General features: G+C 31.1%; 10 protein-coding genes across 14 annotated transcripts in view; 7 read left to right on the plus strand and 3 right to left on the minus strand.

Annotated features, from left to right (window-relative positions):
* Positions 1–2,812: 2,812 nt before the first annotated feature.
* Positions 2,813–4,260, plus strand: LOC133825873 (uncharacterized). The gene is made up of 3 exons (XM_062258766.1): positions 2,813–2,890; positions 3,494–4,123; positions 4,231–4,260. The coding sequence occupies exons 1-3, from the start codon at positions 2,813–2,815 to the stop codon at positions 4,258–4,260; spliced, it is 738 nt and encodes a 245-aa protein (XP_062114750.1).
* An 8,191-nt stretch (positions 4,261–12,451) lies between these two features.
* Positions 12,452–13,490, minus strand: LOC133821721 (uncharacterized). Its single transcript, XM_062253871.1, has 2 exons — positions 12,786–13,490; positions 12,452–12,700 (listed from the first exon to the last, which is right to left on the minus strand). The coding sequence occupies exons 1-2, from the start codon at positions 13,452–13,454 to the stop codon at positions 12,611–12,613; spliced, it is 759 nt and encodes a 252-aa protein (XP_062109855.1). The 5' UTR covers positions 13,455–13,490; the 3' UTR covers positions 12,452–12,610.
* Positions 13,491–16,038: 2,548 nt separating this feature from the next.
* LOC133825874 (uncharacterized) lies at positions 16,039–16,524 on the plus strand. The gene has a single exon (XM_062258767.1). It carries the CDS (start codon positions 16,039–16,041, stop codon positions 16,522–16,524), a length of 486 nt encoding a protein of 161 aa, XP_062114751.1.
* An 11,104-nt stretch (positions 16,525–27,628) lies between these two features.
* LOC133825875 (uncharacterized) lies at positions 27,629–28,385 on the plus strand. The gene is made up of 2 exons (XM_062258768.1): positions 27,629–28,235; positions 28,351–28,385. The coding sequence occupies exons 1-2, from the start codon at positions 27,629–27,631 to the stop codon at positions 28,383–28,385; spliced, it is 642 nt and encodes a 213-aa protein (XP_062114752.1).
* Positions 28,386–33,572: 5,187 nt separating this feature from the next.
* LOC133825876 (uncharacterized serine-rich protein C215.13-like) lies at positions 33,573–35,047 on the plus strand. The gene is made up of 2 exons (XM_062258769.1): positions 33,573–34,578; positions 34,970–35,047. The coding sequence occupies exons 1-2, from the start codon at positions 33,673–33,675 to the stop codon at positions 35,045–35,047; spliced, it is 984 nt and encodes a 327-aa protein (XP_062114753.1). The 5' UTR covers positions 33,573–33,672.
* Positions 35,048–38,668: 3,621 nt separating this feature from the next.
* Positions 38,669–39,667, minus strand: LOC133825877 (cytosolic sulfotransferase 5-like). Its single transcript, XM_062258770.1, has one exon. The coding sequence runs from the start codon at positions 39,665–39,667 to the stop codon at positions 38,669–38,671; it is 999 nt and encodes a 332-aa protein (XP_062114754.1).
* Positions 39,668–43,472: 3,805 nt separating this feature from the next.
* LOC133825878 (cytosolic sulfotransferase 14-like) lies at positions 43,473–45,434 on the plus strand. The gene is made up of 2 exons (XM_062258771.1): positions 43,473–44,567; positions 45,037–45,434. The coding sequence occupies exons 1-2, from the start codon at positions 43,902–43,904 to the stop codon at positions 45,298–45,300; spliced, it is 930 nt and encodes a 309-aa protein (XP_062114755.1). The 5' UTR covers positions 43,473–43,901; the 3' UTR covers positions 45,301–45,434.
* A 3,647-nt stretch (positions 45,435–49,081) lies between these two features.
* On the minus strand, positions 49,082–50,797 carry LOC133824871 (tryptophan decarboxylase TDC2-like). Its single transcript, XM_062257882.1, has one exon. It carries the CDS (start codon positions 50,733–50,735, stop codon positions 49,224–49,226), a length of 1,512 nt encoding a protein of 503 aa, XP_062113866.1. The 5' UTR covers positions 50,736–50,797; the 3' UTR covers positions 49,082–49,223.
* A 15,863-nt stretch (positions 50,798–66,660) lies between these two features.
* LOC133821635 (cytosolic sulfotransferase 15-like) lies at positions 66,661–67,650 on the plus strand. The gene has a single exon (XM_062253812.1). The coding sequence runs from the start codon at positions 66,676–66,678 to the stop codon at positions 67,648–67,650; it is 975 nt and encodes a 324-aa protein (XP_062109796.1). The 5' UTR covers positions 66,661–66,675.
* A 2,138-nt stretch (positions 67,651–69,788) lies between these two features.
* The window catches only part of LOC133824874 (cytosolic sulfotransferase 5-like), a 4,863-nt gene continuing 2,562 nt past the window's right edge, over positions 69,789–72,089 (plus strand). For 3 of the 5 annotated variants that reach the window (XR_009888601.1, XR_009888602.1, XM_062257887.1), the window contains exons 1-2: positions 69,843–69,931; positions 70,535–71,566. Coding sequence is in view for 3 of the 5 variants with exons in the window: in XM_062257887.1 (XP_062113871.1) it covers positions 70,559–71,560 (1,002 nt within the window). In the remaining 2 variants the exon portion in view is untranslated. Of the gene's footprint in view, positions 69,932–70,534; positions 71,706–72,089 lie in introns of those variants that run through there. The other 2 variants (XM_062257886.1, XM_062257885.1) reach the window with 2 other exon arrangements.

Consider the following 72,089-nt stretch of genomic DNA (forward strand, 5'->3'; position numbering starts at 1 on the left):
GATAAAACCCCCTATCGAATACATGTGCTTCGACAACAGGTAAAATTTCAAGCCTATTATTTATGCATCTGACACACGGACACCTAATTCTTCCATCAGAATCCTTATATTCCGAGGCCATCCTCAAAAAAGATTGTAGACCATTCCAATATTCTTGACAAACACGATTTCTCAATGTTGTCCAAGTCTTGTCAATCGCCATCTATAGTGTTACAAGAGTCTGTGAGTTTTTGTAATGTGAATAGGAATGGATAACAAAAAAATTTGTTATCATTTTTTAAATCTTATGCAATATTATAATATTTTATGTTATTTTATGATGTTTTATTAGATAATGATATTCAAATTTATTTTATGTTATTTCATTATTTTATTGTTAATACTTTAAACTTATCATTTCTGTGCCGATATTCCTGTAGTTGATAGTTGTAGTAAACAACCATCAATCACAAACATACCGGGACAGAAAAAATAAATTATTATCAGATATGTAGTAATTTTAATTAATCATTATTAATTGTAAAAACTTTTATTAAATAAATTTTTTAATTTCTATATTAAAATAATTTAATAATAGTTAATATTTTAATATCATATGTTATTTTATGATGTTTTATTAGAAAATGTTATTCAAATTAAAAAAAACAATTCATTCATTATTTTATTGTTAATACTTTAAACTTATCATTTCTATGCCGATATCCCTATAATCGATGGTTGTAGTCAACGACCATCAATCACAAGCATACCGGGACAGAAAAAATAAATTATTATAAGATATGCAGTAATTTTTAATTAATAATTATTAATTGTAAAAACTTTTATTAAATAAAATTTTCAATTTCTATATTAAAATAATTTAATAATAGTTAATATTATTAATTATATAACATTAACTATTAAATTAAATAATTAATAATATTAACTATTTAATTAATCATTATTAATTTTTAAGATTTGTATTAAATTAAATTAAATTATTCAATTAGATAATGTTATTTAATAAAAAATAAATTACTATAAGATATGTAGTAATTTTTAATTGTAAAAACTTTTATTAAATAAAATTTTCAATTTCTATATTCAAATAATTTAATATTAGTTAATATTAGATAATAATATTTAATAAATAAATTAAAATAATTTCTTATAATAATTTATTATTTATTTAATTAATCATTATTAATTTTAAAGACTTATTAAATTAAATTATTTAATTAAATAATGTTGAATCAAAATTTTATTATTTTATTATTTAATTAATTAAAAAATTAAAAAATAATTTTTTATAAAATATGTAGTAATTTTTAATTAATCATTATTAATTGTAAAAAATTTTATTACTATAAAATTTTCAATTTCTATATTAAAATAATTTAATAATAGTTAATATTATTAATTATATAACATTAACTATTAAATTAAATAATTAATAATATTAACTATTTAATTAATCATTATTAATTTTTAAGATTTGTATTAAATTAAATTAAATTATTCAATTAGATAATGTTATTTAATAAAAAATAAATTACTATAAGATATGTAGTAATTTTTAATTAATCATTATTAATTGTAAAAACTTTTATTAAATAAAATTTTCAATTTCTATATTCAAATAATTTAATATTAGTTAATATTAGATAATAATATTTAATAAATAAATTAAAATAATTTCTTATAATAATTATTATTTATTTAAATAATCATTATTAATTTTAAAGACTTATTAAATTAAATTATTTAATTAAATAATGTTGAATCAAAATTTTATTATTTAATTAATTAAAAAATTAAAAAATAAATTTTTATAAGATATGTAGTAATTTTTAATTAATCATTATTAATTGTAAAAAATTTTATAAGATATTAATGAAAATTTTCCTACAAAATTTTAACCATTAATATATACATGTCATTATCAAGCTTAGCAAAATAAAAATAGAAATAAAAATACAAATACAATCAATTTCAAACATACTTTCCAAAAATTAAGCAAATATATATAGAACATACCGATAAAACAGCGAAGTTTATGTAAAAATCAACCCAAGTTGTCACAAGCCACCTGAAACAAAGAAAAATTATATTGAAAAGGTCAAAATTGAAAGACAATTAACAGACATCCTTTTAGCTTGCCATTGCATGTAAAGATATGCAGCCAGTAGCATGTACAATATAGCATACCCAAAGAACAAGGCTCTGGTTGGAATAATCTAGCGCTCGGCGTCCACTGACTAATTCCAATAGTAGCACCCCATAGGCAAATACATCTGTTTTCTCATCTACTATGCCATGGAGTAAGTACTCAGGAGCAAGATAGCTGCGTTTGCAAAATACAAAAACTTTTAAGGCTAGACAAAATCTTTGAGGGAAGACGAGAACTGAAGGAAGTATGAGGTTTACTAACCCGAAGGTGCCTTCAAATTTTGTCACGATGTGATGAGTCCAATGCTTGGGCAGCCACTTTGCAAGACCAAAATCACAAATCTGTACGAAAGAGTGGTTACTATATAAGTTCAAATAGTAGACATCAATGGATAGAATAGAACAATAGTATTATTGATCAATATTATTGTTTAAAAATGTAAAAATTTCCAAGAAAGAAGCAAGCAAAGCAGAACATGTAGCAAAAGCGCACAACAATGTACAAATATTTAGAATCAACATGTATAATACTCAATACAAATGTTTAACTGTTCGACATTCTTTTTTTTTTTTTTTTAAAAAGATGGATTTATACCTGAAACAGAGTGCGTGAACGAGAAAGTGAGAGATTTTGGAGCCAGTACGTGATTCCGACGTGTGAAGTATGTGGATCACTCATCAACCATTGGTTTTCATCAACCTGAAACGGGTGAAAATGGCAGTCGAGAGGGAGAGAAAATGGGTGAGGGAGACGAATGGGATGGGGAAAAATGTTATTAGATATTATATACTATTATTACCGGCGGGTCTCCGCCGGTAATAAAACATCACCGGCGGGTCCGCCGGTATTAACCTGCCGGTAATTCAACGTCACCGGCGGGGTCCGCCGGTATTATACTATTACCGGCGGGTCCCGCCGGTATCACCATACCCCGCCGGCGGGTCCCGCCGCTATATCCACTATCCCGCTGGTATTAATTTTGAAACCGGTCTACCGACATTTGTATTAGCGGCGGATAATCCGCCGCTAATAATGCGCAAATCCGCCGCTAATAAAAAATTAGTTTTTTATTTTGATTTCCTCATTATTAGCGGCGGACCCAGTACTCCGCCGCTATATATACTACACATTACCGGTGGATTTAGTCCGCCGGTAATATTTCCGCCTCTAAAAACTATTTTTCTTGTAGTGAATGATAGGGTGTTGCTATTTGGCACTTTACAGTGCCCAACACCTCCATGATTGGTTAGCAATACCCCATAATACCTATTAAATTCAAATAAGTGGGATTCAATATTGGATTGCTGCCTTCTTGTGGTGTTGGACACCAATTGTGCTTCTTAGCAATTCTCTGAATATACACTCAAGCTTCTGATCGACACAAAGGGGAAAAAGGTCCTATTTGCCGAAGTAGGAAAAGACTTTATCGATTTCCTCTTCTCTATTCTAGCTATGCCTATTGGGACTATCATAAGGCTCTTCTCCACCAATGATATCGATATGGTGGGTACCTTAGGCAAGCTCTACCAAAGCTTAGAAAATCTAAGCCAAATTTACATACAGTCTAATGTCGAGAAGGACACCCTTCTCAAACCCAAGTTATCAGTCGAAGGTGGCTCTGCAACCCTTTTCTCCTTGACCAATAATGATACCAATTCCACTGAGAAAAAGCTATACTATTGTAGCTACTGTTCTACTACTTATGGAAGGGATGACCCAAGAGGCAATTGCCATAGATGCAACTGTTCGATGAGGGAGTTGACCTATGCTCCAGCTCCCAAAGTGGGATCAACATCATCATCTGAGGCTGAGCTAGTAGGTGGTTTCGTTAAAGGAGTGGTTACTTATATGATTATGGACGATCTTGAGGTGAAGCCCATGTCTACTATTTCATGCATTGCTTTACTTAATACCTTCAGAGTCACTGAGGTTGGTGCTCTTGAGGAAAAGACAGTTTCAGTGGGCATTGATGAGGTGTGTACGTATACTTATTATTGTTATTACTAATTACTATTTATTTGATGTTGTTGTTAATTAGGGTCTAATTAATTGGGTTTTAATTTATTATTGTTTTAATATAGGGATTGAGTTTGTTGAAGGCATCTCTGTGATAATTATGCAAAGACACAATCCATAAAACCCAAAAAGAGAGATAGCAAAAAGATGAAGAGAGAAAATGGAGGCTAGAGTGTATTGCAAAATATAGAGAATGTATTCTAGGTTACAAAACTAATAAGCCAAGCCTTTTATATAAGGCAAAAGATATAAAATAACAATAATTAAGAAAAGACTAAAATGCCCTCAAATAATAACTCTAACACCCCCCCCCCCCCCCCTCAAACTCACGATGCAGCAACAATAAGCATCGAGAGTTTGCCAACTAGAAATTGAAAACGAGAAATAGAATGAGACTTAGTAAAGAAGTCAGCAACCTGTAAAGAAGAAGGAACAAAAGGCAAAGTGATAGTGCCAAACTTCAGGTGGTGACGAGTGAAGTGACAATCAATCTCAATGTGCTTGGTGCGTTCATGAAAAACTGAGTTGTGAGCAATCTGGATGGCACTCTGATTGTCACAATACATAGGAGTGGGTTGAGAATGACATACACCCATATCTACAAGCAGCCATCTTAACCAAACAATTTCTTTGGTAGTAGATGACATAGCGCGGTACTCTGCTTTAGTGGAAGATTGGGAGACAACAGTTTGTTTCTTACTTTTCCAAGAAATAAGAGAATCACCCAAAAAGATACAGAAACCAGTAACAGACTTCCGATCCGTGGGATCACGACCATGATCAGCATCAGAGTATGCACGCAGCTCCAAGGAAGAAGTGGAGGGAAACAAAAGGCTTTGAAAGATAGTATCCCGAAGATACCTCAAAATGCGAAGAACAGCTGCCCAGTGAACAGTAGTAGGAGAGGCAACAAATTGACTAACAATGTGAACAGCATATGCAATGTCGGGGCGAGTGATAGTGAGATAAACCAAACTGCCAACAATAGTGCGATACAAAGTAGGATCATGCAAGGGAGTGCCATCAGAAGGAGAATACTGAACATTGAGCTCAAAAGGAGTGGCAACTACTTTTGTATCTGTAAGACGAGCACGGTCAATAATGTCAGAAGTGTATTTTGACTGAGAAAGAAGATAGCCTTTTGGGGAGAAGGCAACTTCAATACCCAGAAAATACCAAAGAGGCCCCAAATCCTTCATCTCAAACTGAGAAGCTAATTGAGACTTTAACACTGCAATTCCATCTAAATCATCACCAGTAATGATCATATCATCAACATATAAGGAAAGGAGAATACGACCTGCATTGGTACACTTAACAAATAGTGCTGAGTCATGATTACTTGAGAGAAACCCAAGAGAAGTAATAACATTGGAGAACTTCTCAAACCATGCTCGAGGAGCCTGTTTGAGACCATACAGAGCTTTCTTAAGCTTACAAACTTCTCCATGATTGTGAGGGACCCCAGGAGGAGGAACCATGTAGACCTCTTCATGTAAATCTCCATTCAAGAAAGCATTCTTAACATCCAACTGAGATATATTCCACTGACGAGCAGATGCAACTGCTATAAGAGCATGGACAGTAGTCATTTTTGCAACAGGAGCAAAAGTTTCCTCAAAATCCATACCATATTGTTGAGAAAATCCCTTAGCTACCAATCTAGCTTTGTAGCGTTTAACAGACCCATCAGACTTAGTCTTGATTTTATAAACCCAACGAGAACCAATTGTATGTTTACCGGGAGGTAAAGATACCAAATCCCAAGTATCTGTCTTGTGCAAAGCTGAAAGTTCCTCATTCATAGCATGCTGCCGAAGAGGGTCAATAACTGCTTCTTTATAGGATAAAGGCTCAGAGAGACAATGAATAGACGCTAAAAACGAAGTGAAAGGGATAAAATAAGACGAATAAACAAAATGTGGTAGTTTAGTAGACTTACGAGTGCGCTGAGGATAGCGAGGAGGATCTACAGTATTAGAAGGATCTAGAACAGTTGTAGGCGGAGGTGTTTCAGAAATGTCAGCCTGCGAAATACCAGTATCAATAGCTCGAGACCTGCGAGAGTAATGAAGTGGAAAAGGGACTATAGGAGCAGGAGAAGATTCAGACTCTACAATTTGAGGAACTTGAGGAGAAGAGGTACTTGTATGCTCACAAAAAGGATCAATATGAATAAGATCTGATTTGGTCAAGTTGTGAGTAGTGCCAGGAATAGAAAAGAAGGGTATATGCTCAAGAAAAACAACATGGCGAGATACATATAATTTTTGAGAAGTTGGATCAAAACAACGATATCCTTTTTGGCCATCTCCATAACCAAGGAACACACAAAGTGCAGAGCGTGATGACAGTTTTGTACGCTCTACACTAGGACGAAGAACAAAGCAAGTAGAACCAAAGACTCTCAAAGAAGAATAATCAGGGATATGTCCATATAGTTTTTCAAAAGGGGACAAACCTGAAGTGATTGAAGATGGAATCTTATTAATAAGGTTGACTGCAGTGAGAACTGCTTCTCCCCAAAACTGACTAGGCACAGATGAGGACAACAAAAGAGAACGAGCAGTATCAATAATGTGTATATGCTTTCTTTCAGCAACACCATTTTGTTCAGGGGTATCTGTACAAGAAGTTTGATACACAGTTCCATCTAAAGCAAGCAAATTACAGAATTTATTTGAAGTATATTCACCACCTTGATCACATCTAAAACATTTAATAACAGAAGCATGTTGAGTTTTTACATAAGCTCGAAAACGATCATAAATATCATAGAAATCATAACGACATTTCATTAGAAAAACCCAACAAAATCGAGTGTGATCATCAACAAAAGAGACATAATATCTAGACCCTCCTTTTGTAGCAATAGGAGAGGGTCCCCACACATCAGAATGAACTAAGTCAAAAGGTACAACAGAACATGAAGTACTTTTACTGAAAGGTAAAGCAGAAAATTTTGCAAGTTTACAACCACTACAATCAGAAATATCATGAACTTGCAAATCTCCTAAGGTTCCTGTAGAAGCTAAGAATCTTAAACGGGAAGCTGAAACATGACCAAGGAGAGAGTGCCATAAATAAAAACTAGACGATGATGGAGACAATCGAAAGGAAGACAAATCAACACTAGGAGCTGCAAATACTGGTAATCTCAGCTCATCCAAAACATATAAACCCCCCCCCCCCCCCCCCCCGTCTACGGCCGGTCCCAATCAGCTTCTGAGACTGCGGATCCTGCACATGACAAGAGGTAGAAGAAAAAGACACTAAGTAACCAGAATCACACAATTGACCAACAGATACAAGGTTTAGTGAAAACTTAGGAATATGGTAAACATTAGGAAGTGATAAATGATGACTGACAACAGAACCAACACCTGCTAATGGCATAGGAGTACCATCAGCAGTCATGACAGGCACAGATGATGCAGGACACAAGGAAACAAAAGATTTCGAATGTGGAGACATATGGTGCGAGGCTCCAGAATCTAAAATCCATGTAGAGGATGTCATACCTGAAGAGCTAGTAGGGGGCTGACCTACCGAAGAAGAGGCGGACATGGCATGTGGCTGCATGGTAAGAAACTTCTGAAACTGTTCTGAGAGGGCAGCAAGAGCAGGATTGGAAGATGAGGCCCCAAAATCATACGAGTCAGATGGAGGTACAGTAGCAGCGGCATTAAATTGCGGAGGACGGTATGGTCGAGGTTGTGAGTGGTTGCCAAACTGTGGTTGGCTACCATAATGAGGCGGTTGATTACCGAATTGAGGAGGTCTGAGTTGATGTCTTTGTTGCTGAGGTACACGATTTACTAATTTAGGACACTGAGCCTTCCAGTGACCCTTTTGTTTGCAAAAGCTGCATTCATCAACTCCAACCTTTGTGTGAGGTTTATTCTCATGGTGAGTAAAGTATCGAGGAGGAACTACCAAAACAGAGGGACTGGGTGCTGGGAGGATGCCTTTTCCTGCTTGAGACTTAAGACGAATTTCATCTGCCAACAATTCACTAACTACTGAATCAACCGAAGGAAGTGGAGAACGATGCAAAATAGAGTCACGGAGTCCTTCAAAGTCATCACGAAGTGCCATCAAAAACTGAACCAATCGTTGTTCCTCCCTACGAGCAATATATGGTGCAAAAGCTCGTAATTCTGCAGATTCAGTAAGGGCCAACTGATCCCATAGATCTGTCATAACTGAATAGAACTCTTGAATACTCATATCTTTCTGTTCAAGAGCTCTAATATCTGATTCTAATTGATATTGCTTTGCAAAGTTAGACTGAGTATACAGCCTTGCAAGATGGTCCCAAACTTCCTTCGCTGTTTCATACTTGGCTAGTTGGGTACCTATGGAGTGTTCTACAGAGTTGTTTATCCAAGTAATAATTTTTTAATTATCCACTTCCCAATTTTCTAACAAAGTTGCATAATCCGCTTTGTCATTTGTTGGTTTAACCAAAGTTCCAGAAACATAACCCCACATCTTTTTCCCTTTCAAATTTTTTTTCATCACATAGTTCCAATAAGAATAATTCTTTCCATCTAACCTCACACTAATGGATTGAAGGGAATCATCTCTATTACTTGCCATTTCAGAAACAAATTTCCAAATGCTATCTCAGACAAAAGTTCCCAAATTCTGCAATCTGACGAAACCCTAAAATTTCAGAATGAACACGAAAATCACATACCGAGTTACTGCAAAGATGCTTCGACCCAGTCTTTTCTTTGGATAGATCTCAATAAAATATCAAAGTTAAAAAAAAAACAATCAAAATGGACAACCGAGCACAAAGTTATGCTTGGTAAAAGTTTTGAAAAATTACACTACTTTTCTCTGCGGTTTTTTCAATAAAACCGCGGAGAAAAGTCTTTATTTCTCTGCGGTTTTCTTAAGAAAACCGCGGAGAAAAGGTTCCAGACCTATATATAAACTCATTCTTCCCCACAAGGTTCGTAAACCTACTTCATTTCGCGAAAAACTTCTTCAACAGCGGCGGTATGTCTTTCAACCTTAATCTTACTATTTTTTTTTTTCATCTTTTTTAGCTAAATCTTAGTTAAAAACTGAAGTTGATGCTTAATATTTGTCTATTTTCAGGTTTTTGGTAGTAAAAATGGTTAGGATTTGGTCGAAAAATTGTCCATTTTCACTGTATTTTTGGGCATACATTGTGTTCTTGAGCTTCAAAATAGGTAATGATCTATATATCTTTGTTTGTATAGTTTTTTGTTTTTTTTTTCATCATTATTTTTAGAGTTTATTTTGTGTGAAATAGACAAATAGAAATCAAAATTTTGAGAGGTTTTTCATAAATCATTAATTTGGTTGCTGAATTTTTTTTCTTCAGATTTTTCGGTGACAAAACCTGAAAATTTTGTTTTTTTTTTCTTCAGGTTTTCAGGTTTCTTTTGTATGCAGCTAGATAGATCTCGAAAAAAATTCCAAAGTTAAAAAAAAAAACACCAAAAACGGATAACTGAGCACAAAGTTATGCTTCGTCAAAGTTTTGAAAAATTACACTACTTTTCTCTGCAGTTTTTTCAATAAAACCGCGGAGAAAAGTCTTTCTTTCTCAGCGGTTGTTTTAAAAAAACCGCGGAGAAAAGTATATTTTTCTCTGCGGTTGGCTTACTACAACCGCAGAGAAAAGTGACACTTTTCTCCGCGGTTGGCATACCACTTTTCTCTGCGGTCGAATACACTGCGCTTTTCAATACTCTCGAAAACCGCAGTGTATTGAGTAAAAAAACCGCAGAGAAAAGCCTTTTTTGTAGTAGTGTTTGTCTTTACCTTAATTTGTAGTAATTTTTTTTTGAATATTTAAGTATAACAAACCATAAAATTTAGGTAGTTTAGCCGCAATTAATCCGAAAAACTTATCAATTAATTGCAATAAAGTAGTATTGAAGCAAATAATTTTTCTCACAAAATCAATGCACGGGGCAATTGGAGAAAGATGATAAAATAGAGTTAGGTTTGAGTTTTAATATTTATTTTTAATCGTAGTGTTTATAATTTACTTTTATTTGTATTAAGATTTGGGTAAGTTTTATTTTATTTTAATAGATAATATTTTTTCTTTGCAATTAAATAACTCAATAACAAATTTAATTATATAAGGAATAATAATGTCTATGTTGACACTACAAATAAAGGTAACTTTTAGTGATGATTTTTCAGTCACAATATTTTGTGTGACTAGATGTCACTTTTAGTCACAATAAAAAATTAATTGTGACTAAAAAGTCATACTTAATCACAATTAATTGTCATTAATTTAGTTTTATTTACAACCTATTATTTTTTAGTGATAAACTTTGTTGTGACTAAAAATACATTTAGTGACAACAAATTGTGATTTTTGTGACTAATACTTTTAACTACGGACTTTTGAATGATGATATAAGTTTGATGATTTTTCTTCAGTCTTTAATTCTTCACTTGTAGCCACAAATTTTATCGTGACTAAAACTTACATTTTTTGTACATAGTGTGACAAACATAATAAGGTTTTATTACAAGAGATGGAGTTTCTAAGAGAAAAACGTTCAAGTGCTTTGCTCTATGATGTCAATCCAAATCTCCGACTGTGTGCTATGGGCAAAGGACTTAGGAAGAAGTTCCCTTGTCGACGGTATCTTGGTGTTAGTATGGTTTTGGTGACACTACCACAAAAAGAGGCTTATATTTTTATTTTTATTTTTAATGGGCATCGACTTAAGTTTTTAAACAAATCATAACGAGAAATGCTAAGGGGAACCATCGGTGCCCAATACCACAAAGAGGTGGCATATCGCTATTGGTGCAATCCATTATCGGGTCCCACACATTTGAATTTAATAAGTATTATGAGGTATCGCTAACCAACCATAGAGTGTCACCTCATGTTGTGTTGGACACCTTAAGGTGCCAAATAGCAACACTCAATCATAAACAATATTGTTCCAGGCGAAGTAAAATATCCCAAAGAAAACGAAAGTGGAAAGTGCAATCAAGATAGTTGTTGGAGATATTTAATGCCTGAAAATAGTGTAAAAAATAATCATTATGGTATCATTATGTAAAAAAAATCACCATGATTTCAATTAATTATGGGTGTTTGTTTGAGTAGTTGAGTTTCTTTGAAAAGTGTACAGAGACTTAGATGAATGTAATATTAAACTCTTGTATACAAAAGGGTTCACTTTACCCTTAAAATACATGTGAGGCTTGCACAAATTATTAACTTTATCCCCTTAAAATTTGAACCAAACATAGGAAGGGATTTAGATTCTCATTCCCACATTTACTTTACCTCATACCAAACACCCCTTTGGTATGTAGAATCTGGACACGGGAATGAGAATCTGAACACTTTCCCATGTTTGGTACTAGATTTGAGTTTTTCTAACCTGGGAATTTGTACTCCAGGGGTTTTAACTTTTCTTGATTCTAGGTTCAAGTGAAAACCATTTGTGGTCAGATGGGTTTTCAAAATTATTGGGTTTTAACTTTTCTTAGTTCTAGGTTCAAGTGAAACCCATCTGTCAAATGGTTTTCAGATACACAGGAATGTGAAACACTTCAAAATTATTATTATTATTTTTTTAAAAAAAATCTTAAACCAATAATTTTTTAGTTAATGACTTATTTTATTTGTTGAAGCTTATAATATAAAAATAAATAAATATATATATCAAACTATAAAATGATAAATAATATTTGTTTATTTAAAAAAATTGATTTGTAAAGCTTTTATATCATTACTTTAGTTCAAAATAACAAATGAAATATTATTAAAAATAAAATAAGGATATTTTTGTAATTTTAAAAATTATACTTGATTCTAGTATTCAATAGATGTATTTTTTTAATTCTGTTAAAAAATATTTCATGAGTAAAATTGTTTATAAATTATTTTGATGAAATATATTATTATATTAATTTTATGAAAATATGAAAACTTAACAGATTTCTATGCATAATCAAACATAGAAAGTGTATTCCCAGGAATCATAGATAAGATTACAGTGCACAACCAAACACAATGATGTAAGTTTCCAGACTATCAGATTATCCTCTTCAATTTTCTCAGTAATATGAAAATTATGAACTCTTCGTACCAAACACCCGCTAAATGTTTTCGGATGTCGCTATCGTTTAGTAATCCAAAATTGCATCACAGATATGGAAATGGGGTAAATATGACGTACGAATATCTTATTTAACTGTATTTATAATTTTTATAAACAGTGTAAAAAAATACAATCTCTAATGGGAGTGTAATCACACTAAAGGAAAATGTCGGATATTGAGAGCATGAAATATTATATATATATAAAAAAAAAAAAACACTCTTTATGGGATGCCCCTAAACGAACAAACAAACAAACAGTTGTTTAAACTCAAAAGATAATATCTATCAATTTTACTCTGATAGATTGGAGAATGTTAATTGATTGTGACCCCGTTCCCCTTCTCCAAGAACACATGAGAAAGAACTGTTTTAGTCTGCAGAGAAGCCTTCAACAAACTCAATCCCTATACATGTTCACCATAATTACAACAATAATTAATAATTAGCACACAATTAAACCTTAAAGAGCAATTAATAAAAAATACATACCTCAACAATACCAACTGAAACTGTCTTTTCCTCAAGGGCACCAACCTCAGTGATTTTGAAGGTATTAAGTAAAGCAATACATGAGATAGTAGACATAGGCTTCACCTCAAGATCGTCCATAATCATATAAGTAACCACTCCTTTAACAAAACCACCTAACAACTCAGCCCCAGAAGATGAAGTTTTTAGTGGCACGTAAGTCAACACCTTATTCATCATATTCTGACAATCCGGACAAATGGCTTTTGGGTCATCGGATACATACTTATTATTCTGGCAGGGAGACGATGAATAATGATTAAACTCGCGACTACAAGAGTATAGGTGTTTTAGATAGGACGTGGAAACATTATTGGCCAAGGTGAGAGGGGTGACAATGTCATCTTCGATTGATGACTTGTTGGGTTTGAGAAGGGTATCTTTATTGACATTATTCTGGATGTAAGTTTCGCTAAGATTTTCTAAGCTTTGGTAGATTTTAGCTAAGGTACCCACCATATCAATATCATTGATGGAGAAGAGCCTTATGATAGTGCCAATTGGCATAGAGAGAATGGAGAAGAGGAAATCTACAAAGTCCTTTCCTGCTTCGCCAAATAGGACCCTTTTACCTTTTGTGTCGATCAAAAGCTTGAGTGTAATAACATTTGGACTAGCAGTAGTTTCCATTGCTGCAATTTTGGTTTTTAATTTGGTGAGGTTGGAGCTTATTATGAGTTGTCACTACACACATATATTTATAGAGGTGATACATGAGTAGTTGTCAATAAGAAATCCTATAAATTTTTAAAAAATTTCGAATAGTTTACAGTGCCGAAAACAAGGTTTTTGCACTCGTATCTGTATTTTTATGTACGTCTTGTAAACTATTCAGAATTTTTTAAAAATTTACAGAATGTCTTAAATAATAATAATAACATATACTATCATAAAAAAAAAATTAGAAAAATAAAATGTATTTAAGTACCCAAATTGTGCCTTGCACCCGAAGTCTTACTATATATATATATATATATATATATATAGAGTTACTACATGAGTATGAGTAGTTGCATTAATATAGTAGTTTCCATTAAAAGAAGATGATATTATGGCTGAAAAGCTTGTATATAGCTACATAAATACTGATTTTCGTTTTTAAAAAAAAATTATAAATGGATTAAAAACTATTTATGTTTATTAATTTTTTATTTGTTGGACTTTTATAAAATTTAATAAATTTAAAAATCAGTTTTTATTCTTTTTCTTATTTTTAAAATTGTGTTTATTTATTTTTTCTAATTTAAAATTAATTAATAAAATTTATTTTTAAATATGTTTTTCTATTGAAATATTACTATTTTAGACACAAGGAGTAAAATTCTACAAGTACTATAATTCAAGGAGTATTTTTTGCCAATAAAAAAAATTCAGGATCAAAAGTATACAAATATTATAGTTACATTTTTTCGTAAATATTAAAATGGTACTAACATAAATAAATAAATAAAAACCACCTATAACTAACATATTATATATTAATTATTCTCCGGTCACACAATTGTATATCTTGACTTTGCTTGAGTTTGATATATTCTATTTCCAAAGAGTATTCACAATTCATGGATTCATAAATTGGCATGATGAATAGAAAACTCATGTTGACTAAAGAAATTTCTTTTCTTCATTAGTTCATGTATGATGTATCATTATTTTTTACTTCAATGATAATTTATTCCTTCCTTAAAACAATTAAAATAAATACAATTATAAATTTTCTATAAAACCAGAAAACAATCTCTAGACAATCCGATTCTCTTCACTTTTTTTCTTTATGCTTTTCTTTCTGGCCAAGGTTAGTTGTGTTTTTTTTTTGGCTTGGCCTCGATGGATGATGTCGGTCATACTAGGTTTATTTTTTAAAGGATTTATATATTTTTGGATTCTGTGTTTTGTCTCATTACTTGTTTGGACTCTGTGTTTTGAGAAATTATTTTTTAGACCCTATATTTTGTAAAATGGTCCATATAGAACCCTAAAACTCATTTTGATCAAAGTTTTCTCAACTGAAATCAATTCACCAAACTAACAATTCAGAATAAAAATAAAATCATTCTGCTTTAAAACTATAGTGTTATATTCAATTTTTTGTTCATCAAAATTAAGTTTAAGGGTTTATTTAAACCATTTTACAAAATATAAGGTCAAAAAATAAAATTTTTAAAACACAGAGTCCAAACAGTTAATCAGACAAAACACATGGTATTTTCCTTTTTTAAATGTTAATTCTTCTTTTCCATTGCTTCTGGTTGTTGCCTATACCTTTAGTAAGTATTCACACACACACACTTGAACAAAATCAAAAAGATATATATGTGATTGAGGGGTTTATGATGACGAGATTGGCTTTGTTCTTTTTCTCTTTCAAGAAGTTATCTTTATTCTTGGGTTCACCACTTTTTTTGTTTCCCGGTATTGCTTTTTTATAATAAATTTATAAATATATTTTAAGCAATAGGTCTATAATCCTTTACTGAATCAGGACAAACCATTTTGGGGATTAAAGTGATGGTTGTGGCATTTATTTCCTTAAGAAGTTTCCCAGAGTGAAGAAAAGAATCAGGACAACATGTTTGAATTTAGTTTTCGGTACTGTAAACTATTCGGAATTTTCTATAAATTTGCAAGATGCTCTACATAGTTATATTAGACTATTGTGTCCCACATGAAATAAGTGTAATAAGAATATTGAACCATTAATAAGAACATGTGTAACTCCACTAATCACCAATTTGTTTTTAGATGGAGCCTCATGATTTTTGTCATGGCACGAGATCCGCATAGTGCAAAAAAGACACTTGAGATTTGAGATCCTCATAGTGCGAAAAGACACTTGAGATCCAAAAAAAATAAACGAGTTGAAAAAAAAATGGGCCATCAGGTGATTCAAGATTGGTGAGCGAAAAATCGCCACTATCTTGAGGGGGATATTAGACTATTGTGTCCCACATGGAATAAGTGTAAGAATATTGAACTATTAATAAGAACATGTGTAACTCCACTAATCACCAATTAGTTTTTAGATGGAGCCTCATGATTCTTGTCAAGTTACAATATACACGGTCATAAAAAAAAATCGCATCGAAAACTGTTCACGGATCGAGAATACTGATAGCCCCACTGGTAGAGCTTAAAGTGATGCCACTGTAGGAGAATCAAAAGCAGCAACGCCATTCAAAAGCTCAAACCTCACCAAATTTGTTTCTCAAGAAAAATGTTCACCAAATTAATATCAAAAGCAGCAACAGCAAATACTAGTCAAAATGTTATTACACTCAAGCTCTTGATCGACGCAAAGAAAAAAGAGGTCATATTTGCTGAAGCAGGAAAGGAGTTTACAGATTTCCTATTCTCTATTCTACGTGTGCCAATTGGTACTATGATAAGGCTCTTCTTAACCAATGATATTGGTATGGTGGGTACCTTAGGCAAACTCTATAAAAGCTTAGAAAATCTAAGTGAAAATTACATGCAGTCTAATCTCAACAAGGATACCCTTCTCAAACCCGAGGATTCAGCCGAAGATGGCTCTATGACTCAAGAAAAGCTATACTATTGTAGCTCCTGTAGTAATTATGGAAGCGATATCCAAAGAGCCAATTGCCCTAATTGCAGACGTGAGATGAGCAGGGAGTTAACTTACGTGCAATCATCATCATCTGGGGCTGACCAGGAAGGTGGTTTCCACTATAAAAAATAAGGTCTATACCGAGAACAAATATTGTCGGTATAAGCCTAAATGTTCTCGGCAGAGCTTATACCGAGAACGTGTAGTCGGCCATAAGTCCTCGGTACATCAGCATCGGTAGAGGTAAACTTCTATCGACGACAATCAACATGTTCTCGGTATAGGTTTTACCGAGGACAATGTCATCGGTATAGAGTGAAAAATGTCTTCGGCACAACCAACCCAAATTTGTCATCTTAATGGGATATACCGAGGACAATGTCCTCGGTATAGACTAAACCATAATTTTTTTTATATTTGTAATGATTATTCACTTATTTATTTATTTAATTTAAATTAAATATAGAACAATAGAATAAAATTAAAACACTTATATTAAACATATAAATAAAAACATAAGAGTATGTTTGCTGAATCAAAATAAAGAGTTGTCTCGACACCATTCACCCATAACTCCTTCAACTTATCAACCAAAGGTCTCATATAGACATCGATATCTTTTCCAGGTGAAGAAGAACCTAGAATTAGAATAGACAACATTAATGACTGTGGTTTCATGCACTTCCACGGCGGCAAGTTGTATGGGACAAGTATCACAGGCCACATGCTGTAAGAGTTGCTCATGTTCCCAAAAGGATTGAAACCATCTGTAGCCAACTCAAGCCTAACATTTCGAGGTTTGGCTGCGAAAGATGGGTACAACTCATTAAGGTGCTTCCACGCCTTACTGTCAGCGGGGTGCCTCATCACGCCATCTTCCCTTGGCCTTTTAGAATAGTGCCATCTCATATCCTCTGCAGTATATCTGGAACTGTACAGCCTTTTCAATCTCGGCGTCAACGGAAAGTACCGCATGACCTTATGGGCCACTTTCTTCCCGTTCCCACGATTATCTTGCCAGCGACACTCACCACAAACCGGACAGAATTCCAAATTTGCATTCTCCTTCCAAAACAGTGCACAGTCATGCTTGCAAGCATCGATGGACTCATATCCCAATCCAATACTCCACAACTTTTCCTTCGCCTCATAGTTAGACTTAGGTAAAATTGTTTTGTCAGGCATAGCGTCGACTAACAATTCCAGCAAACCATCAAAGTAATGATTGCTGCACTTGTTAATAACTTTGAGATGCATCAACTTCACCAAGAAGTTCAACGCGGAATACTTTCGGCAACCCGGGTACAGTTCACTTGACATCTCCTTAAATAAATTGTCATACTTGTCGCGATGTTGATGATCATCTTGGGGAGGATCATTATAGTTTCCAGTGGGAACGTCATCTTCAGCGTAAACATCCTCCAGGATATCCGCTATCTCATCTCTATCTTGATCTCGTACCACAGTTGGTGGCGACGGCAGCGCCTCTCCATGGTAATGCCACACTTTGTAGGACTGTACGATGCCATTGTTGAATAAATGCATCGAAATTGCTTTTATAGGCTCGAACTTAACATTCCCACATTTCTTGCACGGACAGCGAACCAAACCCCGATCGTTCAACTGATTTTTGGCGATATCGAAGAACTCCTTAACACCATTTCTATACTCCAGAGACCAACGATTCCTCGCACTCATCCAGCTCATGTCGCTCACCATCTTTAAGCGAAATAATTAAGAAAATATTAATAATTGTCTTAAAATGAGGGAAATGATAGTCAAAATATTTCATGATTGTTTGTCTCCCTAATTATCACTAACTGATAATAATATCCTATCCCTGGCAAAAATAATTATTTATAGAGATATTTGCGGCTAAATTACTCAAACTTACAACTTACTAACACTTAAATGACATGTGGCACCACATGATTGGTACACATTATTATTATTATTTTAAATAATTTTTCATAAAAAAATCATTTTATATTTTTTATTTTTTTTTAAAAATCCAATTTATTGTTTTCCAATTTAAAAGTAACAAAAAATAATTTTTTCTCATTTAAAAAAAAAAAATCAAATTTGTTGCTTTTAATCAATTATTTAGGATTAAGTAAAAAAATATTTAATCTTAAATTATTGCTTAGATTTTAAACAAAATTACTTAATCTTTAATTGAAAAAAAGTAGACAAAATGATAAATAGGAAGATTTTAATAATAATAATAATAAATTAAAAATTTTTGAGGATATTAACAATATAAAATTAAATTTTAAAAAAAATGTATTTTTCATACTTAATCTTAAGTTGAAAAAAAAATTTGAATTTTTTTTTTAAAAATGTAAATTTTATTTTTTGTTAAATTAAAAAATAAATTAAAAATTATTTTAAGAATAATAACAGTTTATACCAATCATATAGTGCCACGTTTCCGTTGACTAGTCTACTTTAACATTTACTTTTTATTACTTTTAATTTAAAATTAATTTAATTATACATTAATTTCATTTTGTAATTTTTTATTAAATTCTTCAATTTGTATTGGATTATTTACTTAATTAATAACAATTTTATTATATTTATATTTTATTAAATCATTTATTGTTGACGCCGTTTTTCGTCAAACAATGAAAGAAGAACACATAAACAATAATTGATAATGGCCAAATACAATAAAACAAATCAAACACACGATTTTTACGTGGTTCAGCAGTTAAATCTGCCTAGTCCACGAGCCTTTGTTATTAAACTCAAGATTATCTCTAGGAATTCTTCAAGAATGAATTCTCCAGAGTTTTCTCTCAAGGATCATAATTTCGATCCCTTACAATGGTGCATGGCCTCTCTATTTATAGAGAAGGATGCAGAATACTATCCCACATATTTTGGGTAGTTACTCTTTTTGTGTAAATAAAATAAATGGCTTTAAATGCCTATAATCAGATATAAAAGGAAACGTCCCTGAAGACCAGGAAACGCATAACTGACCAAATAATATCCCACGATTCTAGGGGATTTACATTAATAAATAAGGATTACATCTCATATTTATAATACTTGTAGATATTCAAGGTGGTTATCGCGTATCTCTAAGGCTTTAGCTTCCCAGGTTTCCCGTCGTCGTCCAAGCTAATGACATCTCCCGAGTTCACGTGGCTTTCGAGATCGTACGTACATCGAGCTCGAGACCCCTGATCCGAAGTCGTCCCTGAAGATGAGTGTGTTCTCGGAGCTACCTTTCGAGATCGTGATCATTTCGAGGTCACCATATTCGAGGTCATATATCGTACTTTGCAGGCTCGATATACCATCCTGGAGCATACTCTAATCCTTACGAGACCATTTGTTGCGAATCCAACTTTCGAGGTCACATTTACCATGGCTCGAAATCTGGGTATAACATTTATATTTTTAACTTTTTCAATTACAAAACATCTAATATTAATGTTAAAATTAATTATTAATTATTATGATTGGTAATTTTATTTTATTTAAATTATAGTTAAAAATTATTTTTTTGATGAATTTAGAATTATACTTAAATTTTTATTTAATTAATTATTAAACTTTTATTAATTTTACTAACTCCAACAAAATTTGGGCAGCATAACGACTATATTTCAAACTATCCCAAAAATTGAAAAACCTACAAATTAAACACATATATAACCAGAATATTCCCAGAGTAATATACAGAACATTCTCATAACATGCACAACATAAACCAAGATTAATAACATATATCAAATATTTTTATATCACTTTATATCAGTAACATCAGAATAATTTATTTAGTAAATATTTATAAACAAATAATATTTAATATAAAAAATATAATATATATTTTTTTAATATACATAATCTAATCTATTTTTTAATATAAATATTAAGCATTAAAATTAAAAAAAATATACATTCTCAAATCAAATTTTTTTTAATAAATACTAAAATTATATTTTCTTTTTCATTATTAATCTCATTTTTCTAAAACTACACATTTATTTATTTTTTAAACATAAAAATATAATTATAATAACAAATATCACACACGTACATTTATATTAATCAATTTTCTAAAAAAATTTAACATTAAATAAACATATATACACACCCATTTACAGAAATACATAAACATATATCCATAAACAAACATATATGCAGATATATATAAAAAAAAAAGACAAATTTAAATATGCATATATATATATATTCAAATATAACTGATATATAAAAATTAATATATATATAATCAGATATAAATATATATATAAACCGAAATAAATATATATATATAAACTGAAATATATATATATATAAAAACATATATATAAACTAACATTTGCACTTGTTTCACCGAGAGAGTTACAACACACCTGTTTATAGGGAGAGAATAACAAAAAAAAATATATAATTACAAAACAAAATATTGAGAAAAAAATTCCAAAAATGTTAAAAATTTCTCATTTTACTAACCTTGAGAGAAGCTTCACTATATAACTTGAGCCACGGTAAGATTATGGGTTACCGATGCTCGGAGAGAATATCACAGAGGAGAGAGAGAGCAAAACTTTCTGAAACATAGAACTCAAATGGGGAAGAAGGAGGCTGCGACTCTGATATATCGTTACGACTTTTGCCGGCGCGTTTCGTTGCACCGGCAAAAGTCAAAAAATGCGCCGGAAAAAGTGTTCACTAAACCCTACTACAAAACGGCGTCGTTTTAGTTATTACGACTTTTGTCGGCGCATTTTTTGACTTTTGCCGGCACAACGAAACGCGCCGGCAAAAGTATACCCACCTACCCTCTTTGAAACGTGTGTAAATTTAAAAAACACGTTGACTTTTGCCGGCGCGTTAGGTGAAAGGTGCCGGCAAAATTTTGTGGGATGTGTTTTTCAAAATTTGATGTTACTTTTGCCGGCGCAATTCGGAGTTGCTCCGGCAAAAGTGATGCAATTTTTAAAACCCAATATCTTTGCCGGCGCAACCCCGAATTGCGCCGGCAAAAGTCACCTGTCCCGGCGCAAATTTGCGCCGGCAAAGGTGTTCATTTTTGCCGACGCAATTCACCAATTGCGCCGGTGAAAGTCGTTTTTGCCGGCGCAATTCCAAATTGCGCCGGCAAAGAGCTTATTTCTTGTAGTGATATGTTTAATATAATTATTTTATATTTAATCAAATTAAATTAATAAATAAATATATAAATAAATATTGCACATATATAAAAAAATCTAAGTTAAGTCTATACGGAGGATGTCCTCAATATAGCTCATCCAAATGAAAAAATTGGACATGTTTCCCCGACAATATTGTTAACTTTATACCATGAACTATTATCCTCGATACAATCTATACCGAGAACATATTTAATGTCCTCGGCAGAAGTTTTCCTCTACCGACAAGAATGTACCGAGAACCTTATACCGAGAACTTGTTCTTGGTAGAAGTTGTACCGAGAACATTTGGTCTATTATCGGTATAGGCCATGTTTTTTTTAGTGATATATAATATAGCATCCTAGGAGTGAATTTTTTTTCTTATTTATATATATATAAAGAACATTGCTATAAGGCATTCATTGTGGCTAAGAACATCTTATATTGATTAGTGCAATTTAATATCAATGTAAAAATGAAAGTAAACTAGATATTTTTCTGAAAAAAATCAATGTAGCACACATTAGAAGATGGAGCAAATCTATGTATCTTGAGTTTTCCATTACATCATAAATATAGAACAAATCTATACTTGCACACTTTTAACGATACAATTTTATTAGAATTATTAGTTTAATTAAAAAGATGGCTTCAAGTAAAAAATTATTTTGGGAAGCACTTCTTATTATATATTTTTTTTTAAATTCCTCACTATATATATATGTTTTCCACGTAGTCACCATAATTAACTAAATACTAAAAAATATATGATATGCATAACGATCAATTTTCTCACTCTATAGTAAATATGGGGAGTTGTATGGACTCTGGGTCGATCCAAATGGGGTCGCTCCAAAACCGCATGTTCTCGGAATCGGTTGAGAACCACCACTGAAGACTACTGAAGACTTGGGCTTAAAAAGGATATCTTTATTGAAATTAGATTGGATGTAAGTGTCGCTTAGATTTTCTAGGCTTTGATAGAGTTTGCCTAAGCTACCCACCATATCAATACCATTGGTGGACAGAAGCCTTATGATAGTACCAACTGGCATAGATAGAAGAGAGAAGAGGAAATCTGTGAAGTCCTTTCCTGCTTCAGCAAGTAGGACCCTGTTCCCCTTTGTGTCGATCAAAAGCTCGAGTGTAATAACATTATTTGGACTAGCAGTAGTAGTTTCCATTTGCTGCAATTTTGATTTTTAATTTGGTGAGGTTGGAGCTTATTATGAGTTGTCACTACGCATATATATAGAGGTACTACGTACATGAGTAGTTGTAGTAATATCTTGACTTTGCTTATTTATGCATGATGAATAGAAAACTCATGTTGACTAAAGAAATTTCTTTTCTTCATTAGTTCATGTATGATGTATCATTATTTTTTACTTCAATGATAATTTATTCCTTCCTTAAAACAATTAAAATAAATACAATTATAAATGTTCTATAAAACCATAAAACAATCTCTAGACAATCCGATTCTCTTCACTTTTTCTTTATTCTTTTCTTTCTGGCCAAGGTTTTATTTTTTAAATGTTGTTATTTCTTCTTTTAATTGACACTTTTCTGTATTTATCTTAATTCGAGTTGAGTTGCAATGCAATCTCTGACTATACTTCTTTTTCCTCTCTATATTATTCTCTTTTGTATTAATTTTTTTAAAGCAAACAGCTTATACATACTAGTGTTGATTACTTCTGGGGCTGTTGCCTATACCTTTCGACAAGAATCATGAGACTCCATCTAAAAACCAATTGGTAATTAGTGAAGTTACACATGTTCTTATTAATGGTTTAATATTCTTACACTTATTTCATGTGGGACACCATAGTCTAATACACCCTCTCAAGATGGTGGCGATTTTTCGCTCACCAATCTTGAATCACTTGATTACAAGTGGCACTTTTTTTTTTCAGCTCGCTTATTTTTGTGTGGATCTCAAGTGTCTTTTCGCACTATGCGGATCTCGTGCGGCTTGACTCACTCTTTGGATCGGTGTGGATTGAATGCCCGCTAGGAAATTGGCTATTGATACCATGACAAGAATCATGAGGCTCCATCTAAAAACCAATTGGTAATTAGTGAAGTTACACATGTTCTTATTAATGGTTTAATATTCTTACACTTATTCCATGTGAGACACCATAGTCTAATACCTTTTAGTAAGTATTCACACACACACTTGAACAAAATCAAAAAGATATATATGTGATTGAGGGGTTTATGATGAGGAGATTGGCTTTGTTCTTTTTCTCTCTCAAGAAGTTGTCTTTATTCTTGGGTTCACCAATTTTTTTGAAACCCGTTATTAATTTTTTTATAATAAATTTATAAATATATTTTAAGTGAAATTTATTGTCCTTAGAGTAATGATGTGCACTTAAAATATACACTCAAATATTACATACAGTAATGTGGCAGTTTATTCTAGTCACTCACATTTATTAAAACTGGGACTCACTGTTTTAAAAAACAGTAACATCACTGTGTGTAATATTGGAGTGCATATTTTGGGTGTACATATCATTACTTCAGTCATTAATAAGAATTGCTAAGTTGTGGTAGAGTGTAAATAAGACTAAATAAGTGTAGGGTTGCCTTCTAATGACAAGGAAATAAAAGGTGATTGGTTTGTGTTGTTATTTAATGGGATTTTTAAAAAAATATATTTTTTTGGTGTTTTTGAATTTTTATACCTTCTTAGGTTTTTTTTTCTTTAAAAATGCTATCTTTAAGTTTTCAGAAAATACGTTTTTTAAAGTATTATATTTACAAAAATACATTATTAATAAAACAACTAAAAAACAAACAATAAGACAACAACTAAACATCATGCTAACATTTTTTAAATTCAAAATATATCTGCAAACAACTAAATAACAAATAGACATCAACACAACAACGAAAATTATAAATAAACTTAAACAACTAAAAACCAACATAAAAACAACTATACATAAAATCTAAATAACAACCTCACAACAACACAGTACAACCCATTACATTTTAAAAACAAGTGGATTGCAACACTCTCAATCTTACAACCCAATATACCAATTAAGTACATCTCAAAGTATATCTCTCTCACACAAAGCACACAATGTTCATAAAGACATATCACTCACTTACTCTTGAAACTCATTCACTCAAGAGATTCATTATACTCAAAAAAGCACTTAAAACTTGTACTATCCATCTATATATTATATAAATGGAAGGAACTTTTCCACCAAGAAATCAATAGGAGGATGACAAACTTAGGCATTAAGGAAAAAATATTTAGTCTCCTCGTATTGATTAGTAGATAAAGGCATTGGCATCTTTTTTAAAAGAAAAAGGAAAAAGCATTGGTATCTTGACATATCCAAGGAATTGTATTTAATTACTTTAAGTGTGTCAAGCTTATTGGACAAAAACTTGGAGACTAAATATTTTTTGAGAATGAGTCTATAATTTATTGTAAATGGTCGGTTACTTTACAATGTATATATATATATGGCTTTTCAATCTTTTCAGGCTATTTTCTTTTATTATTATTAATTATATAGTCCCAACTCATCATATATATATACATGGTACACTGCAAAGCACATTTGGTTAGTTATAATAGAGTTAAATATAAATATTTACATGGACAAATGTTGTACACTAAATAATTATAAAATTATATATAATAATATCATATATTTTTTTGTTAATGTTTTTTTTAAAATCCGTTAATGTGCTATTTTTCTAATCAATTAGATTATTCCCTATTTAATCAATTAATTAATATTATTAATGGAATAATTCGTGATAGGTTTATAAAATTTGGAAAACTAAAAAGTAGATTTTAAGTGATTCATAGGAGCCTAAATTATATAATCTTATTTTGGTTTATTTCAATTTGGTCCCTTCAGTTTTTGCTAAATACAACAATGGACCTAAATTTTCAGAAATTAACAAAAAGAACTGTCTGCTTTATAAAATGGTGAAAAAAGTCTCCTGGGTTCAATTTTAGTCCTTTTTTTTTTCCAAATTCGACCAAAACACTCTTAATTTTTTTTTTTATGATTTCTTATATTTTAATTTATTAATAGAACATTAATCTAAATCTGAAATATAAAACATTAATTTAAATCTAGAATATAAATTAATAATCTAAAAATATCAAAAATTAATCTACAGATATAAAAAAACAAAAATAATTTTACATAAATTAATAAAAATTAAACTTAAATATATCATAAATGAAAAAAAAAATCAAAACAAAGTTTTGGTTTTAAGTTTGTATTTTATTTTTTAATTAGTAAAATAATTTAGATATTAAAATAACACTTATTAATTCAAACGTTCTATTAATAAATTAAAATGTAAAAAAGGGGCATTTTGGGATCTTATTTGAGTTTATTTTTTACCAAAATCGAACTCAAAGGATTTCTTTTTACCATTTTACAAAATAAAAGGTCTTTTATTAAATTTTTGGAAACTCGTGATCCATTGTTGTATTTAGCTAAATTTGAAGGGACAAAAATATAATAAACCATATTTTTTTCTGCGCCAGGATTGTAACATCCTTGTGAATCCTTAAAGAATTCTGAATTCTTCAAAATACATAACTATTTTTTTTTAATATATTATTATCATCTTACATCTAAATTTGTCAGTAAATCATAAAATACTTTTTTATGCTATTTGAACATTATATTGTTTAATAATTTTTATTTATTTCAAGTATAAAATAATACGGAAAAAAAAAGAATAAAAGAAGAGATAAGAGAAAAATATTACTAAAAAATATTTGAAGGATGAATTATAATATTTAAATGTAGGAAAAATATTCTAGAAAGAATTATATATATATATATAATAGAGCATCATAGGAGTGCATTTTTTTATTTATATATATATATATATATATAAATTTATACGACTTGCACACTTTTAACTATACAATTTTATTGGACTTATTTGTATAATTAAAAGATGGATTTATGTAAAAATTTATTTTTGGAACAAATTCTGATTATATTCTTTACCCCCACACTTTTGCATTATTGTCCACTTGCCCTATTTTATACAAAAATAGAAATTAATTTTTTTTTAAAAGGCAAACAAAGTTTTCCACCTTGGTTTTTTTAAATAAATAAAAAATATTTATAAATATATGTCATACTCTTTGCTTTGCTTGTATCATCCTTAAAATTCTACCAATCCAACTTTTTATTTTTTCTTTCTATTTCTTCTTAACTATAAATATAATTATATATTTTATAAATCAATACATAATAAGCATATATTATATTTTTTTCTAAATTATTAGTGAGTTTATATATATTAATTAAAATAATATGTATTAGTTAAAAAAATTACTCTCACAAGTTAAAATAATAAACTTATGTTAGCATAAAAAAAATACTTTTAATTTAATTATCATTCCATTCCACAATGTACACACTTTTTTCATTTAAAAACATTGCTCACACATATGCTTACTTATACCTTTTAGTTAGAAAAACTTATATTAATTTAGAATAAACAAATAAAATATATGCTTATAGAAGAAAAATATAAATTAATATACATATAACATGTGTTAATAGTTTTTTTAAACCATATAAGTTTATTACTTTAACATCTGTGAGTAATTTTTTTAATTAATATATATATAAATATAAAAACTCACTAATAATTTAGAAGAAAAATATAATATATTAATTTATAAAATATATACTTATATTTATAATTATGAAAAATTGGGAAAAATAAAAAGTTGGATTTGTAAATTTTTAAGGATGATACAAGAAAAAAGTAACACATATATAAATATATATTTATAATTATTTTTTTATTTATTAAAAAACTAAAGTAGAAAACTTTATTATTTGCTGTACTTTAAGAAAATAATATTTATTTATCGTCAATTGGTTAGTGTACTTTACCAATAATAAAAGCAATGTATCATTATTCTAAGAAAAATTATTATCAATAACTTTTTATTCACTCTATATATATATATTTATATCAAAAGCAGCAACGCCATTCAATTGATCAAAAGCTCCAAACTCACCAACCAAATTTGTTTATTCTCAAGAAAAATGTTCACCAAATTAATATCAAAAGCAGCAACGGCAAATACCAGTCAAAATGTTATTACACTCAAGCTTCTGATCGACGCAAAGAAAAAAGAGGTCATATTTGCTGAAGCAGGAAAGGAGTTTACAGATTTCCTCTTCTCTATTCTACGTTTGCCAATTGGTACTATGATAAGGCTCTTCTTAACCAATGATATTGGTATGGTGGGTACCTTAGGCAAACTCTACAAAAGCTTAGAAAACCTAAGTGAAAATTACATGCAGTCTAATCTCAACAAGGATACCCTTCTCAAACCCGAGGATTCAGCCGAAGATGGCTCTGTGACTCAAGAAAAGCTATACTATTGTAGCTTCTGTAGTAATTATGGAAGCGATATCCCAAGTGCCAATTGCCCTAATTGCAGACGTGAGATGAACAGGGAGTTAACTTACGTGCCATCATCATCATCATCATCATCTGGGGCTGACCAGGAAGGTGGTTTCGTCAAAGGAGTGGTTACTTATATAATAATGGACGATCTTGAAGTGAAGCCTATCTCAAGCATGGCTGTACTTAATTCCTTCAAAGTTACAGAGGTTGGTGCTATTGAGGAAAAGACTGTTTCAGTGGGTATTGATGAGGTGTGTATGTTTGTCTCGATTATTGATAATTATTTATTACTATTGATGTTTTGGTTTTAATTTAATTGTGTTTGTTATACTTTTATTAATTGTTGTGGACACAGGGATTGAGTTTGTTGAAGGCATCACTGCAGACTGAAAAAGTTCTTACTCATGTGTTCTTGAGAGGGATCCCACTACAAAATATTTGTAAGTCGAATAATCAACAAAATGATATATAGGTAATCATTTGGTATCTTGTATTTTTGCAAAGTATCATTTTAATACTTTATCTTTATAATAATGTTATTTGGTATTCTGTATTTTGAAATCTAAATAATAATAATAATAATAACAACAACAACAACAACAGAGATGACGAGAATGAGTATGGAGCACCTTTGAAAATAGGAAGAGCACATCCGGACTCATTGTATCATCATTGCATCAGCCAGAGAGATCCACCTTCACCAACCTGATCATCCTTATGGCGGAGAAGGGGATGACTCGTGAACTTATTACTTGCATGTTTTGTTTTCACAAATTATGCTATTTTAATTTTCAGAACAATGTATGACTTTAAAGTTAAAAACTTATATATTTATCTTTAAGCCTTTAATGAAAATATTTTAGTATAGTTTTTTATATAATATTTTTATTAATGTGGATATAAAATAAATTTTAATTATACATGAATTTTAAAAAATATATGAATATAAAACACATATAGATAAATTATAAAAAAATATTGATTCCCTTGTTGTCGGTATAAAGCCAGGCATAGGGTTGCCAGGCAAAGGATTCGACATAGTCTCTATTAGAACTAGTACTGATTACATCATTTATGTCGTCGGTAGATGGGTGACCTCTACCAGCGAGGTTATATCGTCAACTTCAGGGCTTCTACCGACAATACATGTTGTTGTGGGTAGAAACCTGATTTTTTTTTTGTATTAATTACCATATCTGTAATGCAATATAAGATAATTAATCACACCGTCCAAAAACATTTGTAATGAATTGCAATCTTGTTGATCAAATGAGCAATAATTACTATTATAATCTCTGCATTTATATTAAAACAACGTATACTTTTTTTTTCAAGGGATCATCATCCTACGTATTATTAAACATTAGTATTGTTCTCTTAAATTTTCTTACTTTCTTTAATATAGTATATGATAAATTAATAATAATGATAAAATTAGATTAGTGTATAATAATAATAAAAAAAAATAATTTTGTTAATTGAGTTTTGGATTAGTTTTGCTTTATTTTAATTGATGAAGTGTTCTCTCTCTCAACCAAATAACACAATATTAAAATTCTAAAAGGTATATTAGCGTGTCCCATGTTTAAATAAATCAGCCTTATTCCATTTACTCCATTCAACACTATTCTTGGCTTCATTGCAGCAGATAGGCTCATGTAGCTCTAGTAAATCAGCTACACTAAGGGCAAAAGCAGAAATATCAGCGTGTGCAAATCTTTCAGGAGGTCTGATCTATCTCCTTGCTCTATCTCTAGCCAAGAGATAATCTAAAGCTTGAGTATCTCTGTCATCAACTTCAGTGCCATTTGCATCACTTCCAAATGCATCTCCAAGTTCACTCTCTTGAACTCCACCTTGATTCTGTGATGTTTCTCTCAATTCAATCTGCATAGTATCTTTCTGCTCAGCTTGTTTAGAGCTGGCTTGATCACTAAATTTCATGTTAGTTTTATAAAAGCAGTGCTCATTGAATATAACATCACGACTGATAATGCATTTTTTCTCATCTATTAACCAAAGTTTATAACCCTTGACACCACTTGGATAACCAAGAAATACACCTTTCATAGACCTAGGATTCAACTTACCTTAACTAATATTAACATAATCTATACAACCAAAATGTTTTAGGTGATTGTAACTTGGTTTATGACCGGACCAAACATGTTCAGGAACCTTACAATCTAATGCAGACGAAGGTAACCTATTAATAAGGTAACAAGCAGTAGCAACTGCCTCTGCCCAAAATGTTTTTGGCAAACCTGAATCACCTAGCATGCATCTAACCTTATTCATGATTGTTCTATTCATTCTCTCAGCAAGAACATTTTGCTAAGGGGTGTTCCTAACCGTATGGTGCCTAACAATGCCATTTTCAGTGCAATAAGAATCAAACTCAGCCTTACAGAATTCCAAACCATTGTCAGTTCTAAGTTTCTTAACTTTCTTCATGGTTTGATTTTCTACCATAATTTTCCATTCTCTAAACCTTCCAAAAGCCTCATTCTTAGTTCTAAGAAAATAGATCCACACTTTCCTAGAATAGTCATCAATAATAGAAAGGAAATATTGAGCTTTACCTATAGATAATGGAACTTGGGATGAACCCTATAAATCTGAATGTAGGTATTCCAATATTACTTTGGTTTTATGAGTTGAACTTGCAAATTTCAACCTGTGAGCTTTTCCTACAATACAAGTTTTACAAAACTGTAAGTCTAAAATATATTTAGATCGAGTTCAAGAAACCTTGCTTACCAAGTTCTTCCATTCCCTTGTGACTCATGTGCCCAAGTCGTTTGTGCCATAATTTTGTGGTATTAGGTAATGTAGTTGAATCTCTAGCAGACCCAGTTGAAACTCTAGCAGACCCAGTTATGGTCTCTCCTTGTAGTATGTAAATTCTTTTCCTTAGCTCACCTATCATAAACACCATTGTACCTTTGGATACTCTCAAGACTCCACCTTCAGCTTTGCAGCTATAGCATTTGGAATTTAAAACACCAAAAGACAACAAATTTCTTTTTAGTTCAGGTATAAATCTAACATTAGAAAGTACATTTATGGTACCCTCTCTCAATTTGATCTTTATAGAACCAATTCCTTGAATTCTGCACGTGTTGTTATTTCTCATTAACACTTGCCCTGTACTTTCTTCTTTTAGATCAAAGAACTATGGTATTCATTCTTATTCTCTGAACTATGTTTGATGTGATTCATACTATGATAGTATGGATAATGATATGGAATTGGGTTGGTCCTAATGCATGTTTGTGTTTATATGTGGACTGTTATGAGCATGATTGTGATCATGTCTTGATGCATATGATGATATATGTATGTATAGACTACATGAATATGCTTGTGAGTACATGTGGATTTCCTTGGGTAATTGGACCCAATAGCCTGTGAAAGATGACGATATTACTATTACATGCTTGTGTATGCATGTGACTTAACTTGAGTGTGTAACTCAAGGGGCTGTCGCAAGGGCAGTGGGTCGTCGCAAGGGCAGAATTGTTGAATGATGATGATATATGTATTTGTTTTATTGTTAGACATTTAAATATGCATTATGAGTACGATGTTGTGCATGCATGTGTTGTATTGTTATACATTGAAACATGCATTGTGATTATGATGTTATGCATTTATGATTGCTTTGGATTTTATGTGCTTGTGCTATGATTATGTTTTGGGTTTGTGGGTTGTGTACTACATAGCTCTTCTTGTTGGGCATTGACTCACAGGTACTCTAGATGCAGGTAAAGATAAAGGCAAGCAATGAGTCAGAGAACTGCGGTGGCATGAGTACATGTTAGGGAGAATGTGACTATGGGTCCACTGGATGTATGATGTCATGATTTTATCAAGTAATACTTTGGTTGTAAAATAACTATGAGAATCAAGAGTCTCCATTTTCTTTTGAATATCATGATTTGAATGATGTTTTACTTTCTTTTAAATCAAATAATAAAGTAAACTTATGGTTTTTTGAGTCAAAGTAAGTAATTTTATGTCACGTAATTAACCCTCGGTAAGTTGAGGTGTTACATTCATTTACATAGTATATATTATAAATGATAGTTTAACGGAAATTGCTAGTTTCCGTTCGATTTAACACTTTTTTTTATTATATTCTAATAGTGTTAGTTAAAGTCATCCAAATAAGATAAATAAATTTAAAAAAAAATAATAAAGTCATCTAAATATAAAAAAACCAATTAAAAATAAAAATAAAAAGTAATAAATGAACCATAATAATTTCTCATCACATATTTTAAAATTTCATATTAAATATTTAAATTACTCTATCAATTGTATTTTCAAAGTTATAACCAAAAAAATATTTATGTGCTTAAATTTTTATTCTTTCTTTTATTAATTATTTATTTTGTCAATTAATGTATACATATTTATTTATTAATAGTGACATAAGTCATATATATGCGCATATTTCTTATTTTGTGGTTTAATTTTAAACCTAGAATCACCATATATAATGTATAAATCAAAACAAAACAAAAAAAATACTAAAATTTAAATTATGAACACTAAATTTCAAACTAATAAACAACATCAAATAATTTGCTTTTAAATTAGAATGCGCCATACCTTTATATGTAAAAAGTGTATATTCTTTGTCTAACGATTTTTTAAAAATAAATTAAAAACTATAGACAATATTTTGGCTTAGTTTTTTTTAATATATTTATGCCATTCTTTATAATATACGAGATTTTTTATTTATTTAAAATTTAATTGACAATTAAAAATATAATTAAAATAAGTTAATATATTTTCTAAATAAAATTAAGCAAATGTACATTGTATGTTGCTTTTACATATCCACGTGTGAATAACCTATTTGAGCCCTATTTGTTACAACATAAATTATTTGGAATTTCCAAAATTTTAAAGGATGTTCTAAATTACTATCCACATGTAGTAGATAATGAAACTAGCGTGTGGGTACATATACAACATAGAACATGTGCTGTGCTGGAGATTCTCCCATTAATTAAGTACCTTAAAAATCACTTATATTTTATATTATACATAATATTAGTAAAGTTGATGTACATAATATTATACATCTCAAAGTATATCTCTCTCACACAAAGCACACAATATTCATAAAGATATATCACTCGCTTTACTCTTGAAACTCATTCACTCAAGAGATTCATTATACTCAAAAAAGCACTTAAAACTTGTACTATCCATCTATATATTATATAAATGGAAGGAACTTTTCCACCAAGAAATCAATACGAGGACAAACTTAGGCACTAAGCAAAAAATATTAGCCTCCAAGATTTTGTCCAATAAGCTTGACACACTTAAAGTAATTAAATACGATTATTCCTTGGATATTGCAAGATACCAATGCTTTTTCTTTTTTCTTTTCAAAAAGATGCCAATGCCTTTATCTACTAATAAAGTCATTTGTTTTACGAAAAGAGTACTATTCATATCTTTTTCTTTTTGAGAATGAGTCTATAATTATTGTAAATGGCCGGTTATGGCTAATTTCTTTTATTATTATTATTATTAATTATATAGTCCCAACTCATCATATATATATTTATTCATATGCAAGAAGCACAAGCTATACTAATCTTCAACTCTTACAAAAAAAAAACTGATCTTGAACAAAAAATCAAAAGCGTCAATGGCAACTACTACTAGTCCAAATGTTATCACACTCAAGCTTCTGATCGATTCTAAGGGAAAAAGGGTCCTATTTGCTGAAGCAGGAAAGGACTTCACAGATTTCCTCTTCTCTCTTCTGTCCATGCCAGTTGGTACTGTAACAAGGCTTCTGTCCACCAATGGTATTGATATGGTGGGTAGCTTTGGCAAACTCTACCAAAGCTTAGAAAATCTAAGCGACACTTACATCCAATCTAATTTCGATAAAGATATCATTCTTAAGCCCAAGTCTTCAATAGTCCTGGGTGGTTCTGCCACCTCCATTCTCTCCTTGACCAATAATAATGTTACCACTTCTTATCTTAACAAACAGCTCTACTCTTGTGGTAGAAAAAACAGCTCCACCTGTGTTGAGTATGTGTCCGATGACCCAAGAGCTATTTGCCCTGGTTGTACAAGTATCTTCAATAAACTACTGACTTACTTGCCTGCTCCCCAAGCTTGTACTCAAGTGGGATCATCGTCATCATCATTATTTGGATCATCAACACCAGCATTTGCATCATCAACGCCAGCATTTGGATCACCATTTGCATCACCAACACCAGCATTTGGATCATTATCATTTGCATCATCAGCATTTGGATCATCAACGCCAACTTCATCAGCATCGGCATTTCCATTTTCATCATCAATACCAGCTTCATCAGCATCGGCATTTTCATCATCACCATCATCGTCGTCATCATCATCTGCAGCTAAACAGGAAGGTGGCATTGTGAAAGGAGTGGTTACTTATATGATAATGGATGATCTGGAGGTGAAGCCTATGTCTACCATCTCCAGCATAGCTTTACTTAAGTCCTTCAAAGTTACGGAGGTTGGTGCTCTTGAGGAGAAGACTGTTTCAGTGGGCATTGATGAGGTGTGTATATTTATTATTGTTATTATTAATTTCTATTGTTGTTGCTGTTGTTTAGGGTTTAATTAATTGTGTGTTTATTATTGGCATATATATTTGCGGCAAAATCTCCTAATCTTCTAGAGTTGATGCACCTATAACTCTAATAAAAAATTTAGACGGCAATACCATGATTTTAACTTTACTTTTTTTTAGGTTTGATATGGTTGGTAAATCTTGTTTTTCTTGATTAATATAATATATTAATTAAACTAAATTAAACTAAAAAAAATTATTTTTATTATTCATATTAATAGTCAGGGGTATTGCCGTCAATCTTTTTTATTAGGGTTATACATGCATCAACTCTAAAAGATTATGAAGTTTTTCGCAAATATCCTTTGTTTTAATATAGGGATTGAGTTTGTTGAAGGCATCTCTGCAGACTAAAACTGTTCTTACTCATGTGTTCTTGGAGAACCCGAATAATTAATGTTGTCCAACTCATCAAGTCTCTCTTCAATCGGAAAAATGATCATCTTTTGAGTTTAAATAATGTGTGTGTAAATGGAATATTTGCTGAGTGGAATTTATGAATTTATAGCCACTGTAATGCTTATTTATATTAATGTGAAGTATATATTATTAGCCAGTAGTATTTGTCTTTTATATATTCTTACTTATTATTGTTGTACCAACGTGTACATTAAAATAAATTAGACTGATAAAAGATTGAATACTCATGTAAATATAGATATTAAATGTATATATATATTTATATATATTGTAAAGTGGACCAATTAACTACAATAAAGTAACAATATGTTCTCGGCACATCATCATCGGTAAAGGAAAATTTCTACTGAGGACATTGAATATGTTCTCGGTGCATCCTATATCAAGGATAATTGTTCTCGATATAGAGTTGACAATATCGTCGGTGAAACCTGTCCAATTTTGTCATCTAGATGGGCTATACCGAGGACTGTCCTCGGTATAGACTGAACCAAGATTTTTTTTTAATGTGCAATGTTTATTCATTCATATATTAATTTATTAATTTAATTTGAATTAAATATAAAACAATAGATTAAAATTAAAATACTTATATTAAACATATAAATAAAAACATAAAAGTACGTTAGCTCAATCAAAATAAAGAGTTGTCCTAAACACGAAAATGTAATAGCACATAGTAATAAAACTCATACATAAGTTCTACTAACTTGGTGCTCCAACATCGGGATAATCAAGTGGTGGTGTGGCACATTGAGATCCCAGGGTGATACAATGAGTCCGGATGTGCTCCTTTAATTTTTGAACACGCTCTCTCATCTCAATCTTCTCTAGTTTGTGGAGGATCAATAGTAAATGGAGTTTGGTCCCTTATGTTAAGGATACGTCCATATCCTTTTTGGTGGCCATGTCATTTTCCGAAGACAGTTTGTACCAAAGATAAGTTGCCATCTTCAGGCGCACTCGAAATTGGTGTGGAACTCTCAGTATTAGTTGATTGTGTCTGCTGTGTGTCGTGATATGCACACAATTCCTCATATGATACAATATATAATGTAATTATGTATTGTAAATAAACAATTAAAAATTTGAAAAATGTTTAAAAAACTTAATGTACCCAAGTTTTTTTGGCTGTTTCTGTCACCCACCCGTGCTTGATTTATGGTGAGTATCCATCCAGCTATCCGAGATCAGGTCAAGTTGCTCAGTCTCTAAATTGCGCTGTCATGTACATATTTTTTTTTTAAAAAAATTTAACGTAAATAAGAAAAACAAACTTAAAAAGAATTAATTAACTAACTTTTTTATAGTGCATCCATGTGATTGACTGAGAACCTCCGTAGCTAAGCTATTTTAGTTTCTTCCTATTTTCCTTATTGACCTGAGAACACTTCTGCAAAAAGTTTATGTTAGTAATATATTTAATTAAGAGAGTTAAGTTTAGCAAGAAATTAATACCATAATTTCTGGGCGTTGGAAAAATTCAATAAATTTTTGCCACTGCGTATCTGTGCAACATATTGATAACTAGCTACATAGAGAACAGAGGACAAAAGATGATCTATCATATTAATAAATTTAAGAAAATTAAGATCCTAGAATATATAAATTTATTTTTGTTACCTTTTCTGCTAATCTTATAAGATAAAAAAAAATGTGATACTATATATAAAGTATCTCATTTTTTTTATATATAAGAATTAGAAAAATTATTAGTAAATTGAAGAAAAAAATTAATTTTTGAGATAGTTTTAAGTTATGAGTTAATATATATGTATATGTATATATAGATATATATAATTTTAGGTGAATTATACAAATATAGCATTAAGAAATTGAGAAATTATAAAATATATACAAAAATTATAAATTTCTATTATTATAAAAAAAAATTGTAATTTCTTTAATCTAGTTATATTCTTTTTTAAACAAATTATAATTAAATAGATAAATATATACTTTTTTAAAATATGTATGTAGTTTTTTGTTATTATAAAATCGCGTGAAGTGCAACTATATTTCCTAGTATGATATAGAAATAAAGATTTTGACTAAGGAAGAATACATTTATGTTGAAATTGAACATGTATTAGTATCTATGAAACATAATAATTTTTTTCTATTGTGTATATTATACTATATATATGTGTTATCTCTGTTTTCCACCTGTAATACGTGACATGACCCAGTGGGTTCGGGGGCCCTCTTAAAGAGGTCTAGGCCCATTCTGAGCCTGATGAACAGGGAAGAAGAAAGCCCTGATAACCCAATCGTCAATGAGCCCAACAACGCTTGATGGGCGTGACTATAATAAGAGAACCGGGACCAAGATGTAGGCCCAACTCATCCTCCTGGGCCCAACCTACCTGTATCCTCTGGGATGCCAATAGAGGTGACAGGCTCACTAGTCTGGGAATAGACCTTATCAAGAATGAACCCAAGCCCTGGTGAACGAACTAGGACTCCAGTAAGTAAACCAGGACATTAGTAAAGGAACCCGGACTAGACATCCGGATAAGGCAAGTTTGATCTTCCCTGATGCTGACATGTCCCCACGAAAAATGGAAGTTGGTTTCCTCAACTAACCTGCAGAAGAGGTTACGCACGGAACGTACGCTGCTCCTAGGAAACAATATTGTCGCTACTCTGACAGATCCTGTCCCCAGGATCCCCTTAGAAGCCCATACGGACCAGTATGAAATTACGTACTATTGGCAGCTGTAAGGCTTGGCCGTGCCCAAGTCGGCCCAATGGACCCTGATTACTATGTTTTATTAAGAAACATTCTTTGTATTATGACTCGATTAGCGAGCAAACCATGATTACATCCCTATTAGACCCGGATTAATTCGGCCTAAGCTCATTGCACCTGAGCATTGTAGTGGGGATCCTAGATTTTCTCTTGTAAGCAATTCCTCTATTAAAACTTGCAGAAAACTCCAATTGTCAAAATGTCTCCAAAATATAATACAATAGACTCATAGATTAAGGCTCATTAACACCTCAACCACGTAAAAACTATGATTATTTATCTTTGATCCTTTCTTTCTAACTCTTATTTCTTAATATATTTATAGTTTTCGAAAAAATCAGTAAACAATATCTATTAAATATAGTGACGTAATACGATGTAATTTAAACCACATTTATTAAAATAAATTATAAAAGAATTGAGTGGGCTAGAAGAAAAGAATTGGAAATTAAGTGTTACGATTTTTTTTCAAGTAATTAAATAGAAAAATAATAGTAAATTATATATATAAAAATTTACTGAAATTATATTTGCATCCTAAAATTTGATTAAAACACCGTATTTTTATTTAAAATTAATATATAATATATATTTTTCAACATATACTCACATTTTTCTAATTTTTTTCTATGTCATATTCTAAAAAAATATATAAATAATATATATTTAAAATATTTAAATAAAAAAATTAAAACAAACAAATATAATTAAAGTATTTAAGTGTGGCTCCGCCACTGCACATAATTTACACTTGGTAGCAAAAGCAAAGCAATGAGAGATTAATTACGGACTAATACACATAACGATAATACAAATTAAGAACATATAACTAAAAAAACATCTTAGCTAAGCCATTTTAAATGATAGACCAGAGCCACTCAACTTTTCGTTCGTTACATTGTTCACACGCTCCACCATAGAGGGACTAAGATGATTAATCCAATCACCCACTTGACCTTTTCTAAAGAAAAGTTTATTATCAAAGTTAGGCCTAACTTGGCCATGTTTGTTCACATCCAAATCCTTCAATTTACTCAAGCTACACATCTCCAATATTTGCTCAACAACTCCATCACTCTCTTCTTCTTGGGAGAAACGAAGCCCTACAAACTCTGCAACCCTTTTGGCTTGACCAAACGTGTCCTCTTTCATCTCCTCATACTTCAAAAACAACACTTTCTCAGGCCTCTCCAAGCTTGCTTTCCAGAACCCTAAAACATGGTCCCAATATGGTCCAAACATAGTCTCTCCTCTACAAAACTCGTCCACGCACTCTTCCATAGTCCACTCGTGCGAGCGACGATCCGGGTGAGCAGTTCCAAAATGCCAAAGGGAGACGATCAGGTCGAGAGGGTTTCGACTAACGTAAACAATTCGAGATTTGGAGTAGAGCTTAATAGAATCAGGAAGAGATGCGTAGGGAATGTGAGTCGAGATCAGGCGAGGGCTTGACATGGTACTCAAGTCATGGAATTTGGGATTGGAATAGATCGTAAACTCGAAAGAAGACACGAGATGGTGAGGGTTTGTGGTGAGCAAGGGGTGTTGATCATTATTATAGTAGTGTTGGTTTCGGTTGAGAATGGAAAACAAAAGGGACTTGAGCCAAGTGGTGCCTGATTTGGGAATCGAAGCCAAGATTATGTCTTCGTCTTTGGGTTTGAACTGTTTTTGGAAGGTGATGATGTTGGGGATGATATGGGATGGGAACCAACAATTTTGGTATAAGGTTACACCATGTTTCAACCAACTATTGGCTTTAGGTAGCTGTGTTAGAACCAATAATTCCAGAGTTTGATCATCGTCGTTGTTGTCATCACCACCATGTGTGGCCTCGTTTGACATGTTTCTAATGAAACTGCAAGTATACTTGAATGGAAGCAGTTCATAACAAGAACAAATTAAGATATAACACTAATAAATTAAGACTTCATTTATTACCTCATATATATATAAATGAATCGAAAGCTATGATATACCTACCTGTGGAGAAGAAGGGAGAACAACTTAGAAGATTGTGAAATAATAAATTGATGGAATCGATGTATAAAGTAGTGAGTTTTAACGTGTCATGAACGAGCAGATGTTAGGTGTCATTAAGGGATCTTCTCATGCATGCATGCATGCTGATGACACGTAAACCTTGAGCTGGCAAAGTTCTTTCAAAGGTATACAATAAATTATTTGAGAATTGGTAAAGAGGACTATGTGGTTGCAATATCAGATTTTATTTATTTTAATTTAAGGGTTTATACTATTTTGTACCCTGTGTTTTTCCCATTATTTGTTTAGATTTTGTATTTTGAAAAATTACTTTTTGGACTTTTTGTTTTGTAAAATAATTAAAATAGAACCCTAAATCTGATTTTGATTAATGTTTTCTCAACTAAAATCACAAATAATTTACCAAATTAACAATTCAGAACAAAAATTAAATTATTATGCTTAAGAACTGTGTTGTTATATTCAATTTTTTCTTCGTCAAAATTGAATTTAGGGTTCTATTTTAATTATTTTACAAAATACAGAGTCCAAAAAGTAATTTATCAAAACACAGAGTCTAAACAGGTAATGAGAAAAAAATACAGAGTCCAAAAAAATATAATCATTTATAAGTATAATATAGCATTACTAATTAATTATGAGTACTAGTATTGGATATTTTAAAATATCAATCAACAATACTATATTCATTAGTGTCTATAAAAGCTAATTAGTCCATTTATACGACTTTTATTATATTATAAAATATTGTACATTTCTTAATCTATCTATAGTATCTATAAAAGCTATCATGAGCTTTTCGTTAGCTACCTTTTTTTTATTTTATTCTTTCAGTTTTGTTTGAAAATTTTATTTTATTGTATTTTATTTAAAATATAGATGCGCAAGAGAGAGTGCATTGCACTCTTCAATCAGGCGTCTGTGTGTTGTACACGCGCAAGTGTAAGAGAGCGAAGAAAGCTACTGACGTCGTGGGGTCAGAAATAGAAGTGGAGAGATGGCGACACGTTTCGCAAATAGGTTCCTTTTTTGTTTGTTTTTGAAAACGGTTCTTTTTTTTTTTTTTTCGATTTTACAAAAGAGATTGACTAATTAATGCTCTTCAATAATTTTTTAATCTAAATATTTTCATAATACTCATCGCACACCACACTACAAGAAAACAAAATTTTGTGGGCCCCTTTCGCAATTGCGCTGTCAAAAGTATCTTTTACCAACGCGTTTTACGAATGTTACCGTCAAAGATCTATTTTCATGTCGACGTTAATTTGCACCGACATAAGTAATTTTTGCTAGCATCCCTTGAAAACGCATCAATAAAAGATACTTTTATTGGCACAATCCTGATAGGCACCGGCAATTCCGATAGGCACCGACAAAGAGTTGTATACTTTTTAGAGTAATATTTTTGCCGACGCATAATGCATTATTGCGCAGACAAAAGTGGTCTTTACTGAATTAAGTTTTGACGGAGCTACTTTTGCCGGTGCATTACGTAATGACGCCGACAAAAGTTATAAATGCGCCTTCAAAAGATATTTTTGTTTCCAACAAAAGTATTACATAATAAAAATACATAGTTTTTTAGATTTTTTTGAAGTGATTTAAGTTTTATGTAGTATCATTCATAAATTAATGAGCATTTAACATCTAATCAACAATATGATGTTATTATATTGTTCTAAGATTAACGACAATACTAATGAACTTTATAATTATCGACTATTAGGGTTAAAGTGTTGTGATCGCTAACAAAAGTTTTTCAATTCAACAACTTTTGCCGGCGCATCAAGTCCATCGCCGCCAAATATATGTTCAACGATGACAAATTTTGCCGGTGAAAATGGTTCAATCGCCGGTTAAAAGGGGTCAGGAATCGAAAATTCAATTCCATTTTATTGGTGGGTTGGCCTTTGTCGGCGAGTAAAGTCGCAGGTATTGTGACCTTTATTAGCACTTAGCTAACTGTGCCGGCAAAACGTCATTCAGCAACCAGACATCACTGACACGTTTTGTCGGCGCAAATTCGTACCGGCAAAAGCCTCAATTTTTGTAGTGTGTTCATTTATATAACATACAATTTTAGTAAGCAAATATTACAAATACAATTTTGCATAAATAAAAAGTTAAACTGAAGTGTTTAAGTTAAAATTATAAATATTATATAACATATGGATTAAAATATAAAAAGTATGAAAAGTTATGCAAATAAAATTTAAAAAAATATAAGTGAATTGAATTTTTTTTCAAAAAAATAAATAATATCATAGCATGTGTTTGACCTCTATTATAAATTGTTATCCATGTTTTCCCCCGGACACGTGGCATGACACAATGGGTCCATGGGCTCTCCCAAAAAGATCAAAGACCCATTCTAAGCCCAATGAATGGGGAAGAGGAAAATCCTAGCAACCCAATTGTGAATAAGCCCATCATTGTTCGATGGGAACCACCGTAACGAGGGAACCAGGACCAAGATGCGGGCCCAACTCATCTTCCCGGTCCCAACCCATCCATATCCTCCGGGATGCGGGAATAGGTGGCAGGCTCGACAATCTAGGAGTACAACCTTATCAAGAATGAACCCTAGCCCTAGTAATGGATCGGGACATTAGTAAAGGAATCTAGACCAAACGTCCGGATAGGGCAAGATTGACCTTGCCTGACGCTGACACGTTCCCAAGAAACACGAAAGTTGGTCTCCTCAACTAACCTGCAGAAGAGGTTACATATGGAATGTACGATGCTACTAGGAAACAGTATTGCAACTACTCTTACAGATCATGTCCCCAAGTCATGGAATTAGCAACAAATTATTTTTAAAAAAAAATTAGCAAGAAACTTAAATTTAAAATCCACGCATTACATTAAAGATATAATATATAAACTTAAATTAATGTTTTTGGTACGTAAAAAAATTAATATAAATTTAATAAAAATAATACTGTTTAATAATTTGTTGCTAATTAGAATAATATCACATTAAACAGTATTATATGTTTAATGTGATATTATTCTAATTAGTACGTTTAATTTTAATTAAATTTTATTTAAGTTATAAAACATATGATTTTATTATTTTTAAATAATTATCAGGGTAAAATATCTCAAAAATATTATATTTTAATTTGTTTAATTATTTATTATTTTAAAATAATTATTATTATAAAATATCTTAAAAATATTCTATTTTAATTTGTTTAATTATTTATTATTTTTAAATAATTATAATTGTAAAATATTTAAAAAATATCATATTTTAATTTTTTAATTATTTATTTAATTTTATTTAAATTTAAGTATTTACAAACTATAAATAAATATAAAAATATTTCATTAAAGTTAACGTTAAAAATACAGGTAGAACCAAAAATTTTCTTTATCAACTGTTTGAATAGACACAGTAGACAGCCAAGTACCAATCACCAATTTTCATGTGTGCTATATAATAGTGTTTGATGTACCAAAACTTTAAGCACGATCCACAAATTTAATACAGAAAAGACTATTTTCTTTCACCTCTCAACGCCCGAGAGTACCTCCAAAAAGTATAATACAGCTGGCGTGATAAGTTTTTTCGATCGTATTAATTGGTGTATTCATATTTCAACAGACACAATGGCTGTCTACTAACAACAGACACAATGACGAAGCCTGGCCATTATTACAGCTCTAGACGTTTCTGTTTCAAGTTTCGTAGCTTTCCTTACCATAAAGCCAAGGTCTGTGAATGCATGCATATATGATATATATATATATAGCAAAGCAGATGAGGTAATAAAATCTTGCTACCATATGTCTTTATTTGCTGTTCTATATCATTATTCACTGCGTCCATTCACGTAAGTAGTTGCAGTAACAATCTAAGAGAATGGCAGAGGAGGCCACACAATATTTTTCAAATAGTAGCAGCAACAACGAAGGCGACGGCAATGGCAATGGCGATGGCGATGGTGATGGCAAGGGAAAGGAGCATGACAAATCGGTTGAACTTTTCATATCTCAGCTGCCTAGAAGCAGTAGTTGGTAGAAAGATGGTGTAACCTTGTACCAAAATTGCTGGTTCCCATCCAATATGATTCCCAACATAATCACCTTACAAAAACAATTCAAAGCCAAAGACAAAGACATAATCCTGACTTCCTTTCCCAAATCAGGCACCACTTGGCTCAAGTCCCTTTTGTTTTCCATTCTCAACCGCAACCAACAGTCCTATGATCACCACCCCTTGCTCACCACAAACCCTCACCATCTCGTGCCTACTTTAGAGTTCACGATTTATGCCAATCACAAGATCCATGATTTGAGTACCATGAGAAGCCCTCGCTTGCTAGCGACGCACATTCCCTATGCATCCCTTCCTGATTCTATTAAACATTGTCCTGAGTCTAAGATTGTTTACGTTAGTCGAAACCCTCTCGATGTCATCGTCTCCATGTGGTATTTTGGAAAGGATCATCCGGACCGTAACTTGCAGAGCAATTACACTATTGAAGACTGTGTTGATGAGTTTTGTAGAGGAGAGTTTGTATTTGGGCCATATTGGGACCATGTTTTCGGGTATTGGAAAGCTAGCTTGGAGAGGGCTGAGAAAGTGCTGTTTTTGAAGTATGAGGAGATGAAAGAGGACACTTTTGGTCAAGCAAAAAGGGTAGCAGAGTTCATACATAGGGCTGATCATTGGGCGGGTTGGTCGAGTTACAAGGCATTTTTACCCGTTCAATGTCATAATCGGGTTAGCAAAAGTGACCCGTAACTTGCCCAATTAAGAAAAAAAAAATTTAGCCCGTCCAATAATTTGGGCGGGTTGGTCGGGTTAACCCGCCCAAACCGAAATGATTTTTTTTTTTTTGCGGGTTGGTCGGGTCAACCCGCCCAAACAAAAGTGGTATTTTTTTTTTTACATTTTTTTATTTTAAATACTAGTGCTAATAGTGTGAAGTTTATCTTTTTCAGCTTAAAATAATATTTTTAATTTATAGTAAAAAAATTAAAACAAAACTTAATTAATTTATATATTTATTTGAATATATTATAAATAATAAATTCTTAATTAGGCGGGTTGGGTTATATTGGGCGGGTTGATAATTATTTTCAACCCGCCTAATGTAACAATTAGGCGATTTAAATTTTAGTCGATTTATTCGGATTGCGTTTTTTTGCGGTTTATTTGGGTTGGACGGGTTGTAAAAATTTCTGCACAGCCCTAGTTCACAGGGCTTCCTTTCTCCCAAGAAGAAGAGAGTGATGGAGTTGTTGAGCAAATATTGGAGATGTGTAGCTTGAGTAAATTGAAGGATTTGGATGTGAACAAACATGGCCAAGTTAGGCCTAATGTTGAAAATAAAATTTACTTTAGAAAAGGCCAAGTGGGTGATTGGATGAATCATCTGACTCCATCTATGGTAGAGCGTGTGAGCATGGTCACCAAGGAAAAATTGAGTGGTTCTGGTCTATCATTCAAGATGGATTAATTTTTCTGTCTTAAATAATAGCAATTAAGTTAAAATAAAAAAAAATCATATGTAATTTGATTGCCTTGTTGTCATTAATTCTTTGAGTTTTATTATGTGTGCTCTTATCATATTTGTAAGTTTTTAATTAGTAGTAATAATGTCATTGTATGTAATTATGATGGGTCGTCGGTTACATTTTTATTTTTCTTAAAACATAAAAAATTATACTACACTTTTTTATTTTTCTAGTATTACTGTGATATGCTAATGTTAGGGTCATTTTAGGTTTGTTTTAGGGATCGTTTTAGGTTGTGTTTTTAGTTATTTAGGATTGTTTAGTGCAGATTTACGCTTGTTTTCTTTTTGTTTCAGGTTTTAATGATCAAGTGCATATTATGGCATGAGATGAGAAGAAACATGTTAAAAATGATGAATAAGTTTGATTTAGTGTTGATTGTGGAGATTCAAGACATCATGTGTGGAAGATTCAACATTAAAGAGGCTCAGCACACGTCGTTTATGCTCTATAACGCAAGTCTGAGACTTTATGCCACATTTTGACAAGGATTTAATCACTTTCTGGAAACATGTCTAGAAATAGAAGTTGTAGATATTTCTCTTAACTTTCCACAGCTTTTTGAATCATTCAATTCGGAGTTATATTGAAGGAGTTATGATCAAAATACAATGAGCTGGCGCTGCAGGCTGTTCAAAACGAGTCAGTTTTATTCTGTGCAAAGTAGCGCCCCAGCGCCACAAACCAGCGCCCCAGCGCTGCCGAGAAACAGAGAGCATATTTTGATGCGGGTTACAGCGCCTAGGCGCTACGTTTCAGCGCCCCAGCGCTAGGGTCCGTACGGAAACACAATTTAGGGGAATTTTCAAGGGTATTCTTGTCTTTTCATGCAAAAATGAATTAGGGTCTATAAAAGCTTCTTTAATGACGTTTTTTCAGAGGTGGAGATCAGATTAAGCAAGGAGGCTAGAGAAGAAACAAAAACCTAGAGTTCTTTTCTTTATCTTTTGATTTTGATGATGTTAAATTCTATGTTTATGTTTGATTTAGTCATGTTCATGAACTAAATTTCTATTTAGGTTTTCTAATTGACTCTCTTGAAACTCTATTATGATTTAATGCATTTTCCTATTTCTTCTTCATCTGAAATCTATTTAGTTTGTGTTCATTGTGTATGTGATTGATTGATCAACTTTTACATACGATTTATGAATTTGAATCAAAATCTGAAAAGTGAGATTTGAATATGCTAAAATTGAATAGACATAGATTTCAATTTAGAACGAGAGTATCAAATTGGTTTATGTGATTTATGGCTGTATTCATTGCTTCCTATTGTTTGAATTGACCATAGAAATATAGGGAATTCACATTAGGTCGAGTTTTCTATCTCTTAACTCGAATAGTTAACACTTTTGCATGCCTATCATTTCAGTGAGAAGAGTTTCAGTAGTAATTGCATTAAAGATTAATAGAGTGGATAGTAGAGAAGATTAGGATTCCTAATTATTTTACGGTGAATTTAATCCTTGAGTTCTTGTTATTATTTGATTTCTGCAATTTTTATTTAATTCTGTTTTCTTGTTCTAAAAATTCACAAATCTAATTTTCATTAGTCAAATAGAACCCAAAAATTAATTATTTGGTAATTGATAAATCAGTCTCCGTGGGAACGATACCGGTCTTACCGGAATAAACTGCAAAAGCGATTACGTATACTTGCGTAGCCTTAAAATATCGCAACAGCTAACAACGACAAGGAGTGGGAATCTTCCTTGCCGGATTGGTGATATTCTGCTATAGAAACTTCATTAGCTAAAATTATCAGCTATGTTTTCTGCTACAGTACACTACAAGAAAATGAGGTTATTACTTTGGTTTATAAGGTGGAAAGAGTTTGATTTTTTCATAAAATCACAACCGAAGTAGTTTGCGGTATTAAAAATACACTCAAACTAGCGCACTATTGAAACTTGAGATTTATATTAGATTCTTTACATTGTGGCTAATAGAATCTTAACGTGGAACTTTGAATTCTAATATGTCATTACCACGTAAATGACAACTGTGTAATTCAAAATAAAAATTTAATTTAAAATTAAAAAATGATGAAAAAATTACATTTAATTCAATTGAAATTGTAAAAAAAAAACATTTAAATAGAAAATAAATATAAAATGTATAAAAATTAGCAAATAAAACCGAACCCCTCATTTTTTCATTTAACCAGAAACCTAAATTTATTTTTCTTCTCATGTTTTATTCTTCTTCAACTTTTACTTCATAGGGAGGCTTGCGTTGTGGTGCAGAGGAGGGGCTGAGTTGGAAGAAGGAGGGGTCCTCAATTTTTGGTTCAAATCCAAACTCTTTTTCTCCTTAATTTTTAAATTTTAATATTTTTTCTCCTATGAGAAACTTTTTAACATCATAAATCATTTAAATATATAATTCAGAAAATAAAAAATACTCTTTATTCTATTTTATATACATAGGTCATGTGTATATAAGCGCACAGTATCTTATAGTGGGATATTATTTTACACGATAACTTTTCAAAAATGAGTATAACAACTTTCTTCTTCCCGAAGTTGAAAGTCCAGATTCCACTTAGATTTTTCAACCTTTTCACTTCATCTGAAGATATATTAGTTCTATCTAATGAGAGAACCTAATTAAAATGGGCTAAAAATAGAAGTACAAAAGTCCTTTTAATAAAAATAAAATGTCGTTTCAATAAAGACTCACATCACCTCTATTAAAGAATATTAATTGATGATGTCAAAATGCTAAGATTTTAAAATTATAAATTCTAGTTCAATATTTATATTATTGTTTCAAGCCTCTTTTGTTTTTTGTTATTCATTATGTTGTTCAAAACTAGTCATTCAAATGGAATAAAAAATTTAAAATATTGGTAAGTGACAATTCGTACAATTATATTACTTATTTGCCATTGCATATATATACTACAAATCTTCTAACCTACTACAACTCAAATTTTCTTCTTTTTTGAAAAAGTGATACACTCTTATATTGCTTGCTTGGACATTTGTAATTACAGTTTTAAAAAGAAAGACTGGACACTTTACTACAAGAAAAATTAGCTGCATAAGAAGCAAGATCATGACGTGATAAGTACCATAACTTACTGAACTGATATGATAAACAAACTTAATTAATATCCTTCAGTGATACGATAGTCGGGGACATGCGTGAGCTAATCGCAACAGTGAGTAGGAAGCCTGAACAAAGCTCTGCGGAGACGAAAGAGTCGCAATCTATATGGAAAAGTAAACGACTCAAAAATTTCATTAGATCTCATTATATAATATAAATAAAAAAGTTAAGTAAAAGTTCGTAACGAAAAAACACTAATTTGTTTGACAATGTTAAATATATCAGTTGACTAATTTTTGCACTAAATTTTGCAATGTGTTTATTGTATACAATGTTGAAACTCTTTAATTTTCCAAACGTGATTGGTTATAGAGTTACGAGAGGATATGTTGAAACTAATTTTTAATATTTTTTATCAATTAATAAGTAAATTTTAAAAGTAAAAGAATGGGGTAATTAAGCTGCCAAGATCAATATCTAAAATATTTCTTCTGATAGGCTGCGTTGATTTAAGAGAAGTCTCTTAAATTAAATAAAAAGTAACAACTCATTTAATATACTAATTATAAGTAACATATCATATTGTGTACTAGTTTATAATAATAAAAAAAAAACTAGTTGACGAGATTCTCTTATTCAAAATTATTACTGAAAAAATAGATACTCTAAACAAAATAAAATCTTCAGGATCTCGTCAAGAGTACGTAGTTGATAAAATTACATAAAAATCACATAGAACAAGAATAAATAAGGAAATTTTTGTCGGTGCATCTAAATCAATAACAGTAATGATGACACTCAAACAAAATCACATAGGTTTAAGGAGTTCATCGGTTCCCTCCTTGATCAAGTTCCACGCGGCAATGACATGGCACTCTTCTGTAAGCGTGGCTCCCACAGCAAATCTCAGCATATATATCCCACCCACTATAGTATGCGACAAGAAAATCTTTCCTGACGAGTTGACCCAATCAAGAAGCTTTCGGTTCAGCAACTCGGTATAACTAGAGTCGTCTTGCGGATTCGGGTTCAGCCTGAAGCACACTAATGCAAACAGTCTCGGCACCACAACCTCAAATCTTGGGTCGGCCTTTACAAACGACTCGAACTCTTCCGCCATCCGAACATCGGACCGGATATGGTTCTGAAGATTTTCAACGCCGTAGCTACGTAGCACAACCCATAACCGAATCGAGTTGAACCTCCGAGACGTACCAAGCTGCCAGTCTTTGAAGTCCACCACTGATTTAGACTCGCTGCATTCGTTTTTCAAGTACTCGGGTGTAACGCTCAGTGATTTCACCAACAAATCGGACCGCTTAACCCACAAGCAACAGCAGCCCAGGCAACTGAGAAGCCACTTGTGCGGGTTCATACTCAGTGAGTCAACGCGCTCGATCCCGTTTAAGTGGTGTCTGAACTCAGGACAAATGCATGCGCTTCCGGCGTACGCGGCATCCACGTGGAACCACATCCCATACTCTGTCGCTACGTCGGCTAGCGGCTCTAGTGGATCGACGGTGGTGGTAGAAGTTGTCCCCACAGTCCCGCACAGATAAAGCGGGACCAATCCTTTCGCCACATCATCCTCCACGACATTTCGGAGCTTCACAGGGCACGTGGAGAAACCTCCTTCGATGTTGGTGGGGATTAATCTTATATTACTGGGGTGTATTCCCACAGCCTTGGACACTTTCTCAAAGGTCGAATGGGTCTGGTCGGAGCCGTAAACGACGAGCTTTAGCATGTTCTCCGTGCCGATTTTCTCAAGCACTCGATCTCGTGCTGCATTGAGGGTAAGAAGGATTGCGTCGCTAGTTGTGTTCTGAATGACTCCGCCGCCCGTGCTGGAGAAGAGGAAAGCTTTTGGAAGACCGATCATGTTGGCCAGCCAGTCCATGACGACCATCTCGAGCTCGGTCATGGCCGGAGATGCCTGCCAGTTAAATCCTGCCCCATTGAAACTAGTGCATAGCATTTCTCCGAGGAAGGCTGCGGTGCTGATATTCAGTGGAAAGAATGCGAAAAAGTTTGGACTTTGCCAATGGGTCATGCCGGGGATTATGAGACTGTTAATGTCCTTGAAAATAGCTTCGAGAGGCTCTGGTCCGGATGGAGCAGTTTGGGGCAGCTGGTTACGGATAAATCCGGGTTCGACTTGGCTGAGAACTGGGTACGACTCAATTTGTGTGTAATAGTTGGCTATGAAGTCGACTATCTTGTGGGTTTGTTTACGAAATTCTTCTGGGTTGAAGGGATTAAAATCTCTGAGTGGGGAAGTAGGCTTTCCATTTGAGCTGAACAAGTCGAGGCTACCCATTGCAAATATTGTAACTGAGATTGAAATTTATTTGTGAGAGAGAGAGAGAATTAGCGAAGCTTGTATTGAAAGTGTGAAGTGCAAAAGGGATTTTATAAGGGAGGGGCGGAGTAATATCAAAATTTTTATAATTACTATAGGATATTATATCACATGGGTCTTACTTAGTTCTTGTCCAAGTCAAACAGAAGTTGATGCCAATTATTATATATGTTATAAAATATATAACATATATATATTTTAATATCATATTGAAAGTTTAAGGTGAATTTGAAATGGTTAATTATAAATAAAACATTTATAATTTTAGTGTTAGAATCATTTGGGTATGAGATTGGGTAATCCCCTCTCACTGTCATTCATATAGACTGGCATAAATAACCTTTCTAATGATCGTCATAATCGCTCCAAATATTTACTTACAGAGATGTTAGGGTATATTCATAAAATCAAATGAGCTAATATTAGTTATTATTAAATTGAGATCAAATCAGAAGATATGTCTACAAAAAACACAATATAATATGATTATGCAATTCAATAAGTGTTTTTTAATAATCAAGTTTTATCATAGTTTATAGTTTATTCAATTATTTAATATATATTATTGATTAAATAATATACAATTACACATGATGTGTGATAATGTTATCTGATTCACTTATTTCATTATACTAATTACTTGACAACATGGTTAAACATCAAGTGAGCGAAAAATAGACTAAAATATCCATTGATTATTAGTATTGGTTAAATTATAGGTCTGTCAAGAAATATAATAGATATGGATTTAAAAACCTAAAATACGTTAATTAACATGGTATTAATGATGGATTATTAATACTACTAAATTTTATAAAATACTGACATATAATCCATATTTAATGTTGAAAATAGGTTTATAATATGTTATTATCATCATATATGAATGAAGATTGTAATATTGGTAGCTAAAGATATCATATGAACGAAGACGTTGAGCTTGAATAATATTATCCCATAGTTGACTCATATTATAAATTCATGAAAATAGCTAGATATATACTATTTGCTAAATTACATTGATATTATAATATATTAATGTAATGATAATATCACTACATTGGACATAAACTACCGATAATATTTTCAAATTAATCAAAAATAAATAATTTCAAAGATAAGGGTAGTTAAATGTTGTAACAGTGTCTGAGAGAACTCTACATATAACAAATATATTGATAACCATAATTCAATTGTACCAGAGCATACCATGTAATTTTTTATCTAATGAATACCCTATAATAAGAAGAGTATATTTATCGTATACTGTTATCGTATTATATGAAGTATGGATTATTTAATAAATAAGTATCAATATGCCAATATGAATATATTATTGATTTACTATGCTCATTATATACTATCTATCTATATGTATAATCATATTGATTATATACATATAGAGGGAATTTTGCGAAACAATATTAGACTAAAAATTTTAACCCCCGTACATTAATAATAAATCCACAGTATAATAAGTTTTGATATAACTCTTAATACATATGGTTGTATTCTTGTTTTTGGCATTATTAATTCTGAAATTATCAAGTATAATAATGGATAATATTGGTTAACATGATGTTTAAGGGCTGTACTAACTGAAATAATACAATATATAAGATTACTAATATAAAAAAGACATCATCTACAACCTAAAACCCAATAATGATGTTCAATTATGTAATTTAAAAATTTGTAACTTGGGTTTATGTTTACTTATTGTATGTAGATTAATAACATACACTTATTGATTAGAACTTGAAGAGACCTCAACATCGAACATTGTTGAAGAGACCAATATTAATCATATTAATTTTACTATATTACCGTATAATAAAATCCCTTGATACGACATAATATCACTACTACAAAAATACATTTTTAGGACACTCACCTAAATGCGTGAGTCCTAAAAAAGCCTCTCAGACTTTTTAGGACTTGCGTTGCGAGTCCATAAAGAATTTGTTTTAGGACTCGCAAAAAACTGTGTGTCCTTCATAATAGGCCATTTAGGAATAACACATTGATTAAGTGTAATTAGGTCTTACCAATAATGAAGTCAATAATATGCTCGCCTTATTATGTATTCATATAAACATACTCCAAAAACCCCTTTATGTTTTTTATGTTAACTTATTTATTAAGGATAATGTCATATATCCATGGTTTTTAACACTGTGAACTTGCTCAAAACATATACAGTTAATCATAGATAATATTGTATAAACCCTAAACTACTATTTCAATGATCACGCTAGTTATTGATTATCTGGTGATATTTCAATGCATTGAGGAAATTTCACATCTCTACCGAATATTATATTTAAACTAAAAAGAATATCAATATTATGAATGATCAGGAAGGGGATGTATTAGAAGGTGATTTTAATAATCTGGGTAGATTTTAGTTTAGTCAATCACATTTATTAAAATTAGAACTCATCGTAACACGTCGTTACTCTAAATATATAGTAAGCGGAATGATAGGGTAGAGGGTTAGTCAATTAATTTCAACCACACATTTAATATTTCTTGAAAAAAAAACAATTGATCAACTTTCCAACGTTCAAAATATGTAATATATTGTCATGCTAAATTTTCTTAAAGCAATGTTCGTAGATGTAAGTTTATAATGGGTAAGTACCCTGATATATGCATATTTATTCTATACTTATTACTCTTTATTATATTATAAGTTTTGCTGTTATTTTGTAGATTTGAGATCCAACCGTGTGAATATGGAATAAAAATATGGGTAATTGGCGACAAAAATACTTAAAATTTTGCAATTAAATGCCATTTCTTTTTTTTGAAAAATACTCAAAGTTACTAAAATGTAATATTTAAATACCCAAAAAAAAATTGCTGCAAAAAATACCAAAAATTACTAAAATGTTGAATCTTTCCTACCCAAATAATTTTAAAAAATTAATATAAAAGTACTTTAAGTTATAAAATCAATAAAAATTACTACTAAAATTAAAGAAATAATTTATTTAATAAAAAATATTTTTGGTTAAAAAAGTTAAAAGAAAAATAAATAGCTAAAAAACTATTAAAAAAGAAAAAAAATTATATAAAAAAAATATTACTTTACTATTTTCATTAAATTCAACTAATCTTTAATTTTAGGAAAAGTTATGCTATTTTCTGTATTTTTATTAATTTTTATAACTTAAAATATATGTATATTAATTTTTTAAAATTATTTGGGTAGTAAAGATGCAACCTTTTAGAAACTTTTAGTATTTTTGCTGCCAAAAAGCAGCTTGAGTATTTAAATGTTAGATTTTAGTAACTTTAGGTATTTTTTCTGTAAAAAATTTTTAATATTTAATTGTAATACTTTTAAAACTTTGGATAATTTTACCATCAATTATCCTAAAAATATAGCAAATACATCTTGAGAGCACGACTTTATTACATTTGTACTAATTCCAATCATGTCCTAGTGGACCAAACAAATACATCTTGGCTGTTTTGAAAAAATCAGGTTATATGCCACGTAGCATTTGCATAAACACTACCAATTACCATGTGCAATTTAAGTATTTGATGTGACAAAATTTCACAATACCCCACAAAATTTAATTAAAATAGACTTTGTCTTGTCCTTTCTCAACGCCAAACTAATTTTGAAAAGTATGTTTGTCGCTTCGTGATACATGTGACAAAAGTTTGTGGATACAAGAGCAACTCCAATGCATGGTATCTTAAATTATCGAATCATAATTTTTTTATTAAACTTAACCAATCAAAAAACAGATAAAACAAAATAAAAAAAATATTGAAGGCAACGTAACATTGCCAATTTTCTTTTAAAATCATTTATCCACCTCATTTAACATACTCCACATCTGATAAGTTTTTTCCTAAAACAACTCTCATTGGAGTTGCTCTAAGGAGCCACAAAATTTGCTATGCTTTTATGATCATTATTAATTGTAGTTATGTATCTCACCCAACGGTTTAACATTATCCAAGATATTTTATATATATATATACTATATACAAACAACGTGTAATATACACATTTGCTTAGTATTATTTATAGAATTTATTAATTATTTTTATTAAAATTATATTAATGTCATATAATTTTTTAAATAAATTTCTTATTTTAATTAAATAATTTATTTATTTTTGTTTAAGTTTATGTTTGTTTTAGTTTTTGAATTTGAGACTGACAACAAGAGATTATATATTATATTTTTGATGTAATATTAAATATTATACGTGATTTTAAATTTAAGTTTTTTGCTAGTTTACAAACAACAATTTGTTACTAATATTATACGTGATTTTAATTTGTTCACAGTAGATTATATTATATGTTTAATATGTTATTATTCTAATAAGTGAGTTTAAATTTAATTAAATTTTATTTAAATTATAAAACGTATGATTTTATTATTTTTAAATAATTATCATGGTAAAATATCTCAAAAATACTATATTTTAATTTATTTAATTATTTATTATTTTAAAATAATTATTATTGTAAAATATCTTAAAAATATTATATTTTAATTTGTTTAATTATTTATTATTTTTAAATAATTATTATTATAAAATATCTCAAAAATATAATATTTTAATTTTTTTAATTATTTATTTTATTTTAATTAAGTTTAAGTGTTTACAAATCATCGTTAAATATGAGAATATTCTATTAAATATAATAATATTTCATTAAAGTTAATATTAAAAAAATAAAAAACCGTTAAAACTAAGAAAAAATATTTCATTAAAGTTAACATTAAAAAAAAATAAAAAATCGTTAAAACTAAAAATTTCCGTTATCTACACACTTATTATATAGAAGAGATATATGTATGTATTTCTCTCTTCCACTGAATTTCGCCTATGCAACTAAGCTTGCTAATGAATCAATAAGATAATGAGCAATATGTGTTCTAATAGACTTTCAGTTTAGAGTAATAGCTCATTTGAGGAACCTTGGCTTTCACTTATAATGTTACTTTTTTGTAGGATTTTTTAAAGCACTTGATCTCATAAGGGCCTTTTTGTAATTATCTAATCATTAACCAATAATTAACTCTATTTGTCCCAAAAAAAAATCCGTTTTAATAGATGTATGAGATGAAGAGAATTGAATATAATTATGAATTAGCTTTCTTATTAAACATTGATTCACGTATATATATAGGGAAATTTTAGTATAGGGGGTATGTTTTTTTTTCCCACTGGTAGGGGCGTTTTTGTTTTTTCGTGCATGAACAAATTATAATTTGAATTTTTTTATATGACGGTGTAAACTGTAGCTATAGTAGATATCCAACTAATTTTCAGGAAATTACAAATAATTTACGGTGCCGAAAAAGTCTTCAAAATAATTTTTTTCATGCGTGTATAAAATAGGCTTAAAAACGACATGTTTTTGTGTTTTCGATAAATATATAGATTACAATTTAAATATTTTTTATATGACGGTATACAATGTAATTATTTATAATCCCTCACAAATTTTTGGAAAATTCTAAATAATTTACAGTGTTGAACAGAAGGAATAGGTTGTTTTGAAGCTTGTTTTATATGCGCGTGAAATATATTATTTTGAAGTTTGTTTTCAGTATCGTAAATTATTCGATTTTTTTTTAAATTGATAGAATATCATAAATAACTATAATATACATTACCATAAAACAAAAATTAAATTATAATTTTTTTCACGTGCAAAATTAGAAATTAGGTGAGGTCAACTGTAATAGGTGAGGTCAACTGGAAAGGCAAGTTTTTATGATCATATTAATTGTTGTATTCATATTACAACAGACACAGTGGTCCTAAGCACTACAACAATTACAGTAATTTGCAGCATAAGTATTAGCGGCGGGCTCAGTCCGCCTGTATTGTATAGAATATTATGGTCCGCCGCTAATAATGTACGAGTATTTAAAATAAATAAAAATATATATTAGCGGAAGACTTATTACTATTAGCGGCGGATAGTTCGCCGCTAATACACATAATAAAAAGCCCGAGAATTTTTTTTTAAGTTTTATTAGCGGCGGATAATCACCTTTATCAGAGCACAGGTTATCCGCCGCTAATAGTATTTGCGGCGGGTAGATACCATTATTTGCGACGGACTACCCGCCGCTAATAACATTATTAGCGGCAGCAAAATAATAATAGCGGCGGGTCCCACCGCTAATACTAATGAAAAGGTTAAAAATTGGCATAGTCCCTTATCTCTTCTCTTCTCCGCATCTCTTCTCTTCCCCTCGTTCTGTTCCTCTCTCAGCCGTAGTCTCTTCTCTCAAGCATTTCTCATGCAACGTTTTAGTTAGTTTTCTATTATATTGGTTTGAATTTTTGTTGTGTATTTATTTTGTCTTTAATTTTTCTTTATCACGACCCCGGCACACCCACGACCCCAGCACACACTCTATCTATGTATGTCACATTGTTTTTATTATATATATTTTTTATTTTGAGATGAAATCGAATAATATGCTTGTAATGATCTGAATTCGGGATTTTGGTTAGGGTTTTTCTCATCATTATCTGGGTAATTAATGATACCAGATAATTAACATGTAAAAAAAACTAAAATCAGGCACCATGTGATGTTTGGCTTAAAACTCAGAGATAAAAACAAGTATAAAGAATGTTATGAATAAATTGTATACACTAATTTGAATATAGCTGCCTAAATTAATAATTTATCATACCACTTAACTAACATTCATTTTGGTCGAAAAGATTTGAAAATTACTCTAGTAGTTAAACCACACGTTCTTGACTAAAACATCATTCTCACATTATTTGGGGATTTTATAATAATGTGATAAACGACAAGATTATATGTGATCTATATATACTTTATACAGTAATCTTATTTTAATTGGGAAATTTGAGTTTCTATGCTTAATGAGATATACTAAATCAAAAAAATGCTAGACACTTAAATCATTTCAAAACAATGCCAAATTTTTTGACAATACCCAAAATACCCCTCTCATAATTTTTCTCACCCCTTCCTCTTCCCTCTTCCCTCTCTCTCCCTCAACACATTCCTCTCAACTCCCTCTCTTGAAAAAAAATTCATGGGTAAGATAAAATATCATAGAAATCAATGTAATGGCAAGTATTCAACACTTAGGACACTAAAATACTACATTTCGAACAGATTTGGACATGATTTTTGGGTTTTTTTTGCGATTTTTTTCAGATCTGAAACTTTGAAATCTGCAGAAAATCGACGTGGTTCGATGGTGGTTCGATGGTGCTCGATGCCAGCTCGATGGGGCCTTCAAAATCAAGATTTTCATGAAAAAATCGATGTTGCTCGATGGTGGTTCGATGGAGGTTCGATGGTGGTTCGATGGTGTTCGATGCGATTCTTGCAAGATACGTAATTTTTCACTCGGGTATCCGTTTGGGGTGATTTTTTTTTTGATTTTGGGTATTTTTTCAAGATCTACACGTTTGGGATGTGTATATACACATTTGGGAAATGTAAATCTTGAAAAAAATGACAAATGCAAAACATACCTCATGTTCAAGATATGTTTTGGTATGTTTTCAAGTTCTAAACTTTGAAAATGTGTATATGAACATATAAAACGTGTAGATCTCAAAAAAATACCAAAAATAAAAAAAAAAATCATCCCAAACGGACACCCGAGTGAAAAATTATGTCTCTTACAAGAATTGCATCGAACCACCATCGAACCACCATCGAGCAACCATCGAGCAACGTCGATTTTTTCATGAAAATATTGATTTTGAAGGCCCCATCGAGGTAGTATCGAACACCATCGAGCAACCATCGAGTTGGGCATGATTTTTTAGTTATTTTTCAGATTTGAAACTCGGAAATATGTAGAAAATTGACTTTGCTCGATGGTGCTCGATACCAGCTCGATGGTGCTCGATACCAGCTCGATGGGGCCTTCAAAATCAATATTTTCATGAAAAAATCGAGATTTCTCGATGGTGGTTCGATGGTTGCTCGATGGTGGTTCGATGGTTGCTCGATGGTGGTTCGATGCAATTCTTGTAAGAGACATAATTTTTCACTCGGGTGTCCGTTTGGGATGATTTTTTTTTTTATTTTTGGTATTTTTTTGAGATCTACACGTTTTATATGTTCATATACACATTTTCAAAGTTTAGAACTTGAAAACATACCAAAACATATCTTGAACATGAGGTATGTTTTGCATTTGTCATTTTTTTCAAGATTTACATTTCCCAAATGTGTATATACACATCCCAAACGTGTAGATCTTGAAAAAATACCCAAAATCAAAAAAAAAATCACCCCAAACGGATACCCGAGTGAAAAATTACGTATCTTGCAAGAATCGCATCGAACACCATCGAACCACCATCGAACCTCCATCGAACCACCATCGAGCAACATCGATTTTTTCATGAAAATCTTGATTTTGAAGGCCCCATCGAGCTGGCATCGAGCACCATCGAACCACCATCGAACCACGTCGATTTTCTGCAGATTTCAAAGTTTCAGATCTGAAAAAAATCGCAAAAAAAACCCAAAAATCATGTCCAAATCTGTTCAAAATGTAGTATTTTAGTGTCCTAAGTGTTGAATACTTGCCATTACATTGATTTCTATGATATTTTATCTTACCCATGAATTTTTTTTCAAGAGAGGGAGTTGAGAGGAATGTGTTGAGGGAGAGAGAGGGAAGAGGGAAGAGGAAGGGGTGAGAAAAATTATGAGAGGGGTATTTTGGGTATTGTCAAAAAATTTGGCATTGTTTTAAAATGATTTAAGTGTCTAGCATTTTTTTGATTTATAACCCCTCACTAAGCATAAAAACTCAAATTTCCCTTTTAATTTTCTCTATGCTCTTTACAGATGTACCCCTCATTAGAATAATGTCAACACGATACACTGACCCCCTCATAATTTTTTGATATTACTTTTCACGCAATCTAAAAAAAAATAGTATAAAATTCTCATTCATAAATATATATATAATTTAAAAAAATTAATTGTTTTACTATATAACTTATTATTTAAAACTAAAACATATTTCTCAATTAAACATTTCTAGAAAAAAAAAGTAATAATAATAATTACAAAAATCAAATTAGAATTACTTGTGGGTTAAAATTTATTTTTTTTTTCAATTTCTCTTGGCACTTTTTGAGAAAAATTCTTCAATACAAAATTACTTACTAGAGTTGTCACAATTTAAGGGCGTCGAATTGAATGAATTGTCTTAAGTCTCTCATTACTGAGCTAGTTTGATAATTTAAATTAGGTAAATTATAAAATAAAAATTCATCTGAAAAAAAGTAGAGAAATTCTCTACTGGGTAGTGACGAATTTCTGTTATGAGTTTTTTAAATTAGAGTTTGTTTCTTTGATTTGGATCATAATCTGCTTTCATGGCATTAGTTATTTTTTAAAAAAAATTAAATCGTTATTTATCTTATTGTTATGAAGATTACATTTTTAGTAGTTTATATTATAGAATTTCTGGGACCCACCAATGTTTGTGGTTCTTTTTTTCTTTCTGATTTATGTCAATTTTTATTTGTCAATTGTGTAATTTTGTGTTATGTTTGTGTTATTTGTAATTTTGTGGATTGTGGATTGTGTTATGCCTGGATTCGAGGTAGTCAAGGGTTGGCAAGTTTAGGTTTGTGGTTTTTAAGGTTTAGGATAAGTCCATAGAATAAAGACTTCCAGTCAATTAAGATTTGTATAAACGAGTTGTTCCAACTAATTCCAAATAATTTAAATTAATTTATATAATATAATAATGGATGGTTTAGTATTAACTAAAATATAGTTTTTTTGTTAATTTTGAATAAAGATGATATAAACTTGATCAATCACATTATTAGCACCCCTATTTTTTTATCACCATTTTCTTAATTATTTAATATTAATTAAACTAAGTGCTAGAAAAATATACAAATTCAATTAAAATGAATTTAATAAATTTAATATTTTTTTTAAAGTTTGAAATATTTTTAGGGACATTAATAAATTTTAAATTATTTTTTATTTTAAAAACAAATTTATAATTATTTTTTAAATTAAAATTGAGACAAAATAATTATATCACGTCCGTGTTCTTGCATTGCCATTATTAGCGGTCACACCAAATTTTTTGAACTACCTACTAATTTTTGTCAAAAAAAAAGTATTTAGTCAAATAAGTGAAAGATTTTAGAGTACTAACTAACTTTCATCGTAACTTGACTTTTTAATAGGGAGACTAATTTTGTTTAGATTGTGAAATTTTTTTAAACAAATTTATGATAGTTAATTTAATAAAAAAAAGTGAGTATAGAAAAAAAAAACAACAACAATAAATGCATATTATCATGTTATTTTGTTCTTTTTTCTCCTTTTTGCTTGAACATATGTTCATTTTATTACTTTGGTTGCTTGTCTATGAAACATATTTGCAATTAGTGCTACCTTTGTCACGAGTCAATGAGTCCTCACTTTTTTTTCTCTTGCATTGAACATGTTTCACATAAATAGAACAATAATTAATTTGTAAAATTATTATTATTATAATTAGTAAAAATAGAAGAAAAAATTAATTAGTAGTTAATTTATTTTCTCTGTCCCGGTATGCTTGTGATTGATGGTTGTTGACTACAACTACCAATTACAGGGATATCGGCACAGAAATAATAAATTTAAAATATTATTAATAAAATAATGAATGAAAAAGATTAATAAAATTGATCTAATTATTTAAAAAAATAAATTAGTCTAAAAGTCAAACAATAATTAATTTGTAAAATTATTATTAATATTATTACAAATTAAAAAATTATGAATAAATAATAATTTATTTTTTATAAATTTAATAATTAATTAATCCCTTAATAACAAAGTTGGACTTAGGTTAAATACCTCAAATATTCAGGCACCAAAAGCTGGAAATTAAAGCCCGATAGCCAAACCGTGATCGAGCCCGAAGTCTTATAAGATCGGCTATTGGACTTTAAAACTCAAAAATGGGCTTGAGCCATCTCGATTTGTAGACCATTGATTTTTATTAGTAGTTGTAAAGTCAAAATATTACATATTTTTTTAAGAAATTGTTTGATGTACATATAGAACAGTGACAGATTCGTGATTTTTCTTTTCATCACAGAAAAAAAAAAACTTTTTATAATTATTTTATATATACAAAAAATATATATGTATTAGTAAAAAAAAATTATTAAAGATATAATATTATAACTATGTGATAATAAAATAACAAAAATATATGTTGAAATAGGGGTTGAAGATGCGAGGATATATACCACTCATTTTTTATTTTATTTTTTAAAAATAGCAATATATATATTAATTAATGTGGTGTGGTTTCTCTATCCTAATTGCAATGAAATATTGTTCAATAGAGCCTCACGCTCCTTATTTTGTGTCCTTATTATATAAGTATATCATTTGGCTTTGTAGCTTTTGCCTTTGATCTTTTATATTGAAAATTCAGAATACAAAAGTTATTAATAATAACCTGAAATGCATGCATGCATGGGGGGCCTATTATCATAAAAATTGAACCACTCAATTGATCTTTGGCAGTTATGCAAAAAAAAAATCTTAGACCTAGGTTAAATAGCATGTACTAGGAGGGGTAACCAGTTATCCTGAGAGGACTAACTTTTTGCCATAAAGGGGTAACCAATTACTATAAGAAGGGTGACAGGTTACTCATATTAAATATGAAAAGAAAGATCAAATTTGAAGGAAAAAGAGGAATAAAACTTCATTAAAAAATGAACAAAAAGTAACTATAATTTTAGTAACATAAGTAACCAGTTACCATAAAGAACCCATAAATATGCACACACATCAGAACGTGAAGGTAACCAGTTACCCTCAGAAATATACATACAAAGAACGTGAAGGTAAACAGCTATCCCCATAAATATACACACAAAGAAGAGGAAGGCAATCGTTTCCACAGATCTGATATATAAAAAAAACCATATCCACCCCATTTCCATTCTCTCTCATCTTCTTCATATAATTAATTTTTCTAGGTTTGAATGTTTTCATCAGGGTAACTGATTACCCATTCATGTTTTCATATTTTTATTTGTTTTCTTTCCAAATTTTGGTATTCCTATAAGGGTTACAGTAAAAAGAAAGTTCTGAAAAAATTTATTTGAATTTTTTTACATATAGTTGAAAAAATTATAAAAAAATTACAATAATAAATAAAAAAATAGTAAAATAATTATGTAATATTAAAATATGTGTGAAAAAAGGGAAAAATGGAATGAGAAAAGAATAAGTACAAAAAATGAAAGAAAAAAAACTAAAAAAATATGAAAAAAAAATAAAACAAAAGAAATGTTGAAGGAAAAAACAGATGAATGAATAAAAATGAAAAGAACAAGAACAAGAAAATTAAATAATAGAAAAATGGAAATAAAAAAATATGAAAGAAAAAATTGGTAGAAAAAAATGGAAGAAAAATAAAAGAAAGAAACAAAGCTCATATGTGTGAAAAAAGAAAAAAAAAATAGAATGAGGAAATAATAAATACAAAATTGAAGAAAAATAGTAAGAAAAAAAAAGAAGAAAACTAAAAAAATATAAACAAAAAAAAAACAATACAAATAAAAGAAAAAAAATAGATAAATAAATAAAAATGAAAAGAAGAATAGAAAAATAGAAAAATAGAAGTAAAAAAAAAAATAAATGAAAAAATTGATAAAAAATAATTAAAAATGAAAGAAAAATAAAAAATTGAAAAAAATAAAATAACCTTCAAAATAAAAAAAAACATAAATATGATAAAAAAAAAATGTGTCATTTCCGTATGTTAGTTAGGCACTGATTATATTTCTCATACTTTAATTTTTTGTTTAATAATTTTCCTGTACAAATTAAGAAAAATATAATTCTCATATTTTTATATATTAATAGTATAAAAATCATATATATTTTTTTAAATTCCCTTATTTATTTTTATGATAAACGACATAAAATAAGTGGGTCGTGCTATATTTACACTTCCAAATATGAACTAACCCAATATGACATACATTTATATACGGGTTTGCCCTAGCACGACCCCAATTATTCGGGCAAGGCAGCCCACATTTACAGCTCTTAAGAATCATCCTTATTGTATTCATTTACAGATCAAAATGGAAGGAACATATCGGGCCGTGACATGCCCCTCCTAGGGCTGTGACCCTCGCCTCCAAACCCAGAAATCTCCATCTTTTCCTGCATTTTCTTCAAACCATCTCACCCAAACTCAAACTAGCAATTCCAGATAATCATCACAAAGGTTCTAGCCCAGTTTCAACATCAAAACCTATCAAAAACCTGCTCCAAAACTATTACCTCATCAAGAAATATTGACTGTGGTCGTGGGGGAGCACATGGTGCCTGTGTCGGTGGTGGAGGAGCAAATGGTAGTTGTGAGGGTGGTCGGTGAGCATATGATGTCCATGTCAATGGTGGCGGAGCATGTTGTGCCTGTGTCGGTGGTGGAGGGGCATATGGTGCGTGTGGTGTGTTTGAGGCTCCTCCTACACTCGAACCAGATGCATTTGATGATCCAAATGCACCGCTCTGTTGAGATGCAATATGCGACATCAACTGGTTTAACTTTTCCTCCTGTTGACGTGCCATTTCTTCAGATTGACGTCATTTCTCTTCAAGGTCTTTATAATGAGCATCTTCCACACCTTTTTGTTTGTGATTCAATCTTTTTGGCGGTGGGACATAAAAAAATTGACGGGGAGAGACATGTGCACTGACCCTCCTAACACGTCCCCCATGCTCTGGAGTGCCTAATGTCATTGTTAGTATATCGTTTGAACCTTCCTCCACCAACTCGCCTTCTGCTACTTTTTGCATGTATTCCGCCTATATACATAGTAAATAAATCAATTAGAATTTACACACATTAATCATTACAATTATTTTAAAACATCGAAGAACACTTACAATCTTCTTCACCACATATCGAGCTTCTTCATTAATAACTCCTCATTTCTTGTTCATCCGTGCCCGTGTCCACATCTTAGCTTTGTCATATTCGGTCAACTCATGACCCAATTCATCTTCCATTTGTTGCTCTACTAGTGCATAACCACCACGCCCTGAGTGATGTGGCTACTTGTTTAGAGCCCGAGCATCTTATTTTTGTTTTCTCATCTCTTTCCAATCTGGGGTTAGTCTTTTTCCAACAAATTTTTTCCAATCTTCAGGTTTGTAATACTCGATGTAGTCTAATAGCGGCTTGGCAAGAAGCTCAGGAGCTACATTCTTATATATGTATATAAGATCTTTTCTTAGTCTTGTTTTCCAGTTTCTCCATATTTTTCTTGCTTCTTTGAGGACGTCTGTTTTAAAAGAATTTGGAAGTTTGAACGTTTCCTACACAAACGAACCCAAAAATATTAAACATTTTTCAATATATTAATTCGTTATGATAAATTTAATAATTAATATTATAGCTTTCCTGTATTTAACCCATAAAGTCTCTTTTTTATTTTTCGACATTTGTTTCCAATTGTCGATATGTAAAGGAAGGGTTGTGCGTGATAGAAGACCGATGGTGCTGTTCATCTTGATCCCCCCTTTTCCCATCGCTCGACCAAAACGATTGTACTCGACCTCATAATTGTGACCCTTACTTCTTGCTTTGAATACATCACTACAACTCGTTTTACCCCTATACTTCTTATCTTGTGTATTTGTTGGTGCGGTAGGATTAATCCCCTCCAGACCATTACCATGATCATCAACAAACGAATCGCCCTCTTCATCATATGATGGATCCATAATCAATAAATCTGCAATTAAGCAAACACAAATATTATCTGGTATAAGCTTCACAAAATACATAAAAACAAAATACATAAGGAGGTAGCATGCTGTTATTAGTGCAATCTAATGTTAAGTCTTATTTATTTGAATTTAATAAGTATATTAAGTGGTATTGCTAAGCAATTATGAGTGTTGCTATTTGGCACCTTAAGGTGTTCAACACCACATGAGGTGTCGCCTCATGATTGGTTAGCGATATCATATAATCCTTATTAAATTCAAATAAGTTGGGACCCGATATTAGATTGCATCAATAGCGATATGCCACATACTTGTGGTGTTGGGCACCAGTGGTGCCCCTTAGCAATTCTCAGCAATTATGACACCTCCTATGGTGTTGGACATCTTAAAGTGTCAAATAACAAGACTCTATTAATTAGTGTCTATACAAACTAATTAGTCCATTTATACAACTTTTATTATTTTATAAAATATTGTAATTTCTAAATCTATCTATAGTATCTATAAAAGCTATCATAAGCTTTTCATCAGCTACCTTTTATTTTATTTTATTTTTTCAGTTTTGTTTGAAAATTCTATTTTATTGCATTTTATTGAAAATTCAGGCGTCTTTTTTCTTTTGTTTATATTTTACCTTTCTTGTTTCGATTTTATAAAAGAGTTTGACTAATTAATGTCCTTCAACATCAATACTACCTTATCCAATAGTTGAACAATTTTTTAATCTAAATATTTTCACAATACTCTTCTCACACTAATTGGAAAAGACAGCACAAAATTAACGTGTCATCATCATGCATGTTAAGTCGACATCTTATAGGTTCTCTTTGACACGTTGAAACTCATGACCCTTTCTTTTTATACATCGATTCCATCAATTTATGTCCTCGTATATACTCACAATTTTCCAATAATTTTTTCTGTCTTCTCTTCTGCTCTTTCAAGCTTTTCATAGCTTTGATTCCTTAAAGCCAAGCTCTGTTGATGCATGCATATAAATGAGGTAAAGTCTTTATTAAAATAATTATGATTTGTTTCCCTATACACCATTGTTAACTTCTTCAACTCGACTATATTTGCAGTAACACTACTAACAACATGCCAAAGGAGGCCACACATGGCGATGACAACAACGACGGTGAATCACTGGAATTGGTCATATCTCAGCTGCCTAAAGCGAGTAGTTGGTTGAAACATGGTTTAACTTTATACCAAAATTGTTGGTTGCCATCCAATATCATCTCCAACATCATCTCCTTCCAAAAACAATTCAAACCCAAAGACGATGACATAAACTTGGCCTCCATTCCCAAATCAGGCACCACTTGGCTCAAGTCCCTTTTGTTTTCCATTCTCAACCGCAACCAACACTATGAGCAACACCCCTTGCTCACCACAAGCACTCACCATCTCGTGCCTTCTTTCGAGTACTCGCTCTATTCCAATCCCAAGCTCCATGATCTGAGTACTATGCCAAGCCCTCGTCTGATCTCGACTCACATTCCCTATGCATCTCTTCCTGATTCTATCGAGCACAGCTCAAAGTCTCGGGTCGTCTACATTAGTCGAAACCCTCTCGATGTGATCGTATCGATGTGGCATTTTGCAAACGGTCACCCGGATCGTTGCTCGCACGAGTGGAGTGTTGAAGAGTGTGTGGACGTGTTTTGTAGAGGGGAGACTGTGTTTGGGCCGTATTGGGACCATGTTTTAGGGTTTTGGAAAGCAAGCTTGGAGAAGCCTGAGAAAGTGTTGTTTTTGAAGTATGAAGAGTTGACAGAGAACACTTTTGGTCAAGCCAAAAGGGTTGCAGAATTCGTAGGGTTTCCTTTCTCCGAAGAGGAAGAGAGTAATGGAGTTGTTGAGGAAATAGTGGAGATGTGTAGCTTGAGTAATATGAAGGGTTTGAATGTGAATAAACATGGCTATGTTAGGCCTAATCTTGGTAATAAACTTTTCTTTAGAAAAGGCCAAGTGGGTGATTGGATTAATCATCTTAGTCCATCTATGGTGGAACGTGTGAACAATGTAATGATGGAAAAATTGAGTTGTGTGTCATTCAAAATGTCTTAGCAAGATTTTATATATACTTTTAATGGCATGCACAATAATTAATATTTCACATGCAAAAATACTAATTAATATTTCTCCGAAAGTGATTTGGTTCAACCAGGAAATCTTGGTCTACGTCGAATTTGAATCACTATCTTGATATTAGAATCAACAACAGAGAAATAGTATAATTAATCTCATAGTTGAGCAGAGGCTAAATCTCACAAACTCATATACTAAAGTGAAGGTGGGATTAATAAAGTGAACGATTTTATACAATTGAGTTTGCTTATCTACATTTTTCAAATTCACTCAACAAACACCCTTATTTATCATTAAACTTTCAACGCTCTTTCTCTTTCTCTCATACTATATTCTTGTGTTTGTCTTCAAAGGTAAATAGCCTTATAAAATATAACATCGATATATTACATTACGTGATTTTAATCATTCTCACTACAAAAAAAAAAAAGGGTTTTCCAACTTCCAAGCATGCCAAACATAAAGCTCTAACAAGTTAGCCCCACCTTCCCCAACTTAGTAGAGCAGTAAAAGCGTCGGTAAAGGCAAAATGACATTTTTAATGACTGACATCACATTTATTAAAGAATATTAATTGATGAAGTTAGAGTCCTAATTAAGTATTAATTGATGACATTTTTTTTTTTAGATTTTAGGTTTCTTTTTTCAGGTAAGGTAACTAGTTACTTGATTGATCTTTAGCAGCTAAGTAAAAAAAATAAAATCTTAGACCTAGGTTAAATAGTATATATCAGGAGGGGTAACCAGTTATTCTGGTAGGAGTAACTTTTTGCCATAAATGGGTAACCAATTACTATAAGAGAGGTGACGGGTTACTCATTTTAAATATGAAAAGAAATGATCAAATTTGAAGGAAAAAGATGAATAACACTTCATTAAAAAAGGAACAAGAAGTAACTATGATTTTAGTAACATAAGTAACTAGTTACCATAAAGAACTCATAAATATACACACACATCAGAATGTAAAGGTAACTAGTTACCCTCAGAAATATACATACAAAGAACGCGAAGGTAAATGGTTATCCCCATAAATATACACACAAAGAAGGAGAAGGTAACCAGTTACCACAAATCTGATATATATAAAAAAAAACCATATCCACCCCATTTCCATTCTCTCTCATCTTCTTCATATAATTAATTTTTCTAGATTTGAATGTTTTCATCAGGGTAACTGGTTACACATTCACGTTTTCATATTTTTATTTGTTTTCTTTCCAAATTTTGGTGTTCCTATAAGGGTTACAGTAAAAAGAAAATGCTGAAAAAATTTATTTGAATTTTTTTACATATAGTTGAAAAAAAATATAAAAAAATTACAATAATAAATAAAAAAAATAGTAAAATAATGTGTGAAAAAATGGGTAAATGGAATGAGAAAAGAATAAGTACAAAAAATGAAAGAAAAAAAACTAAAAAAATATGAAAAAAACAAAACAAAAGAAATGTTGAAGGAAAAAACAGATGAATGAATAAAAATGAAAAGAAGAAGAAGAAAAATAAATAATAGAAAAATAGAAAGAAAAAAAATATGAATGAAAAAATTGGTAGAAAAAAAATAGAAAAAGAAAAAAATGGAAGAAAAATAAAATAAAGAAACAAAAGCTCATATATGTGAAAAAAGAAAAAAAAAATAGGAGGAAATAATAAATACAAAATGAAGAAAAATAGAAGGAAAAGAAAGAAGAATAGGAAGAAAACTAAAAAATATATGAATAAAAAAATAAAACAATACAAATGAAAGAAAGAAATAGATAAATAAATGAAAAGAAGAATGGAAAAATAGAAATAAAAAAAAAAAGATAAATGAAAAAATTGGTAAAAAAAATTGAAAAAATGGAATAAAAGATAAAAATTTGAAAAAATGAAATAAAATTACCTTCAAAATCAAAAAAAATATAAATATAATAAAAAATGTGTCATTTTCATATGTTAGTTAGACACTGATTGCGTTTCTCATACTTTAATTTTGAAAAATATAATTATCATATTTTTATACATTGATAATATAAAAATCATAAATTTTTTTTTAAAATTTCCTTATTTTTATAATAAACAACACAACATAAATGGGTCGGGCTCTCTACGATCAAACACACCTTAGTGTAGAACCAAAGTGTTGGCAAGCACGTGCAATCTTGAACGTGTATTTATGTCTTACTTCTTATGAATCATCCTTATTGTATTCATTTCCAAAGTCTAAAAGCAGCTTTCTCTACATAAGCAAAGCAAAGCAAAGCAAGCTTCCCAATTACAGGTTTTCTTTTTATTCATGTGTCTCCTCTCTTTAGTATAATAGTTAATCTCGTTTAGTGTTAGTATTTAACTAAGACAGATTGTGTTGCATATCATGATTGGCAAGTAATTTTGTTTTTTGATCTAAGATGTGAATATATATATTTTGTGGTTTATATCTTGCTTATTTCTAGTTCATGTCTGGTAAATATTGTAAGAAGAATTCGCATGTTTTATTTTGCTTGGTTTTTCATATCAAATGCACACAAGGTGTTTGACAAAATGTCTCAGATAATGACACCAATGATTTACTTGAAGATGTCGACTCTGCTATTTTATTTGGCAGTGTTATTTTGTATGGAATATATAGTATGGTATTGGTGTGTTCAAATTAATTATGTTTATTAAAAAATCAGCAGTGCTGGTTCCGGTTCCATTGAGTAATGTCTTATATACCAGATGTTTCTCTTCTTCTCTTTCCAGTACTTTTGATTCCTTATAAAGCCAAGCTCTGTGGATGTGTGCATATAAATGTGTATGTATGATATAGTAAAGTAGTAATAAAGTTTTTGTTACCATCTTAAATTGTTTTTCTATACATCATTATTAACTGCTTCCATTCAAGTACTTGCAGTAATAAACCAAGAGCATGGCAGAGGAGGTCACACAATATTTCTCAAATAGTAGCAGCAACAACGATGACAAATCACTTGAATTGGTCATATCTCAGCTGCCTAAAGCCAGTAGTTGGTTGAAGGGAGGTGTAACCTTATACCAAAATTGTTGGTTCCCATCCATCAACATACCCAGCATCATCACCTTCCAAAATCAATTCAAAGCCAAAGACGATGACATAATCATGGCTTCCTCTCCCAAGTCAGGCGCCACTTGGCTCAAATCTCTTTTGTTTTCCATTCTCAACCGTAACCAACACTATAATCAACACCCCTTGCTCACCACGAGCCCTCACCATCTCGTGCCTTCTTTTGAGTTAACGATTTATTCCGATCACAAGCTCCATGATTTGAGTACCATGTCAAGCCCTCGTTTGTTATGGACTCACATTCCCTATGCTTCTCTTTCTGATTCTATCGAGCATTGCTCCGAGTCTCGGATTGTCTACGTTAGTCGAAACCCTCTCGATGTCATTGTCTCCATGTGGTATTTTGCAAATGGTGTTCCGGAGCAGGAGTGGACTATTGAAGACTGTGTTGACGAGTTTTGTAGAGGACAGAATATATTTGGGCCATATTGGGACCATGTTTTAGGGTATTGGAAAGCAAGCTTAGAGAAGCCTGAGAAAGTGTTGTTTTTGAAATATGAGGAGATGAAAGAGGACACTTTTGGTCAAGCCAAAAGGATTGCAGAGTTCATAGGGCTTCCTTTCTCCCAAGAGGAAGAGAGTGATGGAGTTATTGAGCAAATATTGGAGATGTGTAGCTTCAGTAAATTGAAGGATTTGGATGTGAATAAACATGGCCAAGTGTGGCCTACCTTTGATAATAAACTGTTCTTTAGAAAGGGCCAAGTGGGTGACTGGAAGAATCATCTTACTCCATCTCTAGTAGAGCGTGTGAGCAAGGTCATTAAGGAAAAGTTGAGTGGTTCTGGCCTATCGTTCAAGATGTCTGAGCTAGATTTTCTAGCTTAAATAATGGTAAGCAAAAATATTTTACTTGCATGTAATTTATGTTAGTTGATTGTCTTTTTGTTGATTATTTATTTTAATAGTGTGTGCTTTATATAATATCAGTTGTAAGGTTTTAAGAACGCCAATGCATTTATCTTTTCATTTACTAACTTTGATTTTGGTTTTTGTTCTTGTTTTGGTGTATGTCTTTCTATTTGATATTGAGGATTTTAGAAATATTAGGGGTATGTGTATATAATATGGGAATTCGAAATATTAGTTTTAGAATTTGGTTAATAATATGTATTTGATTTTGATTAATAATATGTGAACTTGAAATAATAGTTTTTCAATTTGGTTAATGATATGTGTTTATGGTGTATGGTGAAAAGTTTATTGTGAATTGGCCTGCCTGGGAATTTTTTAGTGTTAATTGCATGTTTTAAATTTGTTTGATAGGTTAGAATACAGATGTTATGTTGCCCAAATTTTGGTATTGATAGGTTAGAATACAGTTGTTATGCTGCCCAAATTTTGGTAAAGTTAGAAG

The sequence above is a fragment of the Humulus lupulus genome, chromosome 3 (assembly GCF_963169125.1).
Source record: "Humulus lupulus chromosome 3, drHumLupu1.1, whole genome shotgun sequence".
Taxonomy (NCBI): domain Eukaryota; kingdom Viridiplantae; phylum Streptophyta; class Magnoliopsida; order Rosales; family Cannabaceae; genus Humulus; species Humulus lupulus.

What these genes read in the sequence shown, in the direction of transcription:
- LOC133825874 (XM_062258767.1), top strand. Translation starts at nt 16,039, where the DNA reads ATGTTCACCAAATTAATATCAAAAGCAGCAACAGCAAATACTAGTCAA.
- LOC133825876 (XM_062258769.1), top strand. Translation starts at nt 33,673, where the DNA reads ATGGCAACTACTACTAGTCCAAATGTTATCACACTCAAGCTTCTGATC. An exon ending in TTTCAGTGGGCATTGATGAG is followed by an intron (nt 34,579 to 34,969) that starts GTGTGTATATTT and finishes GTTTTAATATAG; the next exon opens with GGATTGAGTTTGTTGAAGGC.
- LOC133825875 (XM_062258768.1), top strand. Translation starts at nt 27,629, where the DNA reads ATGTTCACCAAATTAATATCAAAAGCAGCAACGGCAAATACCAGTCAA. An exon ending in GGAAAAGACTGTTTCAGTGG is followed by an intron (nt 28,236 to 28,350) that starts GTATTGATGAGG and finishes TTGTGGACACAG; the next exon opens with GGATTGAGTTTGTTGAAGGC.
- LOC133825877 (XM_062258770.1), bottom strand. Translation starts at nt 39,667, where the DNA reads ATGTCAAACGAGGCCACACATGGTGGTGATGACAACAACGACGATGAT.
- LOC133821721 (XM_062253871.1), bottom strand. Translation starts at nt 13,454, where the DNA reads ATGGAAACTACTGCTAGTCCAAATGTTATTACACTCAAGCTTTTGATC. An exon ending in TTTCAGTTGGTATTGTTGAG is followed by an intron (nt 12,701 to 12,785) that starts GTATGTATTTTT and finishes GAACATGTATAG; the next exon opens with GGATTGAGTTTGTTGAAGGC.
- LOC133821635 (XM_062253812.1), top strand. Translation starts at nt 66,676, where the DNA reads ATGCCAAAGGAGGCCACACATGGCGATGACAACAACGACGGTGAATCA.
- LOC133825878 (XM_062258771.1), top strand. Translation starts at nt 43,902, where the DNA reads ATGATTCCCAACATAATCACCTTACAAAAACAATTCAAAGCCAAAGAC. An exon ending in AATGTCATAATCGGGTTAGC is followed by an intron (nt 44,568 to 45,036) that starts AAAAGTGACCCG and finishes GCACAGCCCTAG; the next exon opens with TTCACAGGGCTTCCTTTCTC.
- LOC133824871 (XM_062257882.1), bottom strand. Translation starts at nt 50,735, where the DNA reads ATGGGTAGCCTCGACTTGTTCAGCTCAAATGGAAAGCCTACTTCCCCA.
- LOC133825873 (XM_062258766.1), top strand. Translation starts at nt 2,813, where the DNA reads ATGTGGATCACTCATCAACCATTGGTTTTCATCAACCTGAAACGGGTG. An exon ending in TCGAGAGGGAGAGAAAATGG is followed by an intron (nt 2,891 to 3,493) that starts GTGAGGGAGACG and finishes TGTGCTTCTTAG; the next exon opens with CAATTCTCTGAATATACACT. An exon ending in TTTCAGTGGGCATTGATGAG is followed by an intron (nt 4,124 to 4,230) that starts GTGTGTACGTAT and finishes GTTTTAATATAG; the next exon opens with GGATTGAGTTTGTTGAAGGC.